Genomic DNA, 72,089 nt, shown 5'->3' on the forward strand with positions numbered 1-72,089 from the left:
AAAGTCACCCACACTATCGTCACTATTTTGGTACTTTTTGATAGTTTTTATTTTGAAAGATGGCATGTATAGGCTTAGTTCTCTTTTGAAACAAGTTATATTTTGAAATTGTAAATATTCTAGCCATGCAAAAATGGCTTGCTTAATTCCTAAACATGAGTATATGGTTCAATGGACTTATGTGTCGATTATTTTGAAATTTATTAGTTATTTTAATTTGGTTAAAATTTGTTCATGGTTGAAAGATCAAAGAAACTATATTTTATGCATGATTGATTATGAATGGTTAGTCTAATCTGTCTTTTGATAGGTAATACCTTGTGAATCTATTCCGGCGACGGATAAGGGTCATAGGGTGTTACACGAGTGCAGGCGTCACAACAGGACCGACTTATTGTACATACTAAGACCTTACTATTTTAAAATCAAGTTGTATTACCTATTAATAAGTTAACTTACATCAAAGACATAAATTTCTAAATAATGTTCCTTGTCTCTACTGCACTCTTTAAGGAACTAGATAATTACAACATATTTACCCTCTTGGCGAAGTTCCTACCGGTACCCTTGTCCTATGTGCATGACACTTCCTTTCAATGCTTCTTGACATATCCCGATTTGGCTTGGTCCCTCCTAAAGTCTCATATCTCGTGAATCCTACGACCACAGGTCAAAAACTTGTAAGTTCGGATCAACTTAGTGAGTTTCTAATTTAAAAGTAATTAGTCCTTATCTTGCAGGGGTTTGAATAAATAGAACTAAACATAGTAAAATCCCTGCTCGTTTTCGGAAAACTTTTCTTATTTTGTCAAAGTAGTCTTTATTTAATTCTTGTTCCTAACCTCTCGTCGATAGATCATTGAGCGATTCATTGCCGACCATTCTATCAGCCTTTCTTGATAACTTCTCCAAATGCCTCGACATCTCCACAGATTCAATCTTTTTTTTTACTTATTTCCTTTCTTCCACTCATCCCCAAAGTAAATTTCTTCTTCCTATCAACATGCCCTATTAATGCGGCTCTTCGGCCTACATCCTAAAGACCATTAAGTATATTTCCTATAGCGATCATTCCCTATTTAAATAGACTATGGTAGACTCTTACTATTACCCTAGTCCCGAAGGACTTGCTGTCATCCCAGCTTTTATTATCTCTAGTGGGATTCTCGTCCCTTGACGGTTTAAACCCCTATTGGGACAAGTAACGGCTGGATTACTTCTTGTAATCTGCTTTAGTCGAAATATCATACCCTTAAGCATAGCATGCCCTTCTGCTGTGGCCCAATATAGCTTTTAATACTCAACTATATGTCATTGTGTGGCCACCTAATTTCATGATTTCTCTTTCATAATGTATCTACACATAACTCGCCATTTGGCTGATACTTACTTAGTGTTTCCCTCTCAAAGAGAAATAGTCTTAACAGGCATACCTAACACTGATGTCATCTTTCAGCAGTTCTTAATGGCAAATCTTTACTGAGATCCCTATTTACTCTTTCTTCTGCTTGCTTATATACCCAACACTACTAGTGCAGTAATTCACACATTTGATTCATGTCGCGTTACCTTCCTTATGTCTTTTTGGCTTCTATGATTTCTGTTTTAGTGGACTGTTTCCCCTTTCTACTTTTCTTTTTCCTTATTTAATTAGTTTCCCCAGAGTCTGTTGGCTCACTATCGTTTGTCATTGCTTGTCTTTTCTTCCAACCCTTTTTCCTTAATAATGGGATTTTTCCCACAATTACTGTCTTGATTTCCCTATATGATTATTGTTCGGGCGGACTCTCTATGCTGCCATAGCCAAGCTATGGTCTTACCCCTATAATCCTCGTATTTTTTGTCCCGGTGAACTACCCCATGTTTAGTGTCCCGTTAGACTATCTCGTGTTTAATGTCCCCTTAAGCTATCTCGTGTTTAACGTCCCATCGGAATAACTATGATGTCATAATATCTTTTAGCTATGGTCTTACACTATATAACCCCATGTTTACCGTCACAATGGATTAACTATGATGTCATAGCATATTTCAGCTATGGTCTTACACCATATAACCCCTTGTTTACCATCCTGGTAGACTAGTGAAGGATGTCATAACGTCTTTCAGTTATGATCTTAGTCCTACTTAACCCTTCGAGTGTGCTTTCTTATTATGCCATAACATCTTTCAGCCATAGCGTTACTCATTTCAATCATGATGTCATAGCATCTTTAAACTATGGTCTTACTCATTTTATCCCGATACCATAACATCTTTCAGTTATGGTCTTACTCATTTTAGGTGTATAGCCTTCAATCGATCCCATGTACTAGCTATGATCTTTCTTCTCACTTTCCCCATCCCAATCCTTTCATTCTTCCAATTCACCATTCCCATACATTGATTCTTTAACATTACAATGTCCCCTCCGCAAGGCCCAAAGCTTCATACATCACGGGTGCACCCATCAACAATGTATGATAGTATCTAATAGAATCACTCTCTTTTCTCCATTCCTAACTTCGTCTATCCCATCATTGATCCCCTTTCATAGTTCCATATGCAATACACATGTGTATAAATAAAGCATCATAGGGTCATGTATACTGAACTAAAATGGCAGATACTCATAAACCCATGCAGGTTATCAACATACTTAGCATTTCAGGTTTGAAGTGTAGAAACTCATCTGATACTTATTCGCCTTGTCCATTTAGCCTTCCCGAACATCGGAACTTCCATTCTCCTGGAAACTAAACAAAACAATCAATTCAGGGGCTAACCTTAGTAATCCCAGTTTAAACTTAGTTTTCCAGAAACATGCGGAATCTTTAAAATGGTTTTTGGAATACTTTAAATTTGGTTCCTAATTCTTACGTATACTGAAGGATTCAAAACCTTACCAGGTTATTGGATTCTCCATTTTTCCAACTTAAACCTCACAATAATCGCTCCATGCATAGCTTTCTTTAATCATTTTTTCCTCGAAACGATCAATGAAGAAGATGAAGAATGAAAAAGATTGGAGAAGAAGTCTTCCTCGGAAAGTCACTCTTCAGCTATTTATAGTCATTCTCGCACGGTCTTCAACCGTGTAAAATCCACCCATTCTTAATCATTTTGTCCCCCACTAAAGGATCGACTGATTCTAATCCAACCGAACCAAAATTTGATTTCAACCTTATCCAATATCATTTCTAACTTTTCCTATTTTTCCAATAGAGACTGCCAACTTACTATCTTTTTCAATTTAACCCCTAAATGTTCTAAATTTCCATGTTTAAAGGAACCAGGTGTGACACACATCCAATACAATAAAACTATTTAGTAAATAAGCAGATCCATAATAAGTTTATCTTATAAATATCCACACTAGTGTTAGAGAATTTCAAATTGTAATCATAACTAAGAAGAACTACAATTGAGACCAAATTTGGCAGTATCTCGAGAGCAAATAACACATCATGTAGGATAAGGGGTCTTCCACCATGCAAACTCAACTTACAGGTGTCAATTCTCTTGAATTCAACTCTTTTGTTGTTGCCTACATAAATCCATTTGATTCCCAATGGAATCCAATGAAAATCCACAAACACATTTCAGTCTCTAGCTACAAGTATGTGCCCTTTGAGTCTGAAATCCAAAAAGGATGAGATTCATTTAGTAATATAGTACTAGAAACAAATGTAGTACTATCGGTTACATTTATTGCATTTGAAAGTGCTTTATGGGTCTTTGCCTTCTTTGGCTCAGTGCACTCATGAGCAAAGTGACCTTTCTTGCCATAGTTGAAACACTTAATTTGAGCTTTATTTTTCTTGTTCTTTTTAAATGATAGGGGAGCTTTCCCTTTGACTTGGAAGTTAGACTTTTGCCTCTTAAAAGATTTTCCCTTGTACCCACCATATGGTTTGCGCTTCTTGGAGCCATAAGCTGCTTTGGAACTCATTCATACTATATACACATAAGTATTGGGCTTAGTTGTCTCAATATGATCTTCTTCTAGCTAAAGATGTCGAGCGGCATCATCTAGAGTCTTGATGCCCTCATTGTGAGTAAGGTGCACTTTTATATGCTCCCAACTATTGGCAAGGACCAAATAAGTGCCTAAACCTGTTGTTCATCAAAAAAAAGTGTGACCTGCGTCTTTCAGTTCACTAATCATGTTTGACATTTCTCTTATATGCTATTTCATGTTATGATTGGGTTATTTCTTATAAGCGTCAAACTTGATTGTGAACTGTCTAAGTTTAGTGACTGAAGTGCCACCAAACTTCTTCTCAAGAGCAATCTACGTATCTCTTGCAACATTGTGCTTTTTGAATTCACACATAATTTCGTTGTCCATATTGTTCAACAACGTTATACAAGCATGGAATTTTTCTTTTTCCAAACATCATAAGTCTCTCAGTCCCTTCTATTTTGGGATTTATTTCCCTCTTCAGGCTCTTCCATGACATTATTTAAAACTTCATGAACCTCTTGTTCCTCTAAAAATACTGTATTTTCATACTCCATATCTCAAAATTGTCCTCATTGAGCTTTTCACCTTTTTTTTAAGCTTAGCAACAATGTTTTTGACGCAGATATCATTTCAGAATATTCTCTACAATAAGACATGCACACATTAATGTCTAGCATATACCGTTTTCATTTTATTACATTATTACAATAAAAGAAAAATAGTGATAATTATCATGTTACACAAAACCAACTGCAAACCAATATTTACAGTCAAATTTTATATTAATATGCCAGTTGTTACAAATTTAGTTATTAGTAATAATAGAACGCCCACTTTTGATATATTATACCAACGATAAAAATAATAAAATAAATAAACAACCAAACTACGAATGAAAAATATAACATATTTACAAAAAAAAGTACCCATACATGTTACTAGTGCAACATATAACAATAAAATAAAATAAACACAAGTTATAGAAAAGCCAACACCTAAAAACAAACACAAGTCATCAAAAAAGACCAACACCTAGCTCCACATACTTGATCTCATAATCATCATCATAATAATATATGTCTAGAGAACCCTCAAGCACTTGTCTCATAACCGGGATGGAATCCATAAAATCCCATTAAAGTTGAATGTCTACCGTGGCAATCCACGAAGTGACGAGCATGCTATGATTCCTTCGACGAGTGGTGGAACTCGTGACGAAAATCGAAGTTCGCCTAGCTTCCACTCGTACACTATTTTTTTATAAACTATATAACCAGTTCAGCGTATGACTTATCTTCATGGGGAACCAGATTTCGTCTGAGAGACCTTTTTTAACATCAGTTATCAATGTGCCGGTCAAACCCTGAATTTTCATGTCATCAGCTCTCATCGTTATACTACCCACCCAATGTAACTTTTGTATTTTGCTATTGACTTTCATGACATGGGTAATAGAATCATCTTTTGGATCCATCCAAAAAAAAAGTCAAATCATCAATCAAATTTATTACTCGATCTAAGTCCTCCTTGATTAAATCACTCTTAAAGTATAGATGCATATCACCATACTTATATGTAACAAATACAAATAAAATAAAAACAACAACTATTCAAAAAATCTTATATTTCTACGATTAAATTCATTGTTTGTACTTATTATCCACATAATATGTTGTTACATAAATCGTGCCATTAACGATGGCATAAAACCCATCTCTTAATTCAACATGGTTATCTCCATTTGCATAAAAATTGGCCATAAGCCAATTCTCCATTTCTTTTCTATTTTAATGCATGGTCCAGAGTCATTTAAAAAAAAAAAAGTCAAACTCCTTTTTTAGAAAGTCATTTTTTAAAAAAAAATTAAGTATTAAAAAAAACACAGCATAATAAAAACATACTTCAATGCATGAAAAAGAACAGGTTACAAAATTAGTAATTGAATTCAACTTAACTTTGATATCAATGATAATTAATGCAAATATATATTTCGAGTAATAATAGAGCAAATAATAGAGGGACCAAACATATCGGATCGTCAAGTAACAACGATTCAATATATCGATTAAGAACAAGATCACAAGCGAAAATTATTCACATATCACAACATTAATCTTCTCAAAAAATAAAACGAACGAATACTTAAATTTAAAGAAAAATAGTAATAATGGCCACTATTATTTTCTTGTGTCAACCAAAAGAACATGGAAAAAAACTAGTTTCCTTTTTCTTTGTAGTGAATGTGGATTCACTCTCTCTCAAAATATTGAGAGTAAATCCTTTCAGGTGGTTAACATGTAACTGTCTTAGGTAATTTATTTTTTTATTTTAAATAAAAAATTATTTTTATCCATAATATAGATGACTTAGTTTGTGTGAGTCAATTATAGATGTCTACACTAACAGGATCAAAACCTCATAACATACAAAGATCTAAAGAAAGACTAGAAAAGGTACAAACAAAGATCTAGAAATTCAAAGCTATTCACCATGAGAAGAACTCCACTGGGAAGACCAAAATTGCAGTTGTTGAACAAGGCATCGAGGAGGAGAAGCCATTAACATTGGCACCCGCCTCCGATGTCGTCAAAAACCCAAAGAAGAAGGCCAAAACAGTAGGCTTATCTTCGCAACAAAAAAGGAAAAAAAAAATAGGTCGCCAGCCATGGGGACAAAGACAAGAGAAACAAGCATCATGAGCAAAGGACAAGGCACAGTGGCCGACTTAGTCGCTGGTTGCACACGCGGCAAAGACAGGAAAAGGGGACCAACCTTGGGAGAATAAAACGAGAGAAAAAATGAGTTTTAGGATTTTATTGTTCCAATGTCTATTTTTCTACTCCAGTATTTTTAGACCTTAAGTAAAACCATTTGGAATAAAGGGAAAAATTGTGATCTTGTTGAAGTTTTACTATGGATATCTTTCAAATTATTTAACTTTAACTGTACTCTATCTAAATTTATTATAATTTAGATCCAAATTTATATTATAATTTATTTTAAGCTTATTATAATTTTAGTTAATCATACATGTATCACTTTTAATTTTTAGTTTTACCTATGATTCTACCAATGAACTCTTGAAAAACATCACCATGGGTGATTCAGTATTATTTATCAATATTCACTCTTATCAATGATGGTGAATCCTGGATTATGATTTTTTTTTTTAATAAAAAGTTACAGGAGCTCATCAATTCATTCGTCAATCCATTAAAACGAGTTTCTATTTTCATTTAATTTTTTATTTAAGGTTTATCTTGATTTTTAAAATATAAAATAAATATATAGTCTAAAATTAAATGTAATTAAAAAATAAAACAGGTAAAAATATATAAAATGAAGGTGGGAACTTACTACCCACCTTCAAAAATATATAATTCAAACTCGTGAATTTAGTTGGAGGTTGGTATTAAGAAGATGAAAATCATAGTTTATCTTATAAAAATTATAGTTTATTCTATAAGCTTATTAAGGGATAAATGTTGGTCTCGAGTTTTAAAGTTGCACCATATTTAATGCGAGAATTGAATCCTCAATCAATAGTTAATGTAAGAAAAATCATTACCATCTCACCTAACTCCCGTAGTTAAATATATGAAATTGGGAAAGGGGTAGTTCAAGCTTGAACAAGAGAGAGAGGAAAACAAGTGTGTTTAACCATTTGGGCTACTGTCCATTCTTAACCAATAGTAATTCAATAAATAAAAAATTCAAATTTTATAGGAAAAAGTCTCTATTTGTTTTAATTAGAGTTTTTCGAGCTGTAAATAAAATAGAAGTTGACAAATTTAATGAAAAATAACATAAAATGTCAAAACTTATTTCATAGTATTTTTGAATACCTTATTTTATTAAATTAAATTACAAGTTATTCTGTAAAATAAAAATATTGTATTCATCAAGAAAAATTAGATAAAAGAAAAATATATTATGTAATAATATAATATTTCTCGTAAAATTGTAAACTGTTGAATAGTAGAGTGAAAAAGAAAGAAGTTTATTAAATAATCAGCCTCGTCTTTTGGAGTATGATGACATTAAAATTCTGAGATTTTAAATTTGATTCTCATTTGTGTAATTTATAAAAATAAAAAAAAAATCTTTGATGACTTATGTTTAATTGGATTAGGGATCAGTCAAATTAACTGAATCAAAATTGATTGAGTACTAATATGAAGAAGTTAGATAAATTTAAAATCGGACTAAAGAATTATTAGTTGATTTTTTTATTTTTAATATTTTTAATAATTTATTTAATTAAATTAGATAAATTAATCGAACAAAATTAATTATCTAACCAATTCAACCACGAAAATAAACACCACCTTATTGTTAAATTGTTAACTATGATAAAATTTCAACATTTCTTCTTTAATATACTTCAAAACAAGAATTAGAAATAATAAGAAAAATCTAGTACATAAAAATTTGGATTATATTTGATATGATGAACTATGCAAATGCAATATTCCAAGATTATTTTATTTTATATTTGACTTGGATTGGATAGACTTTATATCCTATGCATTAATTTGATGAAGAAAATATATTTTGATTAATTTAATGTTTCAACTTAATTAAACATAAATTCAATTGGTAAAATAATTAAAATATATATTTTTAAAGAATAAATATTATTATAGGGTATTTTTGTTATTATCTTTATACTTTTATATAAAATCTATAAAAAAATTAATTTAAATCTAAAATAAATTTTAAAAATAAAATATGGTGGGATTTAAACCTAAAATATCGTAGTCTTTGAAGCTTCAACTTTACCATTTCAATAGAAGACTCATTCATTTTTACATGTTTTTTTTTATAAATATATTTTTACATAAACTTTTCACCAAACTTGTGAATATGTCATAATTTAATATATAAATATATAATTGTTTTTATTATACAACTATATCAACAACTACAATTAAAAGCGGTAATTATAAACTCCAAATTGAATAGTTAACTTTGCAGTTGGTTATTAACGAAAGTTGTCACTATTTATAGTGATAAATCATGTCTCTTAAATTCAAAAGTTATGTCACTTGATTATTAACAAATAGCTATAATTATTGAAGTAGATATATATTAAATAATTATGTTTATTGCTAAAAATATGGTTATCTATTTGAGTAGTTATGTTCCTATGAAGAGGCATGGGGCCTCCTATTCATAGGAGTGGAATTTCATTTACATGATACACTGAAAAACACAGAAACAAAGTTTCTTTCTATTCTCCCGCCAATTATTCTATAAAGAATTTATTCTTTATAGAAATTAATATTTTGCTATGCTCCACTTAATGCTCAATAGACTGTTTTTGTCATTAGGCTTCATTGTATCTTGAAGACTTATTTGTTAATAACTCTTTTGCACACTAAAATATAGGTGGGGGCTAATAGAACATTAAAGAAATTAATATTAACACATACCTTGAAGTCTTCATTAATTTTTCATAAGTTTATTTTTATCCCTACACACCAACACAACTAACTCAAACTAGCTAACTAATAATAATATATAAAATTAGAAACCATTTCTTAATTCAACATGGTTATCGTCGTTTGCATCAAAAAGTTTTTTAAAATTTTAATGCATGGTTGAAAGTCATTTTGAAAAATAAGTCAAACTCATTTTCTAAGAAGTTTAAACTTTAGTGTTTAATTTTAGAAAAAATCTTAAGCAGTAAAAAACACAATATAATAAAAACATATTTCAATGCACAAAAATAAATTATAAAATCAGTTAACTCTGATACCAATGATAATTAATGTGAACATATATTACGAATAATAATAGAACAAATAATAGAGGAAGTGCATATACCGAATTATCGTGTAACAGCGGTTCAATATACTAATAAGGAACAAAATCACAAGTGAAAATTATTCACATATCACAGCTCTAATCTTCCCAAAAAATAGAACGAAGGAATGCTTAAAATTAAATAATAATAATAATGACCATTGATATTTTCTTTTGTGTTAACCAAAAGAACATGGAAAAATCTAGTTTCCCTTTTTTTTTTCTATAGAATGTGGGTCCACTCTCTCTCAAAATATTGAGAGTAAGCCTTTTTAAGTGGTTAACATGTAATTGCCTAGTGCAATTTGTTTTTTATTTTTAAATAAAAATTTTATTCTTATCCACAATATGGATATAATTTTGTGTGTGTGAGTCCATTATAGACGTCTACACCAACAGGGTCAAAATCTCGTAACACACAAATACCTAAAGAAAGGTTAGAAAATGTATAAACAAAGATCTAGAAATTCAAAGCTAGTCATCATGAGAAGAATTTCACTGGGAAGACCAAAATTACAATTTGTTGAATAAGGCACCGAGGAGGACAAGCCATCAACATTGACAACCACCTCCGATATCGTCGAAAATCCAAGGAAAAAGGCCAAAACAATATGATTATCTCTCCCCCCCACCCCCTCCCTCCCAAAAAGAAAAGAAAATAAAAACAGGTCGCCGGCCATGGGGACTAGGACAAGAGAAATAGGCACCATGAGGGAAGCACAAGGCGTAATGGTTGACTTAGTTACTAGCCGCACACATGACAAAGGCACTAGATGGGGACCAACCTCGATAGAGCAAAACGAGAGGAAAATAGGTTTTAGGATGTTATTGTTCCAATGACTATTTTTCTACACAAGTGCTTTTAGACCTTAACTAAGACTATTTTAAATAAAGGAACAAATTATGATCTTGTTCAAGTTTTATTATGGATAGATTTTTTTTCAGATAATTTTGGATTTAATTAGATTTTATCCAAATTTATTATAATTTAGATCTAAATATATTTCAATTTTTATGTTTATTAATTTTTTTAAAATGTACTATAATTTTAATCGAACATGTATCACTTTTAATTTATAGTTTTACCTATAATTGTGCCAATGAACTCTTAAAAAAAAAAAAACATTGTCATAATTGACTCAATATTAGCTCTTTTCAATGATGGTGAATCTTGAATTATGATTTTTATTATAAATATTTCGAAATTTGCAGCTGATGAATTGAATCGTCAATCCAATAAAACGAATTTCTATCTTCATTTTATTTTTTACTGTCTTTATTTTATATAAAATATATAAATATATAGTTTACAATTAAATGTAATTAAAAAATAAAAAAGTAAAAAGTATATATAGAATGAAGGTCGGAACTTACTACCGACCTTAAAAAAATGACGAAAAATTAAACAATTCAAAACTCATCAATTTAGTTGGAGGTTGGTATTAAGAAGATAGAAATTCATAGTTTATCTAATAGAAATCATGAATTTTGAAGAATAATTTGTTGGATAATTTGAGTGGAGATGCTATGGAATTAAAATAGTAGACTTTGAGGCGCAGGTAATGCTGTTTAAAGAGAACAATTTGTTTCTACACAAAATTACTAGGGGTTAAGACAAAGGTTTTCCCAAGGTACAACTAAACTTTTTAATTTCATTTGATTAGCAAAATCGAGAAATTCCCTAATTTTCACTCTAATTTTTAAAATTAAATTGAATGTGATAATTATATTTTGAGCGTCATAGTTCTTCTATTTATATGCATTCAATGGATATTATTGAAGAGACAACCTTTCGTATTAGACATATCTCTTAAAAGAAACACATCCCATGAAAATTAAATGTATTCATTGAATGAATGAATTATCACTTTTTAATCCGAATAACTACTCATGAATCACACTAACCGATCCATTAATAATATCTAATGAATCTACAATCTATAATTTCCGACATAAATTTTAACCAATGGCAATTCAATAAATAAAAAGAAATCAATAATAAATATAAAATAAAATAGTGGGTGACAAATTTAATTAAAAAAAGGCCGTAGAATGTTCTAACTTATTTCATACTATTTTTGCATACCTTAAAAAATAAAAAGGTCGTTTTATTAAATTGGATTACAAAGTTATTCTGTAAAAGTATAAACAAAATAAAAATAGTTTATTCATTAAGAAAAATGAAATCAATAAAATATTAGATAAAATACAAATATATCATGTAACAATATAATCTTTCTCCTAATTTTGTCAACTGTTGAATAGTAGAGTGAAAAAGAAAGAAGTTTACTAACGATTTATGATGTAAAATAAAAACCATTGATGAGTTAAGTTTGACTGTTTATCGGTCTGACCGAAAATTGATTAGAATATCAGTAGTTTAAATTCGGGTTAAAAATTAATTGAATTAATTTTTTTATTATATATTTTTGTTAATATTTTTAATATTCTTTTATAAATTTTTAGTAATTTATTTAATTTAACAAGATGAATGGATCGAATTGATCAATTCTACCACCAATTCAGTTTTGAATACCTTGTCAAACATTAATATTTTTTAATAATCTCATTATAGGTTCTAATCATATCTGCTCTTTTTGACACAATACCTACAACTACCATAACCCCTCCCCAACTCATAAATAGGAGGATAATCGAGTTTCGACTCGCACTCAAACCCACGTCCTCCTGTATTGACAATAATATCCATACCAATCAAGTTTAGACTCAGTCAATCTTATTATTAAATATTATCTATGATAAAAATTTCAACATTTCTTCTTTGATTCTTAAAAATAAAAAATAAAAATCTAGTATATAAAAACCTTAGATTATATTTGATATGATCAACTATACAATATTTGCAAAATATTTAATCTTTGACTTTGGATTGGATAGAGTTTATATTCTACGCCCAAATTTCATTAAAATAATATATTTTGGTTAAGTTAATATCCCGAGTTAATTAAATATAAATTTAATTGGTAAATGATATTTTTTTGTAAAGTATGAATATTATTATAGGGTACGTATTTTTGTTATTATTTTTATTTTTATATAAAATCTATAAAAAATAATTTAAACTCAAAATAAATTTTAAAAATAAAATATATGGTGCGATTTAAACTTAAAATTTCATAGCCCCTAAAGCTTCAATTTTATCATTTTAATAGAAAGACTCATCTATTTTTTACTTGTTTTTTTTTTATACATATATTTTTACATAAACTTTTCACTCAACTTGTGAATGTGCCATAATCTAATATATATATATATATATATATATATATAATTGTTTTTATGATACATACAATTAAAAATAATCATTATAAATACTGAATTGAATAATTAACTCAACAACTAACTCAAACTAACTAATAATATGTATATCTATAATTAGACTATATAAAAAAATACCTAGTTGATCTTGTGAATAATGGTTTAATCATGTTATATATATTTTAAGTTTTGAATGATAGTTAAGAAAGATGAAGGACACCCTAATTAGTTGGTATACTAAGAAAACTTAAACCAAGAAAATTTTAATGAAAAATCAAAGTTTGTTGATTTAGTGTTAAAAGTATTAGGTTGTAGGTATAAAGGTTGGGATTTAATATTACATAATTGCAAGTTTTACATTTAATTATAAAATTAAAAAAATTAATTTTCTTTTATGTATATAAACTTTCAAAATGAGAAAGGATTGTATGAAACTGTAATTCTACATCATCCCTATCCATTTCTAATAGGAGAATGACAAATCAAAATTTTCCTCCGAAAGAAATTCAAATCCAACTAAAAATGCTAAAAAACAAAAAGAAAAAGTTGATTTGTCATTCTCCTATTAAAAAGGGATAGAGATGACATGGAATCATAATTTTATACAATTTTTCTCTTCAAAATATGTTAGAACAAAATAAAAACTATTCATAAATAGTAGCATTTATTTAAGTTCAAGAATATTATTTTTATTTTGATATTTATAAATTTTCATAATTAAATTTAAATAACTTTTATTGTCTAAATAATAAATTGAATCGTAGTGAATTAACTATAAATATTAAAAAATTATCTTAAATTCCATCTAATTTGAATTAATGTGTCTGTGCAAGCCATATGCAAAATTTAACTTCTAGGGTTTATGGTAGCAAACGGTTGTAAATTATTATTTAGATTTTAAAACATTGTAATTGAGTTTTTAAAGTATTATTTTTGTATCAATTAGATTCTTCAATTTTGACGTCAAATGTTATTTTAAGTCTAATACGAAACAAATTTAAAATACATTGATCAAATTTTAAGTACTTGTATATTTACTGTAGGCAGGGCTGTTCATTGTTCGGTTAAAATTGAATTAATCAACCGAACCGATTTAATTTGGTTAACCGGTGGGTGGTCGAATTTAATTCGGTTGAAAATCGGTTAATGATTTTTTGAAATTTTGATTATCGGTTATTTCGTTCAAATCGGGTAATTAACCAAATTAATCCAAATAAATAATATATTATATAATATATAATTTATATTAACAATTTATTTTTAAACATTTATTTTTTATTAATCAAAATAAATAATATATATAATATATTTTTGAACTATTAAAAAATTAACATTAACAATGTCTTTTTATATGTTTTATACTTATTTTAACCAAAAATAAAAACATATAAATTTCGATTAATTTGATTAACAGACTAAATTAACCGAAATATTTCGGTTGGGTTAATGCATTTGAAAAAAAATTGGTTCGATTAGTAGTTAAAGATTTTTACATTTTGGGTAATTTGACTAATAACCGAACCAACTGTTTGAGCACTGCTAACTGTAGGGATAGTTTGGATTTAGCATATTAAAAAAAACCAGAATGATTTATTTGTCATTCCAACTTTACCTAAAAAAAATCATTTTAACCCTCCATTTAATTTTTCACCTTTTTTAGCTTTTAAATTTGCGTTGTTTGTTTGCAAATTACCCCAAAATTATGAAAAGTTAAGTGTTGTGACATAAACGTAGATGTCATATCAACAATAAATTAAGTTTTAACATTTAAAAATAAAAAATGTAAAAAATTATTTTTAAAAAATTATTTTTTTTAAAATTAGTTATTTGCTTACATCGTATACATTTGGTGATCCATGTGTATGTCACATTAACAAAGTTAACAAATATTAATTTTTCATACATTTTGAGGTGATTTGATAAACATTGTAAATTCTAAGGATTAAAAGAGGTGAAAATTTAAATAAATGACTAATATATATATGTATATATTTGTAAAGTTGGAAGGTTAAAATATTTAATATCCCTAAAAAAACAAACAATATCATTAAAATTTAGTAGTAATTTTTTAACACACTGATCAAAACGTGGTTAAAATTTGATTGAATTATGTCAACACTAAAATTTAACATCCAAACTAATGGATAGGCTAATATGATATTATATTTTAAAGATTAAATTAAAATATTTTGAAGTTTAAAGATTAACTTATAATTTAGGTCATAGTTTGGGGACCAGCAGTGGAATTAACCCTAACGTTTTATAACATCTATGAAGTGTATAATACGCCGACATTTTGAAACAAATTGAGGTTTGATTTCGCGGATGATTTTGTTTTTTTAATAATAGAAAATTTAATTAAAAAGAAAAAAGAAAGAAAACTAAAAGGAACTGAAAATGCTCGTTTTGTTATCTTTGTTTAATGTTACAGCTAATTATTTTCCTTATTTTATGATGAAATATTATAATTGACAGAATTACCAGGTTTTATTAGTTTCCTCAATTATCAACAGCTGCAGTGAAGATCCTCCAACTCCTTAACAGCAAAAGAAATCCCAACACATTAATGCCTTAATTGCAGGCTTTTAACCTTTTTCTTTCCCTTCTATCAAACCACAACTCAAAGCTCTCACTTTTTTTATCCCTCTCTCACTCTCTCTCTCTCTCAAGCTCACAACTTTGGTTTTCTTTTCTGAGCAGTTCACCGGCGTCGACCTCGCCGGGATCTGGTCGGGAAGTTTCACCGGAAAAAGAGAATGAACCTCAATTGAGGCTTTTCCCTTTTCAGCATTCTGTTTATAAGCTAAAGGAACTTGGTTCTTTTTTTTTTTTTTGGATCATTTTGAAAAGAAGGCTTTTCTGGGGAGTAGTTAGTGGAGATTTAGTTGAAACCGAATCATAAGAATTCTGGGTTTTGCATATTTGGATAATGTATGTTGAGAGTTTACGGGGTTTTGGCCAAAAAAAAGTAAGTTTTTTAAATCTGGGTTTGTCTTTTTTAAGCTTTAGTTTTGCTTTTGGTAAGCTTGGTGGAGCTGTTGTTTCTGGCTAAGGTTTTTGTTATTATCTTAATTCAAAAGTTTGGTTACAAAGTTTTTTAAATCTGGGTTTGTCTTTTTTAAGCTTTAGTTTTGCTTTTGGTAAGCTTGGTGGAGCTGTTGTTTCTGGCTAAGGTTTTTGTTATTATCTTAATTCAAAAGTTTGGTTACAAGGGAAGTTTAGAGGTTCAAGGAGTTGGTGGTTAAGTTTATTAAAATTTTCAGAAATCACCATATCTTGGGAAAAGAAAACCCAAAATTTCAGAGGTTTTTTTTTTTTTTTGGCATTATAATTGATTAAAAAAGGCTGAAGATTTGGATCAAGCGGGGGTGAAGTTTGAGGTGAAAAGGGGTAATTTACAATGTGCAGAGTAGAGGAGACAAGTGGAAAGTGTGATTACAGGAAACAGTGGGAAATGAAAATTAAGATGTTTGGGGAAGGGAAAGTGGAGAAGTTAAAGAATTCAATGGTTTCAAGGTCTAGAATGAAGCTATGGATGATAAGGGCATTAACCACAATTTTGATATGGACATGCTTTGCTCATTTGATGACATTAGGCGAAATTTTTGGTCCCAAGTTGCTCAAAGGCTGGCCTTCTTGTTTCACTCATTCTACTTCTGAGTTGCCTTTGGTTGCTCCTGAATTGTCTTCTATACCACCAAAACTCATTCTTCCACCAAAAAGTAAGTTCTCAAAAGTTCCTTTCTTTTTGTTTGCAATTTCTTGAGTATGCAATGATTGATTTTAATTAATCGCCATTTCGTCAATATTTGGTGTTTGTTTGTTTGTATGTATTTCTTGTGAACAGGCAATTTTTTCTGTCAAAGATGCCTTCTTAAGTCCTTAACAAAGACTTTGCTTTTTATCATCTTTTTTCCCCCTTTTTCTTATGTCAATTAACCTGTGAATCTTTTGCTTGCCTTATCAGCTATTAAAGCTTTTATGGGGCTTTCTGCTTTTTCCCTTTGATGGAAATTGAAGAACCCCCCCCCCCCCTTCAAGTTGTCTATGACTACTGTTCTTATTTGATGACTGTTTTTTTTACAGGGTTATATAAGAATAATGGTTATCTTATGGTTTCCTGCAATGGAGGACTCAACCAAATGCGAGCTGCAGTAAGTTGATTTATTCATCTCAGCATCAATTGGGATTTCCTTGTTTCACTGTCTGTTTTTTTGCTCATAACTTTCCTGTTCAGATGCTAACCATTTCATGTCTTTTCCGGCTTCTGTTCCGCAGATTTGCGACATGGTTGCCATTGCCAGATATCTAAATGTCACACTTATTGTTCCTGAACTAGATAAAACCTCTTTCTGGAATGACCCTAGGTACATACTATTTATTTAATCTTTGTTTTTGGATTCAAATTATGAGCTGCAATTCAAGATGATCCTCAAATTGATTGTTTATAAATTATGATCAGTGAGTTTAAGGACATTTTCGATGTTGATCACTTCATTACTTCCTTGAGAGATGAGGTTCGGATATTGAAGGAACTACCACCCCGAGTTCAGCATCGAGTTGACCAAGGAATGTTCCTCTCTATGCAACCGATTAGTTGGTCCGATATTTCTTATTATGCTCATCAGGTTAGTTGCCTATCGATTAAAGATGGAATAAGCTTTGCTGTCCTGGTATTGTTTGCAATTCGTCGTATTGCATCTAATTTCTGGAGTCATTGTTACCAGATTCTTCCTCTTGTGCAAAAGCACAAAGTTGTACAGTTGAATAAAACCGATGCTCGGCTTGCAAATAATAACCTACCCCCCGAGATTCAGAAGTTGCGCTGCCGTGTAAATTTCAATGCACTTAAATTTACTTCTCAAATCGAGGAATTGGGTAGAAGGGTTGTCAAGATTTTGAGGGAGAAAGGCCCTTTTCTCGTGCTTCATCTCCGATATGAAATGGACATGTTGGCTTTTTCCGGCTGCACTCATGGTTGCAACAGCGATGAAGAGGAAGAACTTACAAGGATGAGGTATGCTGTAAGCCTTTTTTGTCATTCCCACAACAATAAATTATGTCATCTCTTTACTAATTACAGCAAATCCGGTATTATTAGGTATGCTTATCCCTGGTGGAAGGAAAAAGTAATAAATTCAGAAATGAAAAGGAAAGAAGGTTTGTGCCCTTTGACACCCGAAGAAACTGCTCTAGTATTAAGAGCGCTCGGTATTGACCGCAATGTTCAAATTTACATTGCCGCTGGAGAAATATATGGTGGCGAGAGACGGATGGCTCCGTTGGCAGAAGCATTTCCTAATTTGGTCAGTAAGATGAATGTTCGGCATCTACAATGCATGTTATATATGATCTAACAGTAGCCTTTTCTTGCACAACAGGTCAGAAAGGAGACTCTGCTAGTTCGATCGGACTTGAAATTCTTTCAAAACCATTCATCCCAAATGGCAGCGTTGGATTATCTAGTTTCCTTAGAAAGTGATATATTCGTTCCTACATATGACGGAAACATGGCCAAGGTTGTCGAAGGCCATCGGAGGTAAACATATCTGACACGCACGCGTCAATTCTTGTACTTACAATTCTCTTCTGTAGCTGTTCGAACTCGAATTTGATTTATATCGGTAATTGCTTGTTTAACACGTTCCAGATTCTTGGGGTTCAAGAAAACAATCTTATTAGACCGAAAACTTCTGGTTAAGTTAATAGATGAATACCAGAGCGGGTCGTTAAGCTGGGACGAGTTCTCAGAAACCGTGAAGGAAGTACATTCGGATAGAATGGGAAACCCGAAGAAACGGGTGGTCATTCCGGATAGACCAAAAGAAGAAGATTATTTTTATTCTAATCCACATGAATGTGTACAACTGTTGGATGAACCTTTGAGTTGATCTTCAATTCCACTCTGTACTTAAAATACATATTTTATTATTAGTCATAATTCCAAAATAATGGAAATATTCAAATCCCAATTTATATATATATTTTTAAAATGAATTGAAAATTAAATCAATGAGATTTTTATTGGGCGGTTCAAGTTTTAATCTAGTTCAATATGTTTGTCTCAATTCGATTTATCTCAATCTAACCAATTCAATTATGACAAAATTAATTTAAAAAAAACTCTATTATTTTTTTAACTTTTAAAAGGCACGTGTCAATACATAATTTTTTATATCCCATTATTAGTGAATAAAATAATTAAAATGAATGGTGAATAATAAAATAATAATAATAATACATTGGTCAAACTTAATCTCCCATTAAGAAAAGAAATCCAAAAAATTGACTCATGCACCAAGAAATTCCATATTGGATCCCTAGAAGAAGCAAATAAGAAAATGGGGTTTGAGTTGAGGAAATAGAGGTGGGGAGTGATCCAAGGGGAGAAAAATGGCATAATGTGGGGGGTGATCCAAGAAATCACCCACTTTCCACTCAAGTGTCATATAGCTACTAAATATTTGATTTTGCACCACTTACCCAAGTAAGTGTGGCAGTTCCATCCCCTTGATGTACCTTTCTCTCCCCACACTAAACCATTTATATATTCCATGCCAATAAAGTGCCCTATTTTTCTATAAACTTTCAAACTTCTCATCAATATCCAACCACCCATAAATTAAAATTAATATGCAGTTTTTATTGAATAAGACATGGTTACTATTCCTATTTTTACATTGGGTTTATATAATTATAATTTAAATGACTTGATTTGGGGTCCAACCTAAGAGGATGGATCTACTTCTTCTCTATTTCTCGACCAGAATCTCCTCTATCTCTACATTTGATCCAACCTCTTAGCATCTTTCATTCTTTTTCAAGGTTTAATGATGGAAAAGATAAGACGAAAATGAAGATGATTGTTTCATAGTTAGCAGCCAAATGAATAATTAAATGGTGGGGTTTTTGTGGTCAATCACCAAAAATAAGAACCTAACATAAAATATTTAATATATTTTTTAATGATTCATAATCCCACCAACTCTTTATTAAATAAACTCATATGAAAATGGAAAATACATATCAAAATCCTTTTCAAATCCACACCTTCCATCAATTTTTAATAATATTAATGTGGGTTGAATTAATATTTAGTAGACTTAAATATAAGAATTAAATTGTAAATTTAGTTATTATATTTTGTTTTCATTGATATTTTATATTTTTAAATTATGATTAAACTTGTCATTCAATTTTTATGTGATTGAATTTTATTAAATTTTGCTACCAGCTTTGATTTTTAAATTAAAGTTTATCATTTAAAATTTATTTTGATGATTTGAAAAGATAAGAAAATTTATTTCAAATATTTTATTTTAATAGTAATAATAATTTAACTTATAAATATTAAAAAATAATAAAGTAAATTAGAATATTTATTAAATAAAATAAAAACTTGAAAAATAAAAATACATATATCATAAAAGAAAAAAATTAAGTTTATAAATAACCATTTTATTTAAATTTAAGATTCTATTAGTTAACTTATTATTGTTAAATATTAAAGTAAAATATAAAAAATTATTAAATTTTGTCTTCAAATTAATTAAATTAAAATTGAATAGAAAATTTTAATAAAAAGTAATTCTAGTGATAAAATTCAATCAGATAAAAGAAAAAACACACAATTTAATATAGAGTTAAAAGTATAGTAGTAAATTTCATAAGAACAATGAAAATATCAATGAAAATAAAGTATAGTGATAAATTTTACAAATTTACATATTAACCTTAAATATAATAACTTTCAATCACGAATACAATCTATAATTAGATATAATTAATTAAAATAATAATGATGTTTAAAATTGTGTCATGTGATGTTTATTAGTCTTTATCTTAAACCCTCGAAAGTGCCCCATCAAAAATTTTATTATGTTATTTTTCTACCATTGTAGTAGTTTTTGCATAATTATTTATTTGGCCCTTCAATTTTATAAAAAAAGAAGAAAGAAAGAAAGTTGTTTTAACTCTTTATTTATTTTTTATTTTTTAGTCTTTAAATTGATATTTTTGTTAAAAAATCACTCTAAAATAAATGAAAAAGTTACTGCTTTTTAACTTTACAAACATTGCATACATGTGAATTTCTACTTGGATAGATAACACATCAAATTTTAATTAATGTTTTAAAATCTAAAAATTTTAAAATTATTTTAAAAATTAATATCCATTAAAATTATTAAAGATTATAAAAATATTTTTTAATTTTTTTAAATTTTAAGAAATTAATTAAATGTTGATATGTCATTTACGTGCAATTTACGTGTATGTCACGTTAGCAAAATTAACAAGAATTAATTTTTCTATCTATTTTAGAGAGATTTGATAAAAATATAAGTTTAAGAACTAAAAGAGATAGAAAAATTAAATGAAAAGATAAAATAATTTTTATAAAGTTAAAGGAGTAAATAAGATATTATAGCAAAAAGAATAGTAATTTGTAATACCTAAAAATCCGAGCAATTTGGGTAAAATATAGAAGAAGTGAAGATAAGACGGGATGGGATAAGTACAGAATTTAGTTCTCATTCGCTTTTCCTCGTTTTTCTCAATACTAACTTTGTAATTATGATTAGGTAAAATGATTTTTATGCTAAAACATTCTTAACCCAAAGCTGCATCTCTTCGTTTTAGGAAGGTAATTTAGTGCAGGAATATCTCTATTTTTAATAGATAACAAAATTCTTGAAATTTTGGACTTTGGTGGGGAAATCGAGCTTCGAGGTCAGGGTTCGGTTTTTCAGATCAAGTTAAGGCAAGTTTTTTATAATTAAGAATTTATAACATATATTTCAAATCTGTCAATATTTTTTATTTTTTATTTTTATTTTTGTAAATTTTAGTTACAATTTGTTGATCTTAGTTTTAGAAATAAATATAACATAGAACATGATGAAAAAGTAAATGGGAGCAAAATTGGAGATATGGGGATTAGAGTGAGCGAAGAAAAGAGCATGAGCTATGCTGTGTTACCAAATGTTCACATCATCATAATGACTACCCTTTGTAAAATGGGAAACTGGGCGGCCATTTAGTGTTGGAAGTCGGGAATCTAAATTTCCAGCTCATGCAACTCCAAACAGACAAAGCAAGGTAGCTTTTGAAGGACAATGTTCATTCAATTTCATAACTTCTACCGCAAATAACTCCTCACCCAACACCTGCTTGCTTATCAAATCATTCACATGCTCAAATAATATGAAATATAATCACTAAATTCAACTCTGAATACTAAATGCCAAAAGGTCTTGCACCCAAAATCAATACAATAATTTTTATTTACTCATTTAATGTTCAAAATTTAAAACTTTCTTAATAGTAAATATTAAAATTTTTACTTTTTTTTTTTTAATATAAGCACACTTGTATACATATAACTCATTTGCGTATAATATATACTTTATATAAAAATAAAATAAACTATAAATGTATATAAAATTAAAAATAATATCAAATAAACCCACAACTATTGGCTATTTATATAGATATACCAGTATCATAACAAATTTGGGTATTTATATTAATATATCAATATCATTAGAAAATTGGCAAGTTTGAAAGAAGGTAGTTAGGTGAAGCTGGCAGGAGAAGATGGAGAATAATGAGCCATTGTTATTCAGGGCAGAATTTCAACTACAAACGCATATCAGAACTTTCTATTGGACAATGTTGGCACATATTACATCTTTCTGTACATACATTAAACTTATACTACTTTTATGTGATTCTCTCTCCTTTCTTTTGTACTAACTGTCGCTCCAATTTCGGTTCTTTGCTACTCATTTTCCCTATAGAGAGTTCCCACCAATAACTCAAGGTTCTTCCATGGACATCAAAATCATCCTGTTCAAGTCAACAGAATCCCACATGCAGAGGTGCTGGGTAATGCCAACCATAATTTCAATGCCATGAATGACTCAAGCAACAATGTTGTACCTCCAACTCTAACATTATAGGATAAGCATGAGAGTCAGTACCCATATCGATCATTCAACGTTGTTCTCCCATCACCGGATTGCCCTGCAAGAAATATAAAAATATTATTAAAAGGACACTGCAATTCTTATGAATGGAATTAAGTTGCAATCCATTCATTACTGCCCATTATGGATGCTACCCAAATTTCCAGTTCATTGACACTAAGCAAAGTACCTTCAGGAGGAACCCACGTTTCGTACTCTGGATCTGGATTGCTATCAAGAAATGAAGGCTTTTCAGGACCAAGCACTCGTTTCGGCTTTTTCTCTTTCTTCTTAGATTGATTTCTGGCCGACATATCAGGGGTTTCATACAATTCCTCTTCGTCCGCATGGTACCCTCTAGTGTGCTTCAGCAACAGTGCCACAGCATTCTGTGCAATTTCTTCAGCTCCCGTGGAGGGTGTCATAGATTGATTGGAAGGTCTATCACCAGCTTCAGGCTTTTCAACCTGTTTCTGTGTTCTTATAATCAGACCGGAGGCAGTAGCTTCAATTCCTGATGGCTCTTCAACCTGTGGATTGTCAGCACTCCCAAGTACTTTCTTCCTATCTTTATAGTCAACAAAGTCATCAACTTTATGCGTATCTACTACTATTACTTGATTTGACTCTTTAATCTCCTTGTTCTCAACAGCACCAAGCCATTGGGGCTTTGCAACAGTATAGATAGCCTTTTTCCCCTCGGATGTATCACTAACAACATTCTCTTCTGGTTTCTTTCTTGATTCCATAGAGACATCTGCAACTCCCTCTTTCTGCACAGGAGAATTTGCTGGTTCTGTAGCTGAACTGATTTTTTTGGGTTCCTTTGCAACCTGCTTCCGGACAGCAGCAGCAGGAGGTCTAGGTTTGTCAGGTGCTGGTACTTGTGCCTTCATATCCCTTTTCTTAGCAGCTTCCCCCGTTGGATCAGCAATCTTCAAGAGGTAGAAGATCCGATCCAACTCGGACTGAAGGGCAGAGAGTTCCTTCTCAATTTGCACTGTCCTATCAAGCACTGATAAAGAAAGATAGGAATCAGCCACATCTGCTACTTAAATTTCACTATTTACTACTTGCTGTATTAGATGGCTAAGAAAGTAAAAGCAAACAGAAAAAAGGATGACCAAATCTAAAAAAGAGCAAAAAGCTCAAATGTAACAAAATTTCACGCTACATAGAGGTGTGAATTCTTCCTTTGTATATTATCCATAGAACTTGGATGTTTATTAATTGGTGGAAAATATTTTAGCTTTTGTAGCCTAAGGCTTCCTTCTATATTTTGCTTTCAAAGGAAAAAGCAAGTAGCAAAAGGTTGCAATTAACACAAGCCTAAGAAAAAGAAAAGAAAGGACTATGCATTTAACTATTTCCATCGTCAGCATTCTGCTTACTTTATTCACTTGTAGTAATATAAACATATACACATATTTCAACTGACTCACCTAACTGGGATGAAAGCCCAGACATGTAAGCATCAAGTGCATCTCCAGCTTCAGTTTCTAAACCAGTATCTGAGGCCATTTTGTTCTTCTCAGTCAACAGCAACTCTTTTTTGTCTTCAATTTCTTTGGTAATGGCATCTCTCTTATCAAGAAGACTATCAGCAGTTTCAATAGACTGTGTTTCACCAATTTTCTGCACAGTAGGTTTCTTCTTTGTCCGGTCATAGAATTCATCATCATCACTGAATAATCAAAAATCATTATGAGCATTAACCATTAATCTAGCTTCATAAGTCAACTGAAGAACAAACCAGAGGCATATCCTTCTGAAATACTCAAAGAGAAGAAAACTGAGAAGAATAAATGCAACTACGGGTAAATGGTAATTACATGCATATTTTATAGTAACTAAAGTTTGCACGCCTTTCAACAATTTTGGTGGCAAAGACAATATAAAGTCTCTTGTTTTTCTCAAAAAGACAATTACCTTGAAAAGTCTTCTTCATCATCGTCTGGCCCTCCTTTTCGCTTACCACGAGTTGTTCCACCACGTGCACCTATGCTTTCACGGATACTTTCATTTAAAGTCTCTTCCAAGCTTTCAAGCTCCTCCAGTATCTACAAAAATTGTAGGATTTGTGTCAATAATATTCTGTGACTTCTCTTCACAATCGAACCATATATAATCCAATACAAATACAGCAGACTCCTCTCCATGTAACTTTCAACAAACCTGTGTTATTCTTTGTTCATTCCTAGCAATCTGAGTTTGCTGGCCTTGTGTCAACCCACCTTGTGCAATGTCTTTGGCTCGTATTGCATCTATCTCTTTCTTCATATGAGCAATCTACATCGAGAACAAAAACTTGCAATAAATAATTTTAAAAAAAGGGCACTAACACAGAATAGATCAGAAAGTGACACCTCCAAGTTGAATCTAAAGACCTAGAAATAAAGTTTAGATAACTGAAACAAACAACCCAAATGAGAAAAACAAATGTCATTAAATTCATTTCATAAGAAGAATTCACAAAGTGAAAAGGGCTTGCCTTTTCAGTCCTTTTTATTATCTTATCACGGGTTTTTTCCTGCTTCTCTGTAAGCTGTCCTTTGTAGGTTTGCCAAGTCACTTCATCAGCATCATCCTAAATATAAAAAAGGCAAAGTAAGTAGAAAATAAAACTAACAAAATCATCTGTTAGTCTTACATCAAAACAATATGGAATTAGGGTTATGTCCAATATATGCAGCCAGAAAGGGAAAATGATAAGCTCTATCCCCCCCTCCCCCCCCGCAGCTGGGGGAGAGAGAGAGCCTAATGCTTCAATAAGGCATTTGAATAAGCAATCAGCACCAAGTTGTCTGCAAGGAAGGAAGTCATCAAATTTAATTACATTTATCTGATTGCTAGCTGACGGAATGAAGTGGATCCAAAAGAAAACAACAATGAGCCATTGCACTCATCCAAATTGTGGGAGAAAGAATTCGGGTCTTTTTTCTTAAAAAAGTTTTTGATCACATAAAATATTTTTAAAATTTTCAATAGTATTATATTAGTTTCTAAGTAATACAAACCTCTGCTTCTTCAATAGCATCCTCTCCCATGCCCCATGAGATACCATCAGAAAGAGATGCTTCTGCTCTTGCTCGTCTAAGTGAAGCTTCCCGGTCTAACATCTCTTCTTGGATCTTAGCTTCTCTTATGACTTTCAAGTCTTTTTCCTAGAACACAAAAGCATGAACCAAATTACAGCAATCAAACTCAAAAAGACAATTGCATATATGAAGTTACAATTTTAATGACTGAAACAATAAAACAATGCTGCATTTCTTTCTAGTTCTTCCAATAAAAGAAAACAATAGAACTAAATGTTAAAGCAGAAGCGAACATCCTGATCCAGAACACAACCCAATAAAGTATTCTCTCATAACAATCCTTCGAAAGATGTCAAGTAATACAAGTAAGTATACTAACTGAAAAAGATAAAACTAGATTCTAAATTGTTAATTTGCTGGACTACTGCTTTCAACACTTGGTTTGTATTTTATTTTATTTTCAAATTTAAAAAGAAGAATTGTTCCACACAAAAATGTGGCAAGAAATTCATCAATGTACAGGAAGTTCAGAGGTTTAAGAAAATTTAGCAAGCCATCCTAGCCACTGTGCTATGGTATTCAGAGAATTTGAGATAAAAAATATTGAGCTGTTGGATGGTGCCGCATGATGTTTTAATTTCCCAGCACTCAAAAATTAGATGGGTTTGCATGTATTAATGAATAAACTAAAACAAGAAAGTATCAAACATGAAGCGAATTTTTGCCTGCACAAATGCCACTGCACAGGCATGAACCAATTTCATAAAATGAAACATCAACATGTGATCATATGTGATGACAAGATAAGAAACTGAACTGGAAATTTTACTAAAGAAAAGATCTGCAAACAAAGAAAATAATTTAAGTGTAAAAAAAAAAAAAGTAATTCTATCTGTTAAACACTTCAGCCCCTAAATTGAACTAAGATCAAATCAAAGAATCAATAACCAAAATAGGTTGCATAAAAGTCTTACCGGTGGCATCAACTCCGAAGGCCCTTGGAAAATATACAAACGAGTTGAGCTACGAATAAAAAAGAAGAAAAAATTAATCAGAATCTGATATAACTTTTTTCTTCCAAAAGTAAACAAGCAAATAAGACTGCAACATAGTAAAGGTGAGAGCAATGAAGCACTAAAACTTTTAGAAATTTAGAGCAAATTGAGACCCAATCTATTAAACATAAAACCTACACCAAAGAGATTACAACAGAAAGGAGCTAAGCTAGACAGTCCTTTTGCGGGAACAAGGGGCAGATGGATATATGCACATCTGAATGACAAGCAATCCTCAACCAAAGTTTGGCTCTAAGACTGATATTACATATATCCATCGGGATAACAGTCAAATGAGTACGAAAAATTCAGAGGAAAAGCTAAGAAATGAATGCATTGAAAGGAAGATGGACAAATAAATTATGAGGAAACAAAAACAGGCAAGCAAAAGTCTACTTACTGGCCAAACCGAATGACATCACCCACACGTAAGTCCACATAAGTCTTTTTGGTCACCTAAGTAATTTGGAAAAGAAGCTCAGCATGATATCACAAGCACAATAAACTATAATCTAGCAGCAAGTTCATTAACTTTTCCACAAAGTTTCTACTAAGAAGCAGGAAGTTGACCATCCAAACATCTCACCAGAAACCCAAACAGAAAAAACTGAAACACTTTAGCACGGTAAACTGCAACTCAATAAATAAACAGAATACAGTTGGACAGCAATACCTGACTTTTATTGATAAAAGTGCCATGTGTACTGCCAAGATCATAAAGATAGGCCTCGCCACTGCTCCTAAACTGAAGCACTAGTAAAGAGAAACAATAATTAAAAATAAAAATTCTAAAAAGAAAAAAAAGCATTAGCACATTCCTATGACTATCTTTGTAATTATTCCTAGCATCCTTATATTTAATATTTGTGCATAAAACCAAAAAAAGAGAAACAGCTAGCATTACAAGGATAAAGAAGAGAAAAAGGATTTATAAGAATAAGTCACAGGTGGGGTGGTCATGAGCAGTTCTTGTACAAACGTGTAAATTGGAAATTAGAAAATGCTCCAATCATAGCCCCCATTACAAAGAAAGCTTCTAGAGGGTATAGAGTTAGCCATTTCGGAGAATTAGGATTAATCATTTCACAAGAATATAACAAATAAACAACCCAGAGATGCTATTCATGTGAGTCAATTGAATACGGTTTTATTACAAAGTAGAAACTACAAACAGCAGCCAGAAGACTTCAACAACTCAGAGAAGCTGCAATATAACATCTTTCTTGGCCAATGAAAAATATTAAATTTTGAAAAAGTTGATAGCCTCCATAATGAATTTGAAATATGTTATTCCACATAACCATAACCTAAATGATATAATCAAAACAAAGAGAATTAATCTAATAACGAAAACCCTTCGCTTCTTTTCTTGGGTATCTACTCATTTTCCGTTTACAACAATAAAACTTCTTACTAGCTAATTGAATCTACTTCATTTAGAATCCAAACAAAATAACCTCTCGTAGTCATTTTATTCTGCAAACATTTCCGACTTCACCAACCAAATTTAAGCTATTTGAATTCCTCGCTTCATGGACACTAAATGTTTACATTGTCAAATAAAAGAGATTTACCAGCATGAAACCGCGAAATAGTGGGATGCTCAAGCACAAAATCACATAGATCAATACGCCCAAACATATAAGCTCCCTTCTCAAACCTATACAAACAAATTTCACAATTTGTCAACATTCCCAAAAAAGAAAAACAAAAAGAAAAGAAGCCTTAAAAGGGTAAAAACAATTACACTTTAAATCGGTCGAGGATGCAGCCATCTTTAAGCACCTCGAGGAAGAAATGGTGACAAGGAGGTCCACTCCACGGAGGGATTGTGTAAGGCACAGAAGATTGCTTTGGATTTAAGGGCTTTTCAGTTGAATTTGGTTCTGACTTTGATGGTTTTTCTTCGTCTAGGGGATTTTGCAGGTTAGGGTTTATGGGAAGAGGTGGCGGAGGACCCATCGTGGTTTTGGCTGTTATCGGTTCGGATTCCTCTTGGGCTATCGACTCGGGTTCGGTCGAGGGGTTAGGGTTTATGGGAAGAGGTGGCGGAGGACCCATCGTGGTTTTGGCTGTTATGGGTTCGGATTGTTCTTGGGCTATCGACTCCTGTTCGGTCGAGGGTTTAGGGTTCCTGGGAGGCGGTGGACCCATCGTGGCAGTCATGGTTGCAGAGAGAGAGAGAGAGGGAGGGAGGGAGGAGGAGGTGTTGCAGAATTTTGAAGCTTGACGCGGCACAACAAGCAACGTTAAGCGGATCTAAAAATGGGTTACGGGTCAAAGGATTAAGGACGATAACTGACCGGGTCGGTTTCGGTGGACCTGGATATTGTTTTTTTGTAACAAGACCCCTCTAGTCCTTTTGGTCCCCTACAAAAATTGGCGCATTTTAATTATAGTTGAAAAGTGAGTAATTAAAATAATTAATTATAATATTAATGTATTTTATTAATTATATATAATTTTAATTAATATAGAAATAAATTTAAATTTTAATATTTATATATTTTGTCATTTTAACTTTAATTATTGTAAGATAAATTTGTTAAAATAAGATTAAATTAATAAAATGTATAAATTTTATGGATTAAGTTTATTATTATATCAACCAAAATTATGTATAATTAATAGAAAATATTAATATAATAATTACTTATTTTAATTACTCACTTCCAAAATTGATAGAGATTAAATTATTTTAATTTTTATAAGGAAAAATTTATAATTACGTGTAAAATAATTATTTTAATTAAATGAGAGTTGATTTCGATAATATAATTATACTAATTGTTTACTTGTGTAACGCATGGAGAAATTTCGTGGGTAAGAAATTGGTATTATCATTTATTGGAAAATATAATTGAGAAATTATTTATTGATATATATTTTAAAATAGTTAATTAATTTTATTGAAAAGAAAGTAGTTTTTATTAAAATTTGCATAATATTGAAATATATATTTATTATGCAAAAATAAAAATTACAAAATATAAATTTACCTTTTGATAAGAATAATATGTTGAGATATATCTATTCCTCCTTCAATTATTAAAAATAAAAATATAAAATAGTATATAATATTATTGAAATAATGGAAAACAATAATTAAACATAAAATAGACTTGCATATATGATTAGAAACTTGCTACCAAATGTAAATATGCAAATATTAAATAAATACATGAGTTCAGTATATATGTTTTATGCAACTATTTTAGATAGGACTGCAACTATTTGTTCAACAATAAAATGTGTTTTGTTTTTGTGACGAAAATTATAGTTTCTTATAATATTTTATTTTGATACAATGGTTAAAATTATTTATAGCCCCACCCATCCTAACCCTTAAATAGGAAGATAATGCGCTTCAACACATTCGGACTCATGTCCTCCTGCACTAGTAACAATGTCAATATCGATCGAGTTAAGACTCAATTGATTAGTATAAACTTTTTAATTTCATTAGTTGAAATTATAATCATTAAGTTCAATCTCAAACACATTATATAAATCTATATTAATTATATTTATCTCATTTTACATATTCAATTAGGGGTGAGTAAATTTTGATTCAACTCAAAAAAATTTTAAAAAAAAAATTGAATTTCGAACTATTCAAATCGAATTAATCGAGTTAATCGAAACAATTTAATTTTTTTATTATTTTTGAGTTCGAATCAAGTCCCCCCTCAAACCCTTTTAGTTTCCTAAAAAAAAATTTGCTTCCCTTCAAATCCCAAGAACTTTTTCCCTTTATTTTCCCTTTAAAACTTTTACTTTCCCCTAACAAATTTTACTTTCCCCAAATCCCCCAAACTTTTACTTCCTCTTAAACCCTAAGATACGTTTGGTTCACTGCAATAGAATAAGGTTGTAATTGAATAGAGCTGTAATGGAATAGAACTGTAATCAGTAATTCAACTGTTTAGTTGAATGGAATGGAATAGAGTTGTAATAGAATTCTTGTGTTTGGTTGAATGGAATAGATGTTGTAATAGTATAAGGAAAAAGGCTTAAATGACCAAAGTACCCTTAACAGAATTTTTGTAGGTAGATGATTATTATTATTAAATTTTAATAAGATTGTTGTTAAATATATTTTAATAAAAATAAAATAAATAATTTAATCATATTTTAACATAATTATTATTAAATATAATTTAATAAAATAATATATAATTTAATAACATTCTTAATATAATTATTAATAATATTTCATAATAATTTTAATATAAAATTATTATTAAGAATATTTCAATGCCTAATATATTTGCTTCAATCTAGCCTCTCACATGTTCTCTTAGGTCACAATCACAATATAAAAATGAATTTAATATACGATATGATAATCCTCTAATAACATTTTATTTTAATAGTCAATTTTAATAGAAAACATACTTTTTATATTTTATTTTATCCTTTATAATAACATAATAACAACAATTAATTATAAAGTATAGTCTTTAATAAATTAATTATTTATATCAATCTTTTGGTGAAATAAAACCTTCAAATTTTACATAAAAATTACTAAATTTTAGAAACATTAGTTCTTTTCATATGTGAAATAAAAAATCAAAACTCATAGTTCTTGAAATGAAAAATTTTCAATTCAGCCCCTTTAAAAAGAATAAAATTACAAATTGATCTATGGTAAAATTGCACTTTAGCCCCAAAATATTAAAAAATTATGTTTAGTACCTTCAAAAAGGATGGAATTATAAATTAATATATGATAAAATTACATTTTGATCTCAAAAATTAATATATGATAAAATTACATCTATTACATTGGTTGGGAGGCAGCCAATGATACTTCTCCATTAGAGTAGAGATAAAGATATGCTGTCATACTGGTCGGAACAACTATAGTCATCCATGTAGCGCACTGAAATTACAACAATCGTAGAGAGAGTTATTTTATTTGAGGAAAATTACCAAGCACTATTAGCAACGGTTGTACAAGTAGACCATCAAGCTTTATGTAGACATTTCAAGATAAAAAGGAAAACTAAGAAATCAAAAGAAGAATATGGAACAATTCCTTCAAAAATTCAATGTTATATCCCTGATACACATTTACAAAGCTTGAAGCTAAAGATAACATTATAAATGGATCCCTCAAAATAATACATCAGCTAAATAAACTTCAAACATATTGAAATCACTAAAGAAAGTATAGGTTCCAGACCAAGACAAAATTCAATCGAGTATTAGAAATAAATTGCAGCCATTGCTGGCCATATAGTATATCATTAGCTGAAGAACAAGACAAGAAACAAGGCAACCAACTATAGTTTATCTATATAGTATATCATAATGAGCCACCGGTACATATTAGGCAACCTAATTAAAAGATCTGATTGGGGAATTCAATTACCTTCCATATTTCACTGTGGGTGAGATGATTCTGATCAAGATAAAAAAAATTTGCATAATTGATATTAGACAGAGAAAAGACCAATAAATTGATTCCCCAAAGCCATACCATTGTAGTTTGTGATATCAAAACAAGAAGAATAATCTTTTACAAGTCCTTAAACACACAACATAAAATTGCACTCATATTGAAAAAGTTAGTATAACATAATTTTTTTTTACATATCATAAAATTTTAACTAACCACTAGAAGAAGAGGATTATAATACAAAAATGCCTCATATAGAAATAGGTCCCGTAAGTCTACACTCATTCTCATTACAGATTGCCATCCAGTCTGCAATATTTTGGCATACGTAATGAGAACGTAAGCAACATAACTGAATCTTGTAGCCCTTTGTTAACCATTATTAACATCAAATACGAACTGTATAACTTGAAACAACTAAAATATAAAATAAGACTAACCTTCCCATAAATGAAACCCTAGAGTAAGAACAATAGTACTTGGATATCTAAATAGATTAAGATTCTAGAAGGTTGAGAAATAACTGAAAGATACAAGTTACATCTGAGGAATTCGTTTTTCTTTGAATTTAACCACTTTATATTTATTAAAAAGAAGTAAATGGATAATAAACACACCAAAAATATCATTGAAAACAAACCTTGAATCTCCATAATAATGTAGGCGAAGGCACAATTGCAGCAGTAACCAATGGTATACTTGCATTCTTCGATCAATTTATCCCCAAGGGATGCATGTAATTATTCTCCACACCATTTCCCAATTCAGCACCTGACAATTATTCTACAATATATTAGATCTAAGCAGCAAAACTAAATCAACAAATAACCTTTAATTTCCAATGATAATGTTCATATAGAGTTCTTGTACCTAGATCAGTTATTGCATAAAAATTGCATCCAAAGGGCAGGATTTTGGCTATTAAGATGAAAAGTTACATCATTTGAAAGTGTTTCCTTAGTTGAAAAGGCAAGTAAAACCATAGCCTAAGACAACAAGTTAAGAACAATATTGGGTTCATAACCTCAGCCTTCCATCAGTCTTAGAAACCTAAGAGCTCTATCAATATTGCCGGTCTTACACAACCCCTTAAGTATTGTATTATAAACAACCAAATCAGGTTGATACCCTCTCTCAGTCATTTCATCGAACATACAAACGGCCTCAAAAATATTACTTTGATTACAGAGCCCATTTATCAAAGTTGAAAATGTTACAGCACTAACTTCAGCATTTTCCCTAAAACAGACAACCCAAAATTTGACCTAATTCAAAAGCAATTAATCAAGATGCTCCTAGAATAAACATTATGGGAAACTCCCAATAATTCGATCCGTCTATACTTAGAAACAACAATGGCATAATGTTTTATCTTAACAATGGCTCCTAATAATTGAATTCCACAATTGAAGGCTTTGGGTACTTTTCAGTCATCTTACTGAACAAAATCAAGGTATCGTCAACATTATCGAAGCGGTGGTCTCTTTTTCCCTTTCCTCTAACAGGCATGGACATGGGTTTGTTACTTAAGGCTTCGATATGGGTAGCAATGGTGTTAGAAGAAGAAGAAAAAGAGTGGAAATTAGAAAGATGGCTTCCACCATTAATAAGTGGATAAAGAATAAAAGAAGGAAGCATATCCATATCTTGAAAGTAAGCAAAGAGAGGTAAGGTTGAAAATAAAAGCAGAAATGGCGGCAGCAGTAGCAGAAGAAGTGTAAATTTTGGGTTGCGAAGTGGTGTTTATGGGAGCGTAATTGGTGTTTCAGGTGAGAAAATGGGAGAGGGCAAAGTGGGGATCATTTTTGTGGTGATGGTCTCCTTAAACACCGAATCAGTAATCGGTGGTGAGGAAACAGAATAGAAATCAAACAATTTCCTTGCATAGGCCTGTAATGGAATAAGCCCATAATAGGGCATTCCATTGAACCAAACAGGTGTTTAAGGTGGGCCCACGGAATAGGGTTGTAATGGCTATACCATTACATTGAACCAAACATACAGTAATTTTTTTTTGAATTTATGTCTATTATTTATATTATTGAATTAAATTTTGCATTTTGTACTATTTATTTTATTGAATTGTTTAGTCATGCTAAATTTTTATCAATTTCTGTTAAAATTGAATTATTGATGATACCATAAAATATTCATGTTAAAATTTTCCGTTGGTATCAATTTCACATTTTATCTTTAAAATAACTTTTATTAAAAATCACATTTTTACATTTAACGTATTTTTAATTTTAAAATACATGGTGACAAGAATCAAAAGTTAATTAAAGCAACTAAGCAAGCAAAAAAGCTAACTCATATATAAAAGATTAATAAATAAATTATGAGGGGATGAAAGTTAGTAACAAATTTGATTATGGTGGTTGGCAGTGGCTATAAGGACCCAAAGTTATTTTTTTTAATTTAACTCAAACAAATATATTCGATTCGATTTGAATTCCATCTCACTCGACTCAATTCGAGAAATTTCAAATCAACTTAAGATAATAAAATAATATTCGTCAACTTGATTAATTCAAAAATTATTTCATTCGATTTGATCAGATTGAACACTTACCTTAGTTGTTCTGCCATGTAGTCTAAAATTTGATTTACTTTACCATCAAATAGTCGACTTGTATCTATCATAAGATAGCAAAGGTTAACATTTATACTCATAACAGTTATATGGAAAAAAATAGAATGAATTGCATTTATAAAATGTTTATTATGGAATTTGTTTTTCCTAAAAATATCAAAAGTCGGTGAATTGGAATTTTATTTTATTTTTTTAAATAGGGGAGAAAGGGTGAAAAACTTGACAATTCAATTTAGAGTAGTTTGGCCTCAATAGTTTATCTCTACTATATCTGTATACTTCAATTAAGTATTTTCTAATTCACTACCATGAATTGTACTTTTCAAGGAAAATGTGTAACACTTACAATTCCCATCTTTTTCTTAAGGTCAAAATAAAATATTTCCATTATTTTTTATGGCTCAACTAAACCCTTTAGATTTTCAAATCTAATCTAGAACCACTATAGTTTTTGTGGCTCAAATAAAACCTTCTCAATCTACAATTAGTGAAGAGATGAAATAAATAAATAGACATCTAAGAAGGTAGTGTTTACAAATTTGACTCATTAAAAGATAAAAAGAGACTTATGAAAGATTTAACAATAAGCTCTAAGAGGCTATGCACAATAGAATGAATAAAATGAAGAAATAAAGTTTATTCTCTTAATTTTGATGCTCGGATCTCTTTAGTGTCTTATAATGTTCTTGATAAGTATTTATATCAACGAATTATTTTCTAGCCATTAGAGATGAACTATGACCGTTGCAATGTAATATTTTAAGTTGAAAAAATGCCCTTACAACTTAGGTATCAATACCTACAAAGAGGGTATCAATACTTACTATAAATGTAATAGCCCGATTTTGGGTCTAGTCGGAACAGTGGTTTCGGGACCACAAACCCGACGAAAAAAAAATTATTTTTATTATATTTTTATAGTCTATGAATTTATGAAAATATTTCGTAAAAATTTTATTCGAAAATTTTGACGTTTGAGCACTCAATTTAGTCAAAAGGACTAAATTGTAAAAAGTGCAAAAGTTGAGTTCTTTATATATGAGGTGCCTAAGTGTTATGATTTTTAAATTGAAAGTCCTTATGTGACAATTATTCCTTTAATAAGTTAGTGAATGGATATTTGTTTGGTATTTTTGAAATTTGGTTGAAATAAAAGGGTAATTTTGTAAATTAATTAAAATAACCTAATAAGACAAATGATAAAAGCTATCATTTTTTTCATTCTTTCTTCTTCAACCGTGGAAAGAACAGAAAATAGCAGCCATGGATGAGCTCCATTCAGCCAAGCTTTTATGGCTTATATAGGTATGGTTTTGTCCCGCTTTTAATGATTTTCGTATTTTTGAGATCCCCAAGCTTAAATTTTCTATTTCTACCAATTGATTGAAGAGAAATTAGAGTTTAAAATTTACCCATTCATGATATGGTTGTGCTTTGATGATTTATAGTGGATAATGAATGTTTGATGTGTTAAATATGAGTTTTATTCAATGAATTTCGGTAAAAATGTCAAAAGGGTTAAATTGTGAAAGTTACAAATTGGTCATAAGTGTGTGAATTAGTGAAAATTTGGAGTTGCCATAGAAGAGAAAAATGTTCAGCATGTCTTAAACCTTATAGAAATTGAATAAAATTAATTTACAAGCATTGGGGTAAAAGTGCAAATATGCAAAAGTTTAGGGTCAAAATGAAAATTTGTAAAAATATGATTTTTAGACCCATATGAATATTGTGACTGATTGGTAGGCTAAATGTGATGTTATAGATGATGAAAATTGAGACTTGGACCTAGAACGGAAAGAAATCGATTTATGGACGAGTATGTCCTTTTCACATTTGTGGTATCGAGGTAAGTTCAGTATGTAAACAATACCATGCTATACATGTATTTAAATGTTATCATTACATGAATTGTACAGATATTAATGTGTATGTAATTAATAGAAATATGATAAGACAAAGCCTTAATAGACGAGGAAAAATCCTGCTTTGAACCTTAGGAATAGAATAGGATACGAGTGACATGTCACTAGGAATTATGAGTCTAGATGACTAGCTCAAGAGTGAGCATTGAAATGGCATGAGATATGAGGTAGCTTTAGCTACAATTGAAGCACTTATGTGCAAAGGCTTTTCCGAGTATCTAATTAGTATTCCAAGTGTTCAACAGGCAATCCAAGGAAAGAGTTAATGATGGTCTCAATGAGGTAAGTCATTGGTGAGTATGCACTCGAGTTATGTTACGAGTTGTGCAAGTATGTATACTAATCCTATGAGAATGCCTTGATATGTGATGATCTATGATACATAATATGTATTCTTACCATGATGGATAAAATGGTGTTGTATTAATATTATGAACAATGATCATGAATGAGTAATTTAGCCTTGACAGATTTGAGTTACTGCAGTAGTGTAACTTTGAAAATACACTAAAAATAGTGGAAAATGAGTTAGAGGTAGAATAAAATATGGGATTAAAGCTTAATGAGTCTATTTTCACATGAAAGAAACAGAGGAAGAAAAGAATTCCATATTGTTTGATATTTGAATTCTTGTGAAACAGGTCTGAATGAATTCGAGATCCCTGTTCTAACTTTATAAATTCACCAAAATTGTACAAAATTATTAAGAGTTATACCTTACATGAATGGATTCCTTATTGAGTCTATTTTATGGGGAATAAACGGCATGGTCGTTGGAATTTTGTACAGGAGAAATTCGGTTTGTAGTGTACAGGGTCGAGTGGTCATACCTCAAACAGGGAGACTTTAACTAATAAATCTGTACTATTTGGCTTAACCAAAATTCTGGTTTCAGGAAAATTAACGGAACTTAATTCGAGTTTCGTAGCTCGGATATAAATAATTTAGTGACCGTTGCTCGGAAAGACGACTTGTAGTGAACTTGAAAATATGTTGTAAACATTGATAAAACAAGTTAATGAGTTGCTTATTGTTTTCATATGAACTTACTAAGCGAAAGCTTACCCCTTCTTTCCCATGTTTTCTAGAGTTCCAGTTAGCTCGGGTTGGAGGTCGTCGAGATATTATCACCCTATCGAGTTAACGTTATCGGATAAGTAAACTCAAGTGATTCGAGTCTATGGCATGTATAGGGTTTTAATGTGAGTATGTAATATTATGATTTAGCCAAAGGCATTGGCTTGTTATTAAGGTAGTATTAGTCATGTAAATTGGCCTATGTCGGCTAATGACGTTATGGGCCCATATGATTATTCTTATGCATTTATGTTATTATTTCTTGTGATGTGGCTTACAACATGTATGCCTAGAGATTGAATTGAGATTCATTGATGAGCTAGTAACTAATGCGGATTAAGTGATTGGTAAATAGTTAATAATGCTTGATGAATGGTTTGTGATGTAATGATAGTTATGTCTAGTATGTAGTAATGATATGGGCAAATTCTATAATATTTATTACATAAGAAAATAACTTGAGCATATCATGTTTGTAGATGTTTAAGAGCTCATTTATGCCACGTTGTGTGTTATTGGATAAGTATGTATCTATGCATGTGGTGTGAGAGTGACAAAAGGCTTGATAATTAGACTATTTCGCCACACTACTGAGCACATGGGCGTGTGAAGCCTTAACGCAAGAGATTTTTCTAAGTTTTTCATGAGTTTTCGATTGGGTCCCGAACCGCCCCGAATGCATGTATTGGGCCTCGTAAGCTCGCATAAGGGACAAATTGCATGTGAAAAGAAAAGTTTTTAATTATTTGAGATTTCATGGCCTTGTTTAGTATGGAAGTGTTAGTAAAAGTCAGGTAGCACCTCGAACCCCGTCCCGGCGTCGGATGCGGGCGAGGGGTGTTACATTTAGTGGTATCAGAGCATGGTTTAGTCGGTTCTCGGACTAACCTAGCGTAAGAAAGTCTAGCTATACATGCCATAGTATTACTCGTGATAGTGTGATATCTCTACCCTAACAAAACTGTTGATTAAGACAGGAATGAGTTCGAACCGAGCAAATCTTGATAGAGATAAGAGTAAAGTTGAGGTTATTGAATCATGCTTGTGACATGCTGAAAATGGGAAAGGTATGAAAAGATATTCATGATTTTCATATGAACTAGTATTCACTATGTGATACTCTTGAGTTAAAGAATGTGAAATAGTGGAGTAAAACACGTTAAGTTGTGAAAAATGCTTTTATGCATGTTAGTATTCATACGATGTTAAATGTCCAACTTGATTTGGCCAAGTGTTTAGGAAAAGAAAGAAATTTTCTTGAAATGACAGAATGTATGTATGAATGCTTTTATTGCATGATTAATAATCAGTATATACATGAGGTTGACATTTATGTCTAGATTGATGAAGTCAATATGCAATAATGTTATGCTTTATAATCTCGATTCATGTAATCATAAATGTCACAATAGCATGAAAGTTGTAATGAAAGATCAAATTGGGTGGAACGCAGGGAATGAGTACGATCGTTCACTAATGAATTGACGGAAAAGACTATGGTTGGACCATGGCAATACATGAGATTTGTGTGCCAGTGTAAGACCATGTATGAGACATGGCATCGGCATTGAGACGAGGGCTAGTGTAAGACATGTCCGGACATGCATCACCCACAGTATGAGAGCCAGTGTAAGACATGTCTGGGACATGCATCGGCCTCGAGATGATAGCCAGTGTCAGACATGTCTGGGACATGCGTCGGCTACGAGATGTGCTAGTGTAAGACATGTATGGGACATGCGTCAAAGACGGTTACATGTGTCGTTGTAAGACACATGCAGGACACGGCATCGACACGATGGATGAGAGCTAGTACAAGACCATAGTTGAACTATGGCATCAAGTAGCGATGTACTCAAAACCATAAGACGTTCTCCAATTTGATAAATATTGGCAAGTGATTAAGACTAAATATGGGAATTTGATAAAACATTAAGGGTAATTCGAGAAAAGAAATGAAAGTTTGAGTTATGATAAATTCACTTATGTTTAGCTAATATTCGCATGAAATAAAGTTACATGTATTCTTGAGATATGTGAAAATGTGTTTATAACAAGTTGGAAATTTGAAATGTTTGAATCAATATGCGTAAAGCTATGCTGTTGTTGAATATGTATTTGCTTGAGAGTCAAAAGTTTAGAGGCTTTACAATCTTCGCCTTACCGAATAGATTTATACGATGAGATTCTCGAGAGATATGTTGCATAAGCTTGCAAAAGTGAAACCAAGAGTACAAAATGGAATAGTATGAGATTAGCGAAGATGTAATTAGTTAGAGGAATAATGTCGGACTTGCACGGATGTCCGAGTATGACGAATTCAATTAAACAAAAGTGATGGCTATCTTTTTCTTCCGAGTATTCTATGTTTTCCTCTATTCGGGAATACGATAGTTATCCCTTTCGAGTGGGAATTCTCTTGTGTGAGGATCTTGGAGACTGTGATATTAGATGAAAAGTTCTATTGGTCCGATTAGTTATGATCTACATTTCCCATCTCTTGATTTCTATTCGATATATTGGAATGAAGTTGACAAGAAAATCTATGTAAGATTATTCGATGTTCTATTGATTATGGTTTATATATGCGAGAATTATATTATCTCTATTATGAGAAATTCTAAAGCATACGCATGTGAGTTTCCTTCGGTTTTCTCGAGGATTTTTGGATCATCTTTATTATTTTCTTCGGATTATATTCTCGATTTCGGTATAATCTTTATATCTTGGAATTTCTTATATTGGCTTTTCTATCGTTCTTGTTTCGAGAATTATCAAGCTTGGTTTATCTTTACGAGTAATCTTTGACTTGCGATATTAGAATCATATGATTAAGCTTCGGCTTGATCATAGAAGTGTGGGGATTTCGGTTTTAGATTTCTTTAAAATTTCTAGGGTAAAGAATGGTTATTCGCAAAAGTAAATTTGAGTTATGTGCATTTAAGTTTATTCTCCGGTTCGAGAATACCGTTACGTGTTCTTTGGTAAGTAGTCGATAAATGTAAATGATGGGTTTTATTCTTGAAAGTATGTTATGGAAACATATTAGTTGGATTTCTCTTGTTCGAGAGATGTTATAAGTATAGTTATCCTGATTAATAAAAAGACCACATCTATGAAGTTGGAATCATTTGATTCATGTTAGTAAAGTTTCTAAACAGTTGATGATCAGAGTATAGAAATGTGGCTATAAGTGGTAAATTAAACAAGTACAACATGATTCGACTTTTAATTTGGAATTGCAGGAGGATTTGATTTCGGTTTCTATTACTATTAATTGAGTAAGATTTGATCTTGAGAAACTCGGGTATCAGAGAATTGAGTACTGAGTTCACAATGATCTCTTGTTTATTCATTCAAAGGATGTCGAATTGTCTATAGGTAAAGCCGAATATCAAATGTATTCGAGATTATTATTGTCGATTATGACATGGGAAGAAAATGATAAAGGATGTTATGAATTTCAGATCGGGATGTCTCTCATTTCCAGGAAAAAGGAGAGATGCAAGTTGAATTGTGAAAGATTGATGATGGAAGTCTGCATGATTATTTTAGTATGTACAGATATATTATTCAACCGATGTGACTGAGTTGTATGTTTCTAAGTTTATAGTTCCAAGAATGTCAGTCTCCAGTGTTTCAAATTGAGCTCCGAGGCTTATACCTCTACTATGGAAAAGCTATAGGAAATCTTGAGTATGAGCTTGTGTGGAATTGTTTTGTAAGTTGTGAGAAAAAGATATAAGTGACTCGTGAAAGTAGAGAACAACTTTTTTTGGTAAGATTTTCGGGGACGAAAATCCCTAAAGGGGGGAAGAAATGTAATAGCCCGATTTTGGGTCTAGTCGAACGATGGTTTCGGGACCACAAACCCGATTTAAAAAAAATTATTTTATTATATTTTTATAGTCTATGAATTTGTGAAAATATTTCGTAAAAATTTTATTCAAAATTTTGACGTTTGAGCACTCAATTTAGTCAAAAGGACTAAATTGTAAAAAGTGCAAAAGTTGAGTTCTTTATATATGAGGTGCCTAATTGTTATGAGTTTTAAATTGAAAGTCCTTATGTGACAATTATTCCTTTAATAAGTTAGTGAATGGATATTTTTTGGTATTTTGAAATTTGGTTGAAATAAAAGGGTAATTTTGTAAATTAATTAAAATAACCTAATAAGACAAATGATAAAAGCTATCATTTTTTTCATTCTTTCTTCTTCAACCGTGGGAAAGAACAGAAAATAGCAGCCATGGATGAGCTCCATTCGCCAAGCTTTTATGGCTTATATAGGTATGGTTTTTGTCCCGCTTTTAATGATTTTCGTATTTTTGAGATCCCGAAGCTTAAATTTTCTATTTCTACCAATTGATTGAAGAGAAATTAGAGTTTAAAATTTACCCATTCATGATATGGTTGTGCTTTGATGATTTATAGTGGATAATGAATGTTTGATGTGTTAAATATGAGTTTTATTCAATGAATTTCGGTAAAAATGTCAAAAGGGGTTAAATTGTGAAAGTTACAAATTGGTCATAAGTGTGTGAATTAGTGAAAATTTGGAGTTGCCATAGAAGAGAAAATGTTCAGCATGTCTTAAACCTTATAGAAATTGAATAAAATTAATTTACAAGCATTGGGGCAAAAGTGCAAATATGCAAAAGTTTAGGGTCAAAATGAAAATTTGTAAAATATGATTTTAGACCCATATGAATATTGTGACTGATTGGTAGGCTAAATGTGATGTTATAGATGATGAAAATTGAGACTTAGACCTAGAACGGAAAGAAATCGATTTATGGACGAGTATGTCCTTTTCACATTTGTGGTATCGAGGTAAGTTCGTATGTAAACAATACCATGCTATACATGTATTTAAATGTTATCATTACATGAATTGTACAGATATTAATGTGTATGTAATTAATAGAAATATGATAAGACAAAGCCTTAATAGACGAGGAAAAATCCCGTTTGAACCTTAGGAATAGAATAGGATACGAGTGACATGTCACTAGGAATTATGAGTCTAGATGACTAGCTCGAGAGTGAGCATTGAATTGTCATGAGATATGAGGTAGCTTTAGCTACAATTGAAGCACTTATGTGCAAAGGCTTTTCCGAGTATCTAATTAGTATTCCAAGTGTTCAACAGGCAATCCAAGGAAAGAGTTAATGATGGTCTCAATGAGGTAAGTCATTGGTGAGTATGCACTCGAGTTATGTTACGAGTTGTGCAAGTATGTATACTAATCCTATGAGAATGCCTTGATATGTGATGATCTATGATGCATAATATGTATTCTTACCATGATGGATAAAATGGTGTTGTATTAATATTATGAACAATGATCATGAATGAGTAATTTAGCCTTGACAGATTTGAGTTACTGCAGTAGTGTAACTTTGAAAATACACTAAAAATAGTGGAAAATGAGTTAGAGGCAGAATAAAATATGGGATTAAAGCTTAATGAGTCTATTTTCACATGAAAGAAACAGAGGAAGAAAAAGAATTCCATATTGTTTGATATTTGAATTCTTGTGAAACAGGGTCTGAATGAATTCGAGATCCCCTATTCTAACTTTAGAAATTCACCAAAAATTGTACAAAAATTATTAAGAGTTATACCTTACATGAATGGATTCCTTATTGAGTCTATTTTTATGGGGAATAAACGGCATGGTCGTTGGAATTTTGTACAGGGAGAAATTCGGTTTGTAGTGTATAGGGGTCAGAGTGGTCATACCCTGAAACAGGGGAGACTTTAACTAATAAACTGTACTATTTGGCTTAACCAAAAATTCTGGAAATTTTATGGAAAAAAATAAAATAAGTCTAGTTTCAGGGAAAATTAACGGAACTTAATTTGGAGTTTCGTAGCTCCTGATATAAATAATTTAGTGACTGTTGCTCAGAAAGACAGCTTGTAGTGAACTTGAAAATATGTTGTAAACATTGATAAAACAAGTTAATGAGTTGCTTATTGTTTTCATATGAACTTACTAAGCTAAAGCTTACCCCTTCTTTCCCATGTTTTCTAGAGTTCCAGGTTAGCTCGGGTTGGAGGCCGTCGGAGATATTATCACCCTATCGAGTTAACGTTATCGAGTAAGTAAACTCAAGTGATTCGAGTCTATGGCATGTATAGGGTTTTAATGTGAGTATGTAATATTATGATTTAGCCAAAGGCATTGGCTTGTTATTAAGGTAGTATTAGTCATGTAAATTGGCCTATGTCGGCTAATGACGTTATGGGCCCATATGATTATTCTTATGCATTTATGTTATTATTTCTTGTGATGTGGCTTACAACATGCATGCCTAGAGATTGAATTGAGATTCATTGATGAGCTAGTAACTAATGCAGGATTAAGTGATTGGTAAATAGTTAATAATGCTTGATGAATGGTTTGTGATGTAATGATAGTTATGTCTAGTATGTAGTAATGATATGGGCAAATTCTATAATATTTATTACATAAGAAAATAACTTGAGCATATCATGTTTGTAGATGTTTAAGAGCTCATTTATGCCACGTTGTGTGTTATTGGATAAGTATGTATCTATGCATGTGGTGTGAGAGTGACAAAAGGCTTGATAATTAGACTATTTCGCCACACGGCCGAGCACATGGGCGTGTGAAGCCTTAACGCAAGAGATTTTTCTAAGTTTTTCATGAGTTTTCGATTGGGTCCCGAACCGCCCCGAATGCATGTATTGGGCCTCGTAAGCTCGCATAAGGGACAAATTGCATGTGAAAAGAAAAGTTTTTAATTATTTGAGATTTCATGGCCCTGTTTAGTATGGAAGTGTTAGTAAAAGTCAGGTAGCACCTCGAACCCCGTCCCGGCGTCGGATGCGGGCGAGGGGTGTTACAATAAAAACTAGTCATTAGTAGCCATTTTTATATTGATACCACTAATATATTGTTCATACGCGGTATCAAAGAAGATGGAGGAGGAGAAGGGGAAGTGTCAAGGAATGTCAGTTTACCTACTTTAGGGCCAAGAGCCGAAAATGTAAAGGGACTCCGACAAAAAAGGAATAGAACTTTAGTGTGTTAGGGTTTTGTCTAAATAGAGAGGAGTCCCCCTATAATGTGGATACCTTTGGGTATTTATAGGAGAGTGATGGTTCCTACCCAATTATGCCACTCAATGGGCCCTAGGTGACCCAATAGAGGGTCCAATTAGGTCCAAATTGAGATAGTGATATAAAAATAGTCCCCAAATCAAGAGGTAGGTTATAAAGTGACATTGCCTCGAGATCATCTGTAAGTGGGTGATAGTTGTTATAAAAAAAAAGGTGTTAATTTGGAACAGTTCACAATTATAGGGTGAAGAGTTATCTATGACGAAGCAAAATTATGAGGAAGTGCTTTTAAAATTCCCAAAAACTTTGGTTTGTAGTTTGATGAAGGGTAGAATGATTCCCAAGTTTTAAAATTCTATTTCTGTAAATCAAGCCCATAAATATAAAATAGAAATATCTATGGAGTTAATATGTGAATATAGCCGATAAGTTAGTTAACTAAAGCTTAAGAACTAAATTGTAAAAGACTAAAGGCTATAGAGTTTTAATTAAGGAAAGGCTTGGGGACTTAAATAACAATTATTCAAATTACTAAAATGGTAATTAAACCATTGTCTTATTATCCATTAAGTTTAGTTAATAGTTAGATTATGATAATTAAGTCATGATTAAGTTAATTAATTAAGATTAATGAATTCCTAATCAAGTATAAATAAGTGAGTTAGTGGAAAATTCCACTATCTTCTCCATTCTCCCCACTGTCCACCATAGTTGAGAAACAAGAAAACCTTCAAAATTTTCTTCTTACATCTGGCCTTCAAATAAACAAGGTAACCAAACCATTTTTCTAATGATTTTTATAGTTTTGTGATCATGAAAACTTGATTTAGCTAGCCCATGTATCAATTTGTTCAACTGTTGAATTTTTATCAAGTTATTGTTGATAAATTGATGAATTATAACTGGAATTGATAGATATTGAGCTTAGATCATGAAAAGGACTAAATTGTAAAGTTAATTAAGCTTGTTTCTTAGCTTTGTAGCATTAGGGACAAAATTGAATAAATGGGCAACCTATCATAGAATTGTGCTAGAAATAAAAAAGTATAAGGTCCCTAATGAGAGAATATGAAATCGAATTTTGATCTGAAGCTAGAAATAAAAAAAATGCTTATCCCGAGTTCAGAGATTAAATTGAATAATACAAAATATGTGTGAAATAAGAAAAAGAGGTTTAATTAAGATCATGCATTAAGCATTGCTGTTGTGAGACATTGAATGGCCACGATGTGTTAATATGTGATATTGATTGTTATATATGTATATATTTGTATACAATCAGAATTAGATAAAAGTGGAGCTTATAGAGGAAAAGCTAAAATGACAGAATAGCTCTGAGAAATCTACTCGTTTTATCTTTTGAAATGTAAGTTCTTATGGAACTTACTACCCTTCATTGTTTAATAGGTATGCTTGTGTTTATTTTCGTTTTATCTATGCTTGAACTTAAGTTAAGATGTGGAAATTGGCAAAAATGCAATAGGAAAAGCTAGCAAATGTAATTGAATTGAAATAAGTGGCTGATGTTATATCTATTGATTGTAACTAGAAGAAAGCCAAATATCTTAAAATGCATCTTTTAAAGTATGTGTAATTCGTGTTTATATTCAATTGTTGGAAAAAAATCCGATTTGAAAATGGTTTTCTTACATTGCGGAAAATTAAAATTTTGAAAATCGACTCGGTTTGTGATATTTATAGCAATAAACCTTAACTGAATTTGTACCTGTGTTTTTAGCTTAACGGACGTTTGTTGTTCTCGGTTTTCAACCAAATGATCTTTTTTGCTATTCTCATACCACGAATTGCTTCGAGTGTAGGCTTAGACTAATTGAATTGAAACACGGAACTAGAAAAATAGTTTTCTCTCCTTTTGGGGTGAAAATAAAAATTCTCTTTTCTTAATAGAAATCAGTAGAATTGTTATTCCTGAAAAATATATGTAATAGTTGATAATAATTTTCTCTATTTTTCGGCAGAATAACAATATCTCAAAGTTGTGTTAATAGCTTTATCGGTGCCATCTATTTATAGGAAGAGAATGTAGAACTCTTGTTTTAGTTGTAGTAGTTTATTTCAAATAGAAAAAACAACATCCTACTTAGAATAAGACTAGGGTGGATGGCACACCCTTTTATTCCTACTAGGGTTGCCATAATGGGTTTTGGAGTCTCTCTCATATCGGGTCTAATTACGAGCACTTCTTGGGCCTTTTTGACCCAGTACTCTACAATGTGATCTAACCTGATTCATTTTGTCTATTTTCCAAAACAAACTTTAATATTTATATATATAACAATTTTCTCATCCTTATTTTACCCCTAACAAATTTTGACAATTTTACCCCTAGTAAAAGTTTGACGATTTTACCCCTGGTAAAATTTTGAGAAAATATATCCAATATTTCACAACTCAACATGCTCACTATAATCGAATGGTTAATTTTCATTTTCGAGCTTCAAAACAGTCCAAAAACATAAACTCATTCTTCCGATCATTCTTTAAGTAATCCATATAAGATTGTAAATGAATCAATTCCATTTCCAGTTTCATTTTCATTTCCATTTTTGAAAACCTATATTCATTTCTAAATGATTTCATTTCTCCATTTCAGAGAAAACTATAATCAGTCCTGAACGTTTCCCATTTCTCTTTTCCTATTCTTTTCGTTCATTTCTATTTAAACACACAATTCATTTATGGTTTCATCAAGCTAGTGGAGGGACTGATTGGACATATGTAATTAGAGCTCAAATGATTTATAATTAGTTTCAGCTTTTTACTTATTAATTATAAACTCATTTAGTCATTCCGTTATACTATCGTGATTGAGCTCTCCTCAACGACATACCATTACGAAAGCAACTACCCTGTCATAAGTGTGTTACCCTTATAAGATATCCTTGAACTCTTTGGGACAATATTCGTTCTCCCAATATGATTTTATTTTATCTCATGGTAACCATTACATCTTTCTTCATGAAAAGTCAATCATTATCAAATAGTGATCAAGTCATCAATCGCAAAGACGAACAACCTGTAGCCATGTTTACTTTTCATCAACCATGTAATGTCAATGAGAGGATATCATTTACCCATGTCTCGAGCTATGAATTCCACTATTTTGAATTACGCTACATACTATAGAAGTCGTACACCCAACGCACCAACTTTCAATTTCTTATCTATTCGAAATCAAGCTTTTACTTACACCAAAGTGTACGAGTCACGCATACATAGTCCGCCATCCACTCAGGATTTAGGTATGTCATACTATGAAAGCCACAAGTGAATAAATCCATAAACGAATTCAGGATCTATTTTGTTTGGGTCCTATTCGATGTACTGTTAGTCCAGTTAGTCATATTTATGTATCTATTTTCTAGGAGCCATCCTCTCCGATGCCCAAGACAAAGCATCTCCCCAATTGGACTTGATAGATGACATATTAGTCTTTCTATCGGTTTGCTCATTTTCGATTAGACTAAGGACATGTTTAGGTTCATCTACTAATAAGGACATGTTTAGGTTCATCTACTAATACAAACTATCTTTTCGTTTTAGGATTCGATCACGTAATACTGCTTAATACTAGTTAAACATTAGACAACCAATAAGCAACATTTGCTTCCATTTTGCTTCACATGCAAAAACCATTTGAAAACAATATACAAAGTATTAATGTAATTTATGAATAGTTTTATTAATCAATCTATTTGAAAAATTACTAATGTACTTAGAGGAAAATACTACACTTAGGGCACCAGATCCAACATCAATCGATGGAATTTAGAAATTGACATGTGATAGTTATAGGATACGAATATGAAAATATGGATGATTGATGCCTATGTGAACTTACTAAAAGATTAGGATACAATTGACATACCAGTAGGGTCATATGTGCACTAGTATAAGATAGTTGACGATGTGAAGATTATGATATGTTATTTTGGGATCCAACATTTGTTACAGTTCATTGAGTATTCATTGTCTCTACAGAGACTTTGGTGTGGTGGAGGGATGTATTTGAATATGTATATACGTTTGATGCTAACGGGCTTTGCACTTAGGTGCTTTAGTGTGATGTAGTTTATTTTCAAATGAGCTGTCTTAGTGTGGTGTAGTTCACTTGCATCCAAGTCTGTTTTACTAAGGTTCCATAAGACGAAATGTTAAAATTGAACCTTGAAATCAAAAAATGGAAACAAACCAAAATTGATTAGCTATTAAGATATGTGGTTAAAATTGTAATGATATGAAATAGTAGTTTGATGATAGTATATGAAATTGTGATGATTTTAAATGAATTGGTGTAACTTGGTGATGCTTAGGCATGTTATAATGCCTAATACATATGAATACCTTTGTTTATTATGCTTACTTTTTTGTGACATTATGTGTAACACCCCTAACTTGTTTTCGTCACCGGATTAGGGTTATAGAGCATTACTATACAAAAAAGAACATTCAACATCAAAACAGAAACAATTATGCAATTCAAATGTTATCATTTCATAACTCAATTTAATTAAAGCAAAAATAAACTTATAGGCCTTAAATTGAGCTTACAAGACCCTAAATTTAGTTTGGGGACATTCTAGGAATAATTTGAAACAAAACATAAAATTTTGGAAAAACTTGGAAATTTTGGAAACAGGGGTTACACAACCGCGTGGCCAAGGCGTGTAACATAGCCCAAACCGTGTGGTCATTTGAAGTACGGACACACGGCCTTGTCCAAGCCCATGTGTTCACCCATGTGGGTATTTGAAATAAGGTCAGGCAGTAGTGTCGTAGGTTGTGTGCTAGACCGTGTTACATACTGACTTGAGACACACAGCCGTATCGCAGGCCGTGTCTCAGACCATGTGAAACCTGCACCTAAAATAATAGTGACACACGACTGTATAGAGTGGCTGTGTGTGGCACACGACTGTCTGATAGCCCGTGTCCCAAGCCGTGTGCTTTTTATATTGCCCCTAAAACAAGTCATTTCAAACCCAATTCTTGCACACCAAGACACACCATTTTTATAAACATTTATATGAACAAAACACATTTTAAACATACTTAAAACATACTAATTCCATCAACCTATAAGACTAACCAATGTACCAGCAAAAGGTACCAAAATCACAAACCAAACATAATCTCATTCAACATTACAAGTTCATTCAATAAACTTAGATCAAACATACCAACAACCTTTTCAAAAGCATACCATTCAACCATGACAAAACATAAAATTTGAAACATTCTAGGATCAATTTGAAACAAAACATAAAATTTTGGAAAAAACTTGAAAATTTTGGAAACAGGGGTTACACAACCGCGTGGCCAAGGCGTGTAGCATAGCCCAAACCGTGTGGACATTTGAAGTACAGACACGCGGCCTTGTCCAAGCTCGTGTGTTCACCCGTGTGGGTATTTGAAATAAGGCCAGGTGGTAGTGTCGTAGGTTGTGTGCTAGACCGTGTTATATACTGACTTGAGACACATGACCGTGTCGCAGGCTGTGTCTCAGACCGTGTGAAACCTGCACCTACAATAATAATGACACACGACTGTATAGAGTGGTTGTGTGTGGCACACGACTGTCTGATATCCCGTGTCCCAAGCAGTGTGCTTCATAAATTGCCCCCCAAAAAAGCCATTTCAAACCCAATTCTTGCACACCAAGACACACCATTTTTACAAACATTCATATGACCAAAACACATTTTAAACATACTTAAAACATACTAATTCCATCAACCTATAAGACTAACCAATGTACCAGAAAAAGGTACCAAAATCACAAACCAAACATAATCTCATTCAACATTACAAGTTCATTCAATAAACTTAGATCAAACATACCAACCACCTTTTCAAAGGCATACCATTCAACCATGACTTACCTAATATAAGATAAAACATGCACAAGAGCAACTTTACCTATTTACACCATCATTTATAACACAACACCAACTAAACTCTTGTTCATAATAAGCTTATCATAAACTCAAAACACCAAGACTACATTTAAGCCCTATACATGCCAACACACCACATATCATTCAATATAAATGCCTATACAATGTACCCTAATTGGTACCACAAATAAACATCCAAAATAATTCAAACTTAATGTTAAAAGACTAATCTTAAACATACATCTCACATACTATTTGGCCATTTCTTTCACATCCCAATTCTACCATGAGTCACCTACTTCAAAGGACATTCACAACTGACCAAATCATATATTTGCATATACGCTAACAAGCCAAAATCAAAACATAGGAACAAGAACTTTCAAATCACATCACATTGGTCAAATACCATAAAATACCTATTACATGCCATTTATAACCATCAGCATAATAACCAAAGTCTACCAAAATGATAATTTGATAGTGTGATTGTGCTTTGACGTGATTCCAACCGATCGAGCTTCTGATGATCTACAAAACAAAGAAAACAACTGAATAAGCAACTAATGCTTAGTAAGCTCATATAAAGGAACTTAACTTATTGAACATAAATGATTAAATCAATTAAACATGCATAATTTATTAGGTCATAAGCAAAATTTCCATTTCCTATACACACCATCTCACAAGGTTAGTAAATGTAATAATTCACATGTAAATCTAACCAAATTAGGACATATAGTAATACAAGCATTTCAATTTCATATTTCATCCAGCACATATATTCAAAGAATAGTCTTTTCCTTTCAAATACACCTATAAATACAACCCACATTATTTCTCAAAATCATAGATCATTTCATGTATTCATGTACTCTTAAAACTTAATATACTTGTTAACCAAATGAAATAAATAACTTTATTATGGCATAAAACATTATAAATACACTTACTTAAAACTTAATTCAACCTTTTATTCACATAATAAACTTCAATCCATTAATATAATACTCATAAGTTCTTATTCACATAACTGATCGTAGAACATGGATATAATAGTTATTCCATTGCTATCACTTTCAACCTTTCCATTGTTTCAGGGATGCCATGGTATCTTTCAACCAATGTTTTACACAATCCCGAGATGATTCCATATTATCTTTCAACCATGATATTTCCTTTTCGAATATAATGCCATGATATCTTTCAATTATGGTCTTTCCCTTTTCTCAAATCAAGTAATTTGATGAATCAACCATAAATAGATAAGCATTAAATTACAGAACATAAATCAAATAGTTACTAAATTAACTTACGAACTTACCTCGACAAAAATAGTTGTAAAAACAAAGCCGATGACTAATCCAACACTTTAGCTTTTTCTCAATTTAGATCAAATTAACTTACGAACTTACCTCAATTGATAAGGTCACGACATGATAGCCTTGATGTCGCAACGTCAACCTGTAGGTTTTGAAAACTTCTTAATTAAGTCCTTAATTGACATCAGGTTAGCAAAGGAGCTTTCATAAGCTCGTATAAAACCCAGAAATGATTATACAACATGTTAAGAACGTGTTTTATACTTGTAAGCATACTAGGATGGTTAAATCATATTGAAATTAGTTGTATTTGCTCCAAAAATGAATGTGGCATCCTATAGCTTAAACTTGACGATCGGGTCGGGCAAAGGGTGTTACATGAGTGGTCTCTTATTGAAGAGAGTGTATCTATTAATAGAAAATGGCTTAACAAAAGGTTTAATCGGGTGCTTAAGGACAAACGGTCATTCTCGTGGAGGTATGAGGAACTCAGGTATTCGGTCACTGAATGACCATCCGAACGGTACAAGGTAAAAGGTCATTTATGAGTATCGCTTTTATTGTTTCTCATGTTGTTATGTGTCTCAATTAGGTGTTTGTATAACAATAGTCCCCCTATTCGAGAGGTAGCTTATAAAGTGATCGTGCCTCAAAACCTTCTATTGGTTACCTCCTATAAGTGGTAGTTATAGTAAACAAAGTAATGGGGCAGAGGGTACAATTATAAGCCTAGCGACTTGGGAATATACGATGCCTTGTGAGGCTATTGAAATTCATTTTAATAATATGTTTGAAGATGATATTTCTATTCATATTTGACTCGTACAGATTTCATTTTGTGATTTAGCGTATGGTATACATGATCTGCAGTAATTTGATACGTCAAGTTAGGCTCTCAAAAACATGTAATGGTTTTGTTCGCAAGCAATTTACAAGTTTTTTCTGTATTTTTTTGTAGTTTTTAGTTCTTAGTATTAATAATTGTCTTTATACGATTTTACCTCTTTTGAGACTAAATTGGAAAAAAAATACACCATTTAAAGTTAATGATTAATTTGAGCTTGTGTAGGGAGACAACGACGACCAAACCTTGAGGAAAGTTGCATCTAACATCGGTGTCGCGACACCGAGTCCTTTCACCTTGAGGATTAAAAAATTCAACACGAAATCAACATGGAGCCTATTGTCGAGCGAGTAATGACACTGAGGGTAGGATGTCGTGACACCGAGTCAACATCTCTTCAAAGTCGTGATACCCCTGAAGGTGTTGAAATTAAGAAATTGGAGCCAACACTAGTGATTTCGCGACACAGAGGTAGGATGTCATGACACTAAGACCCCCACAACCACGAGTGCACTACTGTCTAAGGTGTCATGACACCCAAGCTTTGGTGTCGTGACACTGAAGCCTGATAGGTAAAAAACTATAGAGGCAATTTTGTCTCCAAACAAGCTTTGAGTCACATTTCATTTAAGGGCATAATTATCGGTATTAGGTTAAATGTTAATAGGCTATAAATACTATCATATAAGCTTTTGAAGGTAGGATTTTGAGGGCTAAACATTTCTCCTTAGTTTTTCATAGTTTTGGGTTAGGTTTCTTCTCTTCTCTTTTCTTTTTCTTTTCATTTTTAAATTAGGTATTTTGTTTTCGTTTTTAGAATATATTTTTTTTGTTGTTTTATATGTTCCTTCTTGTTGAAGATTATGTCAAAAAGAGATGATCAAAATCTTGGGCTTCATTGGATTTCCATCAATTAAATGAACGTTTTCTCAAACTCTTTACTTTTATTTTATGCCTACCATGTGTTTGATAAAATGCTTATTTGGAATTTAAGTTTGATTATTTGCTAAATTGGTTGATGGTTGGTTGATTGGTTATTTGTTAGCTTAAGTTAATGTTTATTCTTGATTAATTGATTGTTCGATTATATCGAAATGCTTAATACGCTAGAATTGACGCCTCTAGTGGAAAATCTAAATAAACGAGAGAGGAGAGTTTATCATTAAATAGTTCGATATAATTGTGCCAAATATTGAGACTGAAAAAAGATCTATATGCCTAGGTGAGACCAAGAGGAGAGCTTAGGTGGTATCTTTTAGTTTAGGATGAGATCGAGAGGAGATTTCTAGATAAAACTGACAAACAATATAATCGGCATAAATTCATCAGTTTAATTAGAAATCAACGAATCAATCAACCATCGTTTTATCATTTACATTGTCTAAAAAAATAAGGAAAAAATAGATTAGTTTGCTTAATTAATAATTTAATTTTAGTTTATAATTAATTTATATTCAAATTTGCACTAATAATTCTCGACTCGATTAGAATAGTATTTGCTTAACTTGTAATTAACTTGATAATACATTTACCAATTTGTCAATCCCTTGGGTTCAATTCTTAGAATACTCGAAGTGTTCCATTATAGCACTTATAAATATTACAACTGATTTGTCACACTTGTAGTAAAACTATTTTTAAATTATTAAATTGTGTGTTGATTTATAGCCCTAGTGCATGCGCACTGAGGTGCGATCAATACCTATTAGCTTGACAATCCGAAAATGTATAATGTATACTCTAGTGGCGCAATTATCAACTAGAGGATCTGGATTTATGCAATGAAGTTATGTCGTATGTATATTGGGAATGCGATTATTGGAAATGCAAAATAGAAGAGTTCTAAGCCATCCATTGGCAATATAAAATGTAAGATGCAACCTATTCAATGGTAAAACAAAGTGTAAGAAATGCATATTATCTATTGGCAATATAAAATGTAAGAAATGTGTATTGTCTGTTGTGTAAGAAATGGGTACTATCTGTTAGACTTAAGAAATGCATAATGTTCGTTAAAATGTGAGCGGGAGGATTATTCATTATTATAAATAATAGTATTGAATGTAGCTTTTAGGTTTTTATTTTTGTAGGTTTCAACAATCATACAATACTTAAACCCCTAGCATCGATACTTTGCCTCCAAATTTCTTTAAAAATGTTTTAAACACTTTAAAGCAACTTATAATTGACTCAAAAACATTTGGAACATTATAATATATATATATATATATATATAGAACATTTTTTAGTATTTTAAAGCTTTGAAAATGTTTAATGGTATTTTTAACATTATTTTCAATAAATGACTTAATAATAAAATTTATTTTCAATAATCTTATTTTTGGTTCAAAATAAATAAAAAACAAAACAATTAAAATAAATTTTGGGCAGAGCAAAGTGAGTCTTCTATTAAAGTTCAGGTTCAGGTTCGGGGTGAACTCTTTCTTAAGAGTTGGAGTCGAGTTTGGTCGGATTGCTCAAGTTTTGGGTAGGGTTTGGGCAGGCAAAAACATGCCCTGCCCTACCCAGTTGCCATCGCTATGGATGATTGGGAGCCAAGAAAGGAAAGCCTAGAAAATAAAAAGAATAATAACGTATTTGGTCATTGTACTTTATTAGATCTTTTAATACCATACACCTACTTTGAAAATGTCTATCTTGGTATTAAAAATTTTATTAGAATAATAGCAAATTTGCCCAACAGTATGGCGCCATGTGTTATTTTTTTGTGAGAAATTTTTTTATTTCAAATACTAAAAGCGACTTCAAATTAAACAACCTAAAAATTAATTCAAGCAAAAAATAAAAAAAATGAAACAAATAGAGGATGAGAAAACAAATATATTCTCAAGCTTGAAGGGATCTATGAAAAATTTCCATGGCTTTCTTTGTTAAAAAATTTTAGGACTTTTCTTGAAACTAATGCTCTTCCTTTTTCTTCGATATTTTCGATGATTGTGTTGTTTTAAATTTTTTTTATGCAAAGAGATTGCAATCTAATAACATTTGTGTTAGTTTTCATTTGACTTAACAAAATTATTGTAACACCCTTCACTCGAAGAGAACTGATACATCACGAGCAAGGGATGTCACATTTCGAAACTAAGGCTATTCAAATCAAACATTAATTTTAAAAAATTGTTTTTAACATAAATAGACTCTTTTGAAGTTATTAAATTTATTTCTAGGCTTTTTTTAAAGATTGGTTACAAACGGTGACCATTTTAGGCTTATTCAAGTCAAAACAGGGTAAACAATATCAATATTGTGACACTGGGAAATGGGTGTTGTAATCCGCTAAACCCAACTTAGACATTATGACCGCATCTCGAAGATCACATTGGCCATGATAATAGCACAGAAAACGTTTAGCTATTTTCTTTTCAAAAAACCATTTTCCCTTTTATTTTAAAATCAGTGTGTTGATTTGCTTGAGATAAACTAAGGTATATCATTTGAAATTCTTAGAAAGATATTTTCAAAAAAAAATCGAATAACGTTGAAAAGTCAACATTTGAGTATTTAAAGTAAACGTCTTAATTTGAAATTGTCGCAGTGGAAAATTTAACAAAAAATCTTGTATATTGATTATAAATCGTTACTAGATAAAATGTTGAAAATATAAAGAATTAGCTTTAATTTTTGTAAAACACATGCTTGATTTTGTAATAAAGTTTCTAAGTCAAAATCATCATTATACTGAAAATTTCAATTTTTTGTATTGATTTGATAAACCATTTGATTTATGTTTTCAAACCAAATCATGCAAAATATCCCCAAAAGCCCAAAATCAACGTCCATACCACAATCTACAAATAATAATAAAAAAACAATCCCAAAAAATACCAATAATAAAGTTTACTAATTTATTCGCAAAAATATCATAGTTCTCCTCCATAAACCTAACCCATGTCCTAACCTCGTGAGTTATTTGTAAAGTCACGAAATTGAAAGGTGTGAAAAAGAAAACAATAATCAAGTCATACATATCATAATCATAGCAACATGTATATTTCACATATAGCAAGGTGCATGAGAATGTCGATGCAACTTTTTCGAAAATTGGTGCAAGTTTTAATAAACTTTCCTGCCCATCTCAGTTACACACCAATAAAGAGTTCCCTAGAACTCATCCATCTGATAACACTCCATGCTGTGGCCAAGCCACTCAATATCACAATCAGACTACACGGTGTGGTCAAACCAATCATTTACGTTATGGTTAAGCCACTCAATATCGTTGTGGTCAAGTCACTCGTTTACTTTGTGGACAACCTACTCATATTGTTGTGGACAAGCAACTCATTTTTGCAGTAAAACTGCCAAGTCTTCCTCCTTTCATAATCATCCCAACCTCATGCATGTGATATGTCATATGAACAATATTATCAGTAGGCACGCTTAACATGCGAATCATGTCTAAGATCAACATAATCGGCATGCTTAACATGCAAATTAGATCTCAATTTATTATAATCGACAAGCTTAACATGCAAATCAAATTCATTAATATAACAGCAACATGATTAAAAATATATATATATATCATGCATAATCAATTTCGTACATGTCACGAGAATTGGTATATACACTTCGTTTCACGTTAATCGTTTAATCACATCATTTATAACATACAATCACCAAAATAATCGGTTTGAAATACTTGTGTTTTCCTTTTTTTATTAGATTTAGCATTCCTTTGGAATACTTAATGTATTCCCAATATTTCACAACATATAGGTCTTTATCATAGTTTCAATCTTAATATATATTTATTATTATTTTATAAATAAACTCATAATTAAATTTTCTAATATGTTAAATCCATATCTCGATTCGTTGATCCGATAACTTGATCCCAAATACAATTCAAACTCCAAGGAAAGAAATCTGGTCTTAAATCCTTTTATTAACAAATTAATAATATGTTAAAATTTTTAAAACAATCCATTGAAGTCTCATGATGAAAGTCAATTGGGGAGACTTACTTATCTATCTTCCAAACAAGAGTATTTTTTTCCTAAGGCAAGAATACGAAACTGAGCGGTACGAAGAAGAACGCTTCACAAGTGTGTAAAAAACATCATTAGTTTCAACCTTAAGAAATGGAAGGAAAAGATTCATATCAAAACATCAAAGTTTACTTACGATAGTTCCAAATGTTAGAAGAGTCATTGATTCCACGGTTGTTTGATTTATGGAGGAGGAACGATGGCTAACAATATAGCACAATAAAAAAAGAATGGATTAGTAAAAGAATATAAAAAATTCTTTCTAATCGATTTGTAGATATTGAAATGAATAAACATTCCATTACAAACAAATAGATGAAAAAATAGAGAAATGGAGAAAAATGGAAAAATAGTAGTGGTGGCATGACAACGGCACGACGATGGTGCGACGGCTTTACAACGACGGTGAGAGAGAATGAGGCATGTAAGAGAGGGGAAGTTTTGGTGGTGATGTGGTGGTGATTTGGTGAAGAAGTGGTGGCCAATAGTGGTAGTGTGATGGGAAAAAAATGATGGTAGTTGAAAGAGGAGGAAAAGAGAGAAAAAGGCTGATGGAAGAAGAATAAAAATAAAAATAAAAGTTTAGGGGTGTCTAGGTGCATGGTAGTCCAATGTATGGTAAGGGGGAGAAAAATGGCAATAGGGGAGAAAAATGGCAATAGGGGGGACAAAGGCACAAAATATGGGTCATGGGAGTGAAAAAGGGGCTATGCATGACAAGTTGACTGAAAAAAAAGGAAAGGAATCCATGCCTGTAAGGCAAGTGAGGTGGATGGCTAAGGGGGTTTGACCATCAATTTTGATGACAAAAATTAAAAAAATATATGTGGATCTTGGAATTTAATTAAGCCTTTCACCACTTGACCACTTACTAGCTTATTTAATAATTGACGAAATAATAAATAAAAATATGGGGTGTGACAAGTGTCGTGTTACTAACTAATGTCATGACACTAATCTTTTGATGTCGCGACACCAAGGAAAGATTACTTTAATTACATGTCCAATGTCGCGACATTGAGGACAGATTACCCAAAACATGTCTAAAACATCAAAAACCAAGTCTAAACTATAATCAATCATTTCATATCACTTCTAAACATTACAAAACATAAGTCTTAATCAAAACACCATATAACTCAACATATAACTCAATCAAGATTTAACTAAGTTGGTAAGGTTAACAAAATGATCAAGATTGTTTAATTATTTTCATTTGAAATCTTGTCTATATGCTTTGCATTAATCTATGTACATGCCATAAGCTATAACCAAAGTATCAAAATCATACCCTCTTCCAAGCTTTGAGATGTGATGAGTTGAGATAATATTTTCACTTTAGATATTCAACTCAAGTCTTTACCTACGCATTGAAAATCAACATGTTAAGCTTATAAAAGTGATACGAGTCTCAAGGCCCAATTTTAGGCCCATGGATGTGATGGACTTACACTACCTCAAGGCCTAACAACAAGGCCAAAGGTTAAGCAAATCAAACCAAGATTCAATCAAAGTGAGTATGTGAGATTGAATCTTTTTTAGGAAACGAGAAATGATACATGCACGAAATGGGTGAAATGTATTCAACCAAGCTGTCAAATTTCAAGATGAAAAAATTAGTCAACTTGCAACAAATTTTTGGATGGAATCTAGGCATTTAAGAATTAAGATGTTTTCATAGAGTTTGAAGATCTATCTCTTAGCTTCAAAACACACTTCGAATCACTCAATTTTGAGTTTTGGAACTCAAGTTATGACCATTTTAGTGAAAAATGTGCAAGTAGAATTTCTAGACGAGATTATTATGGAATTAAGAGTTTTGGGCTTTTAATTCGAGTTTAAATCATATTAGGTTCGGGTTTTAAGCTTAATTTTTATTATATATGAGATAAATATTGTATTTATCAGTTATTATTATTTTATTATTTTTATTCAAGTTTTTAATAATTATTAAGTATTTTAAGTTATTTAGAAGTTTTATGTCAACAAGAATTCTTGTCTAGGTTAATTAGAGTTCTAGTATACTTAAGAGTTTTATTTAGATTTATTTAGCTAGTCTATATATAAGCCTTTACATTTTACACAATTCAATTAATTTATTATTATTCAACTTCTCTTTTGAGTTAATATATTTTCTTTAAGTTTCTCTTTTCAAGAATTTTTCTTGAGTTTTCTTTTAGAAAAGTTTTAAAAATCTTTTCGGATTGTGGGAATCATCTTCAAACTTCTTTTTTTGCCAAGTTTTCTTTATTGAAGAAGAAATTAGAGCCACTTGAAGGGGGTTGTGGATTCTTTTTATTTTCAAGGCTCCTTAGGACTTTTACACACCATGTTCTATTTTTTCCATCTATCTTCTTTATTGTTCTATTTTATTTATCTAGTTACTTATTTTAATTGCTTTCTTTAAATTTTTTTATCTGACTTGGACTCAATTGCATTTCAGGTTGCGTCAAAATCCAAGTTTCTTTTTGAATGTCTAGAGCCTTAAGTCAAATCCGGAACCTAAACAAGCTTACGATCCTATTTGGCACTCGTCTTTGTATCAAAACACTTAGTAAATACATCAAGAATTAAACTCACCATTTAAAACAACCAGCATTAACATTTAAATAGCTGATTAATAATAATATTCAATAAAATTAAAATATAAAGTAACTATAGTGAATTCTTAAATTAATATTCTATAAATCACTTACCAATTCATTGCTATGACACTTACCATTTAAATTGTTATCTCAATTGTAGATTCAATAGAACAAATAGGATATGCGAATTGAACATTGAATTAATTCCACAAATGTGCATACACTATCTTACATCAAAGTGTAAAAATTAATGAACTGCATCGAAATGTCATTGTCACTAGAACCGAAGTGCGAAATCACTGAATTGCATTGAAGTGACATTATCACTAGTGCGCATAAAAATTTCCTAATGACATGCCATTTATATCCTACTAGTTCATATCTTGTCAAAATGGGCATTCATACATTAAATTCACTACATTTACTCAATAATTGAAAATAATTTAAATTTCACACCTATACAATTTCCTCCCTTCTTATTATAATTTCAACATACCAAATCTATTCATTTTGTAATTAAAATCCAATTCATTTTTCACTACTCATTCATCAACTTTTATATATATATATATATATATATATATATATATATATTAAATTAACATATTCAGATGCAAAAATCATATAACCAGTTTAATATGACTTACACTTAAATTAAGTTAGGTAAAATAAAATTCTTGAAGTAGTTACAATCAAGTGTTTGGATGGGCTCTTTCTTCTTTCTGCACTCTTAACTCATCTATTAATTTAAAATCTACACCCAATTCTCCTAACATAGCCACAGACCATACTAATTAATATATATTAATTTTTTTCAGGGTTATCTTAAATTTCATTTAGATTTGGTTAAAATAAATTATGATTAATTTTACTTATGTGAATGATATAGCTGCTACAAGTTATTCTCATTCACAGTACATTGAGAGTATATATATATATATATATATATATATATATATTATGAATTAGTTTGTGATATAATCGTTGAGTTTTTATTTTATTTTACAAGATGTTTTAAAAATTATCATATACATTTTTTAATATTTTATTATATTTTTATAGAATATTTGTCAAAATCGTCATATACATTTTTTAATATTTTATTATATTCTTATAGAATATTTATCAATCTCCTATTTTTATTGATAATATTCATATATAGATATATTCAAAATTATAAATAAAATAAATTTAAATGTTTTAAAAGATATTTTTAAAATTTATTTAAAGATAACATAGTCAAAAAAGAATTTTATTATAAAAATATCAATAATCAAAGCTTCTGCATGAATGAAAGTGAAAAGGCAAATTAAGTAAGGTGAAATGTTTAAAATTAAAGATAAAATGTAAGATATAAATTTTTAAAATTTAAAATTTATATTTATCAAACAATTTAATTATATTCCATAATTAAATTTAAGTGATATATCAAATACTTTTGAAATTTAAATTTTCAATAATTAAATTTTTAGTTTACCAAACAACACATAATTTTAAATTTATTATCACTTTATCAATCCATTGAAAAATTAAATCAATTGAAAATTAATATTTTCAATGATTTAAAATTTTATGATATTTGATAATTAAAAATAAAAATAATCTAATCGAATTTTTCTATACAAAGTAGATAACAAATACTTATTTTTTCGCCACTTATTTTCAGTTTATCATAAAAAAAAACCACATATTTAAATCTATTAAAATTGTTAAATGAGAACTATTAATTTAAAAAAATCATATATACTAAAGAAAATTGACTTAAAACCGTGATTTGAAACCACATTGATTATTGAAACGCATTGTGGTAGAATCAAACGTTTGACCTTCCCTGAAATTGAGTTGAAGAAATGTATGGTATAGTGTAGGTTGGCAAACAAGCACAAAGTAATTAGCTCCACCTGCAACTTAATGGAAGAAATGTGAATAAAGAAAGTGGAAATATCAACTTTGTTGAATTCCCATACCTTCTTTGACTTCATCACCGTTCTCCGGCTAAGGCCTAAATTGCCGTTGCTTCTCCACAATCAGTTCCAGAGTCAGAGCTGTCTATCTCTTTAGTTTATATATGTTTGAACATCCATATCATTTCCCCCATGCTTTACTAGAAATATATATGCACTCCTCCATTAAAGCATATTCAATCCAACAGTGTCTTTGCTAAAAGCAAAGCTCAGAATGTTCCTAAAACCCCATTGTCTCCCACTCTTCATTACATTATTCTCTTTGTCTTTGTCCTCCTGTCTAGGCAGTTACAGAGAGCATCCATTACACCCGAAACCCTATCATCCATATTTTCACACCTTTGGCGTTTCTAACAAACCAAACTACCCTACTCTAAACTCTGCAGACCTGTTCAACAATAACATTGAAATTCGAACGAGTGCTCCCAAAATAGTGAATGTAGATGCTTTTGGAGCTAAAGCTAATGGAAGAGACGATTCTCAGGTGCCCTGTTCATAAGAAAAAAAGGATTATATTACTCCAATTTCTGTTTTTAATATTGTGTTGGTTGACATCTGTTTAGGCATTTAAGAAAGCTTGGAAGTATGCTTGTTCTTCTTCTCAACAAGCCACTCTGGTTGTCCCTAAGAAGAAAGTTTATCATCTTAAGCCAATTGATTTCTCTGGACCCTGCAAATCTGCCATTTCATTGAATGTGAGTATTTGCACATTATGCTGAATTGTTTATTGGAATAAATCAAGTTAATTGTTATTTTATTTAATATGGTAGATCCAGGGAACAATTAAAGCCACTGTGAATCACTCGGATTACGAAAGATATGAAGGACGATGGCTTTACTTTGATAAAGTTCAAAATTTAAGAGTCGAAGGTGGAGGCATTATCAATGGAAATGGCAGAACATGGTGGGAAAACTCCTGCAAAATCAACAAAGCCCTCGTATGACATGAATATCAAATTAGCTTTTTTATCTTTTGGCATTAATAATAAAAAGTAAATAAAGGCTAATTCTATGCTATTCATCTGTTCCATCATTTTGCAGCCCTGCAAGGAAGCGCCAACGGTGAGTTGACACATCCTTTCTCCTTTCTTAGGCTTTTTTTTTTTTTTTGCCTCAACTATATGATTGTATGTATTATGATTTATGACTTGTATTTGCAGGCTGTGACCTTCAATGAATGCAATAACCTCATAGTGGCAAGCCTACTGATAAAAAATGCACAACAAATGCATCTTTCATTTAGAAAATGTGTGAATGTAAAAGCCTTTAATCTTTTGGTGAAGGCACCTGGACACAGCCCCAACACTGATGGAATTCATGTGACTGAAACCCAGAATATTAACATAAACAACTGTGTCATCGGAACAGGTAATCAAACACTAGTTAATCTAAACAATCCGGGACATCTGAATATCCCAATGTCTATGCTATGCTGCTTAATTTATCTAACTACTCCATTCAATGGCATTGAAGGTGATGATTGCATCTCTATAGTTAGCGGCTCCAAAAACGTTCGCGCCACCGGTATAACTTGTGGACCAGGCCATGGAATCAGGTGGGAAATCAACACAAACTTTAACCTAATTAATTCATCCTACTTCCATGAGTAAATTTACCAATAATTTGTTACTGTTTGCAGCATTGGGAGCTTAGGAGCTAGAAAATCTGCAGCTTATGTGTCCAATGTATTAGTGAATAATACAATACTTTCAGGAACCACCAACGGAGTGAGAATAAAGACTTGGCAGGTAACAGCTTTCTTTTAAGTGTGTACCATCTTTGTTGTCATAAATTAAATTGCATTAGTATATGTTATATATGGTTTCAAATTTCAGATGACAGTAGTGATCACTAGGTGTGACTTGTGTTGTTGTTAGGGAGGATCAGGGTATGCCAGAAACATCAGATTCCAAAATATTGTGATGTACAACGTCAGCAATCCCATAATTATTGATCAGAACTATTGTGATCAACAAAAACCATGCCCCAAACAGGTAAAAACCCAGGCTTTCATTATCAGTTGACTCCTTTCTTTCACCTTCGATCAGATTTATATATATTATATAAATGCTGATCAGGTGTCTGCGGTGCGAGTGAGCAATGTGTTTTACAAAAACATACGAGGAACAAGTGCGTCTAGAGTAGCCATGAAGTTTGATTGTAGCAAAAGCTTTCCTTGTCGAGGAATTTTCTTGCAAGATGTAGCTTTAAGACCCCAAGAAGAAGAACAAGAAGATATTGCGAAAGCTTCATGTGCTAATGTTAGATTATCTTATCGAGGGAATGTTTCTCCACCTTGCTCATCTTAATCAAATTCAGGAGCATAATTATGGTTTTGGTTTTGGTTCATCTTACTTTTGTAAATTAACACTATCAAATATATATATATATATATGCAATGTTTTATTACATTTACACCTACATGTTTAACTTACTTTAGTTGATGTTCTTTATGCCTTCTTATTTATTTTATGCAAGTCGAATAAAGATCAATCATGAGTTTGGTGTTGAAACAATGTTCCATTAGAAGTATGCATATATACCAAAAATAATAATAAATAGATAGGGAATATGCATGAAATATAGTACCTTGACTTAGACCGCCCTCGCTAGAACAATTGGCCATTATAGAACATGGCAACATACAACTTCGTATAATTTCTTTAGGTCAACTCCAACAATTCCCTAAGCTGATCTCTTCCACCCTATTATAATACTCATGGGGTAGGGAAATCAATGGCTGGAGCTCATGCCTAACCTCTCTTCCTTTATAAATATCTTCCACCACTTGGGTAGAAAAAGAAGAAATCTAGATTATCCTCACTCTACAAAAACTCTAACCCATTTGTTCTCTTAAAACCTCTAAGTTTAGAGGCTCTCCATGCCCCGTACAGTGCGAACCTCCATAACAAGTCAAACCCAACCTTTGTGTTGTAACAATTGGTGTCATTTTTGAGAACCTAGCAAAAAGTTATGTATCTACCCTCTAAAGGTTATAACCATTAAGAGCAAGAAAGTTAGAGCACTCCCCATAACCCATACTGAAATAGGTTTGAGGAGCGAGGGATTTTCTCATCCTTTTTTATTTGGTCTTTCGATCCAACATAAAGAAAAATATGGGCGTAGTCTTTGAAGAGGAAGATGACTATTGATCGACTGTAAAACAATATTGGAAGTATAAAGCGCAAAACTAGTTTTGTTGGTCTTAACTCCAGGAATACACCTAAGAAGAGACTTGAAGGAGCAAGTAGTCCAGGGAAGAAGAAGAAGAAAATAGGTCCAAGGACCTAAGACAGTCCCTAAGGCAGCAATGCAACATTGATCTAAAAGAACACTTTAACCACGCTTTGCCTAGTGGAGAAAGGACAAAGTCGTGATGGGGCATTGCGACTAGTGTCACCTAAAACATCTAAAAGGCGTACCCATTCCTTTTTTCCATTATACCCCTTTAAACATCCAAAAATGAGAATTCTTAGCAAAAACATAGAAATATTAGGAACTTTGTCATTTGTGTAGTTTGATCCTTGGAAGAGGTAATCCACAATAGAATGCCTATATCACAACGATATAAGTCATGCTAGTGATGGTTGCTTTACCTTAAGGGATGCCATCTAGGAGGCTATAAAGAAAGGGTAACTGAAAAAATTTGTAGAAAAGGCATGGCATTCCCTATTGGGAGAGGCATGAAAAAGAGGGTCTCGACAAAGGATATCTTAAAAGTCTTAGAGTATTGATGCAAAAGAAGATGTAATCTTAAAACCAAGACATGTGATGGTCAACCCCTTAAGAGAACAAAAATCGAGAAGGAAAAAAAGCAACTAGGTACCCTGCAAGAGCGTCACTATATGAAGCTGATCCATCAACATAAGAGTGAAAGTTTTGCACGTAGATCGACATGTGAAGATAAGAAGGGGGCGTCAATTCTAAGTTTTGAAATTTATTTGATTTAATCGAGTTTTGCGATTTAGTCCCTAAACCAAAAATTAACTAGCTAACATTTTTATCAACCAAACACCTCAGATTTTAGTTGCTCATCAGCATCTTCAGACAAACATTACCCAACATTTAAGAAAAATGTGCATAAAAGTAAACACAATATAAAGTTGAGAAAAGCTTAGGCTTTTCTTGAAAAAGCTTAAAGAAAATAACAATGACAACAATAATGGTAAAGAAAAAAAAAGATGGGATTTTATCAGAGAAACTAAAACAAAGCTGAGTTATATTAAAGTTAAGGATTAAACTGAAAATACAAAAAAAGTTTGAAGCACTAAACAAATAAATAAAACTAAAACAACTAACTTAACTAACTATCGTTAACACTAAAGAAAACCAAAAGAGTTTCAAAACTAAACCTTAGGAACTTTTAAAAGACAACTACAACCCTAAAAGATGAAAGGAAATGTAAAAAATGTAAGTGTTCTCCTTTTCTTTAGCCAAAATTTGGCCTTTTCAACAAATTACAGACCCAATTTTTGTAAATAAAATGCCCCTAAATGTCTAATTTTGATTGGTGTTGAGGTTGGATAAGAACTACTCTTGTAATAATATTTTGTCTCTGCATGATAGTGGTATCGCGATGTCCACGACAGTCTTGCAATGGGGGTCCTAAGGTGTCTTGATATAGAGATGCCCATCCTTGGTATCGCAATATCACTGGAGCTAGTCTTAATTCTCTTCATTTCAACATTGTTAGGGGTATCACAACTTCTATGCTTCGGTATCGCGATACCCCTATTTCGAGTGATACTTTCTTTACGTTCGGGCCATTATCAACTCTCTACAACACTCAATCAACTCGTTAGGTTCTCTATGGCACATTTGGCCAACTTGGGTCTAAAAAATAACATAAAACTAATAAAAAACAATTTATTAACGATAAAACTAAAGCTAAAAAATATATGTAAAAGACACCTAAATTGCTTGAGAACAAGCTCTTCAAATGTAGTAAAGAGTGTAATTTGATGTATCAAATTACAACAAATCATATATTCAACTCGGTTTGAATAACTAATAGGGTACCAAATTTCTGAGTTATTATAAACAGTCCGAATCATATTTTATCATATCAAATAATTCATCAACTCATCAATTTATCATATAATTCAACATGTTTCAATTCAATTTCATGTTAACTATCAAATATCAATCGAATCAAGAAATTTCTATTCTATTCAATTTAGTCATTATCTCAATAATCAATCTCAAATATATCAATTCAACTCAAATAACCATCAATGGTTCACCTTAACTCCATATAATTGTAGAATGAAATGAACATGCAGAAAATAAATGGTTCCCGAATCATAGAAATACAAATCGAAATTACGAGCTACTCGTTAACGTCTTTGGATCTTCCTTTCCCTCTAGACGAATCCAGGTCAATATTAGCTACAGATTGACATAAAACATATAACATTATCAATTATCAAGCAACTCAAAATCAATTATCAATTTATACAAGTTTTGCAATTTATTCAATTTAGTCCTTAAAACCGGGATAAGCATAACTTTTGATCCGAACCTTCGAATTAAAATTCGATTTCACATTTACTCATTAGGGACCTTCTATTTTCTATTCCTACTAGAATTTCTTAACATTTTTGTATTTTATTCAATTCGATCATTAATGTACAAAACTCATAGTCAAGAATCATAATTTAGTGATTTTCATAATTTAAGCTTAAAATCTATCATTTTCACACCAATTTCATTCAATTCTTAATAATGAAAACTTTCTAAATTTTAATAGTTTTACAAATTAGTATATGGGCTAGTTAGATCAAGCTCTCATGACCTCAAATCTATAAAAATATAAGAAAAGACTTAAATAAACATACCAATTTATGGCCAAAACTTCAAGCTTAAAGGTCGATTAGCTCAAAAATGGTGGACAGTTTTGGTAAGGAAGAAGAGAGGACATGTCTTCTCTTTCTTTCCATCCATTTCTATATTTTATACATAAATTAATGTTTAATTAGTTTTAATTAATAATATTTTAACTAAATAAATTCTTAAATTACTTAAATTAAACCACATGCATGATCATTAACTATCTATTGATTTTTCATGGTGTAATTGGTGTTTTAGACTTTTGGGAAATTACAAAAGCCTCAAAGCTATTTTCCAATTAAAAATTTATAGTAATTAAAATTTTATAATTTAGTCATTGAACCTTAGTCATTCAGTAATTCGATTAAATTACTTATTCAAAATTCAATTTATCAATACAATAGTTCAGTAAATATTTCTATTTAATATTTATGAACTCAGTTTACAAAAACGAAGTCTCGAGACCGCATTTAGATTTACTGTGAGAATTTCGTTCCTATGTCCTTCTATGATCATCATCAGCATTCTGATCTTGTCTCCCACGAATAATGAGACCCTTTCTCTAAGAGTTAAGTTTAACCACAAGATGTTTTATCTTATCATACGAGGTCAAAGAATTATAAACCTCATCAACTGTGAGAGACTCGCGGCTATATAAAATCGTGTCTCTAAAAGTTGAATAAAATGGGGACAATGAACAAAGTAGAATCAACCTTAAATCTTCCTTATCATACTGAACCTCTATGACCTTCAAGTTTGAGAGAATTTCTTTAAACACTATTAAGTGTTCATGCATAGACGCACATTCCTTCAAGCGATAAGTATAAAGACGTTGCTTCATATGCAACTTGTTGGTTAGAATTTTCGACATACTTATTTGTTCCAACCTCTTCCATAATGCAGTGACGGTCTTCTCCTTTATTACATCCTGCAAAATTTCATTAGACAAATGCAGATGTAACTGTGTTAACGCCTTTCGATCTTTTTACGCCTCTTCTCTTCCTTAGTCAATGTCGAAAGCATCTTATCTATCCCTAGCTAGATATCCTCTAAGTCCATCTATGCAAAAACTATCTATATCTTTTTCTGTCACAACGCGAATCTAGTATTGCGATCCAACAGGGGAGTTTCATACTTCAAATACGTCATTACTGTGATTGAGATGAACCGAAAGCTTTGATACTAATTTGTGAAAAAATAGAACATCGATAATAACAATGTATTACAAATAAAAGAGAAAGAAAAATAAAGAACATTTAGATTTTACGTGGAAACTCTTTTGGAAAAAAAAACCACAGGCAGAGGAGAAGATAATTCACTATGCCGAATTCGAATGATTACAAAAAGAGTAGGCTATGTCTATTTATAGGTTTGTAAAACTATATTCTAATAGAATGAGTGTAGTAAGGTTGAAACCCTTTATTATAATCAATATCAAATAGATGAAGTGTAATAAGGTTAAAAATCTTATTCTAAAATAAAATAAAAGAAATGTAGTTCTATATGAATTTACTTTTATTTTATTTTACCACCGTATTTTATTTTAATAAGGATTCGAGTCACTAAATTCTAACAGAATAGTATATATAAGTTGTGGTTAGTATATGGAAGATATTTAGTACATCAATGAAGATCATGTCACTCAAGGAAATATATTTTGGAGACTGGATTGGATGAAATCATCTTATCTAATCACTTGGATCGTGGATATTGGATTGGACTGAAACTCTAATTCCATATTTACATTAGTTGTTATTATATTGTATCCAACATATCTTATTGATATTTTAGCTAGTGTGATTGTGATCAATCTTCTTATGTTAGCAAGTCTCGAAAAAATTTATTTAATGGAGAGACTTATATAAGTTAACATATTAAAGAATTAAGCACTTAATATGTTTTTGTGAGGGACTAAATTATATGAGTGCATTTTTAGAGTAAAACCCTTTGTGCTGTGGTTTACTTTCTGAATTCACAGGAATGAATTTAGTGGTAAGAGTATCGAGTTTTCAAGGTACAAAAGTGAGGAAAAGTGTCACGGGGTGTGATAAGTTAAGATCACTTATTGTAATTGTTAAAGAAAGTGAATATTTCTTCCTAAGTTAGGCTTCATAAATATAGGGAAATTGAACTGCGTAAACAATTTTTGTGTGTTCTATTTGTTTATCCGTTTTCCATAACAGTGGTGAAGGAAAGCCCACTCCTTTGTCACTCCTTCACTCTGATAGTTTGTTTGCTAGCAACCATTAAAGGTAACATTTTTAATTGCTTATTTATATTCTTTTGTTATCACCATTTCAATAGGAAAAGTACGAGGATTGAGTACCTATTCAATTTTCAAATTTGTGTTTATAGAGATACTGTAGTAAAGATGGGAAATCATGCCCTGATAAAAAAATTAAGCAAAGAAAAAAACGGTTGGACTGCCTGTTGCGAAGCATGGGAATCTAACTATTTCACATGAAATGGAGCGTGAAACTTTTTTACGAATTCAAACGTCTTGACCAAAATCGTATCTCTTTGATGGCTTATTCAATAAGAGTAAACTATGCAACTCATCATAAACAATATGATGAAATCACAATTTTAGTTTAAATAACTTGTTGAGAGCAACCTCAAATACTACACGGATTATAAGTTTTTTTTTTTTTTTTGTCGTTTGTTTGTTTGCATCATACAAAATTAAACGTCGAGCATCACAATCTGCTATATAACTTCACCAAATTTGGCATTAAAAAGACACAGGCTTTTCCTAGCTTTTATGTCTCTAAACAATGTCCCTCTTTACATTGAACAATAAACTCCATGCCTACTTATTACAGTTGTGCCTTGAAACAAACTTCCTCTTAGCCATGAAACAGGCACATGCAATCGCTTGAAAAACTCCCAAAATTGTTGAATTCTCTCCACATTGATCTCATTCGGTAATTTTATCAGTTATAATTTTTTTCTTATATCCTATAATTATTGCCTACACAAATTATTAATTGGTCCTAAAATAAGAAATTGTAAAAATATGACATGAATACACCAATGGTTGAACCTATTTTCAAAAGGTAGGACTGACAACAGGAGTTGATATCGATTGTAAGCCAATCATTAACTTAAATATCTTTTAATATGGTAAATAGGAATTAGTATTACTGTAGTATAGAGGTTAGAACCCTGTCGCGCAAACGACAACGGTTCGATCTCCATCAACAGCGTTTTTTTGTTTATAAAAAAATTAAAAAGCAATTGCTTCACCCGGCCTCGAAATGAAGAACTTCAGCGTGTCAGACTTAAGTGATAACCAACTCCACCACGAATCAGTTTCAGCTTTTGACAATTATTTTTATAATTTTATTATTTCTTAGTCTGAAAAAAAACTAAAAATATCAAAAATGTGCTTACAACAATGGCTTCGCCAGGACTCGAACCGGAGAC

General features: G+C 31.3%; 3 protein-coding genes, 3 long non-coding RNA genes and 1 other non-coding gene across 10 annotated transcripts in view; 4 read left to right on the plus strand and 3 right to left on the minus strand.

Annotated features, from left to right (window-relative positions):
- Window positions 1-15,341: 15,341 nt before the first annotated feature.
- On the plus strand, window positions 15,342-18,985 carry LOC108466956 (rhamnogalacturonan I rhamnosyltransferase 1). Its single transcript, XM_017767401.2, has 8 exons — window positions 15,342-16,755; window positions 17,120-17,187; window positions 17,312-17,400; window positions 17,496-17,661; window positions 17,761-18,050; window positions 18,135-18,339; window positions 18,415-18,572; window positions 18,684-18,985. Exons 1-8 carry the CDS (start codon window positions 16,434-16,436, stop codon window positions 18,922-18,924), a joined length of 1,539 nt encoding a protein of 512 aa, XP_017622890.1. The 5' UTR covers window positions 15,342-16,433; the 3' UTR covers window positions 18,925-18,985.
- Window positions 18,986-22,631: 3,646 nt separating this feature from the next.
- LOC108456564 (uncharacterized) lies at window positions 22,632-29,474 on the minus strand. Its single transcript, XM_017755111.2, has 12 exons — window positions 28,842-29,474; window positions 28,669-28,754; window positions 27,768-27,847; window positions 27,495-27,550; window positions 27,014-27,062; window positions 26,019-26,165; window positions 25,493-25,588; window positions 25,177-25,290; window positions 24,931-25,061; window positions 24,444-24,685; window positions 23,192-24,016; window positions 22,632-23,059 (listed from the first exon to the last, which is right to left on the minus strand). The coding sequence occupies exons 1-12, from the start codon at window positions 29,258-29,260 to the stop codon at window positions 23,010-23,012; spliced, it is 2,295 nt and encodes a 764-aa protein (XP_017610600.1). The 5' UTR covers window positions 29,261-29,474; the 3' UTR covers window positions 22,632-23,009.
- Window positions 29,475-31,774: 2,300 nt separating this feature from the next.
- On the minus strand, window positions 31,775-34,546 carry LOC108470289 (uncharacterized). 2 transcript variants are annotated; one of them, XR_008285840.1, is made up of 3 exons: window positions 33,941-34,409; window positions 33,142-33,272; window positions 31,775-31,982 (listed from the first exon to the last, which is right to left on the minus strand). It is a non-coding gene; the product is annotated as an uncharacterized LOC108470289 (long non-coding RNA). The 2 variants fall into 2 exon arrangements; XR_008285841.1 differs by lacking the exon at window positions 31,775-31,982 and having other exon boundaries at window positions 32,632-33,272; window positions 33,372-34,546.
- Window positions 34,547-36,308: 1,762 nt separating this feature from the next.
- LOC128295088 (uncharacterized) lies at window positions 36,309-37,614 on the plus strand. Its single transcript, XR_008285397.1, has 3 exons — window positions 36,309-36,399; window positions 36,860-36,943; window positions 37,265-37,614. It is a non-coding gene; the product is annotated as an uncharacterized LOC128295088 (long non-coding RNA).
- Window positions 37,615-42,302: 4,688 nt separating this feature from the next.
- LOC128295244 (uncharacterized) lies at window positions 42,303-44,469 on the plus strand. 3 transcript variants are annotated; one of them, XR_008285589.1, is made up of 3 exons: window positions 42,303-42,386; window positions 43,249-43,285; window positions 44,138-44,469. It is a non-coding gene; the product is annotated as an uncharacterized LOC128295244 (long non-coding RNA). The 3 variants fall into 3 exon arrangements; XR_008285588.1 differs by lacking the exon at window positions 42,303-42,386 and having other exon boundaries at window positions 42,850-43,296; XR_008285587.1 differs by lacking the exon at window positions 42,303-42,386 and having other exon boundaries at window positions 42,850-43,285; window positions 44,146-44,469.
- An 18,502-nt stretch (window positions 44,470-62,971) lies between these two features.
- Window positions 62,972-65,248, plus strand: LOC108477496 (polygalacturonase-like). Its single transcript, XM_017780046.2, has 9 exons — window positions 62,972-63,318; window positions 63,398-63,529; window positions 63,605-63,772; window positions 63,876-63,896; window positions 63,995-64,202; window positions 64,308-64,389; window positions 64,474-64,582; window positions 64,712-64,828; window positions 64,913-65,248. The coding sequence occupies exons 1-9, from the start codon at window positions 63,049-63,051 to the stop codon at window positions 65,141-65,143; spliced, it is 1,338 nt and encodes a 445-aa protein (XP_017635535.2). The 5' UTR covers window positions 62,972-63,048; the 3' UTR covers window positions 65,144-65,248.
- Window positions 65,249-72,061: 6,813 nt separating this feature from the next.
- Window positions 72,062-72,089, minus strand: part of TRNAV-AAC (transfer RNA valine (anticodon AAC)) — a 74-nt gene continuing 46 nt past the window's right edge. Inside the window, exon 1 of the tRNA in view lies at window positions 72,062-72,089. This exon is cut by the window's right edge and continues 46 nt beyond it. This is a non-coding gene — a tRNA (tRNA-Val).

Source organism: Gossypium arboreum, chromosome 7 (genome assembly GCF_025698485.1).
Source record: "Gossypium arboreum isolate Shixiya-1 chromosome 7, ASM2569848v2, whole genome shotgun sequence".
Lineage (NCBI taxonomy): Eukaryota > Viridiplantae > Streptophyta > Magnoliopsida > Malvales > Malvaceae > Gossypium > Gossypium arboreum.

What these genes read in the sequence shown, in the direction of transcription:
- LOC108466956 (XM_017767401.2), top strand. Translation starts at nt 16,434, where the DNA reads ATGTGCAGAGTAGAGGAGACAAGTGGAAAGTGTGATTACAGGAAACAG. An exon ending in TCAACCAAATGCGAGCTGCA is followed by an intron (nt 17,188 to 17,311) that starts GTAAGTTGATTT and finishes TCTGTTCCGCAG; the next exon opens with ATTTGCGACATGGTTGCCAT. An exon ending in TTTCTTATTATGCTCATCAG is followed by an intron (nt 17,662 to 17,760) that starts GTTAGTTGCCTA and finishes CATTGTTACCAG; the next exon opens with ATTCTTCCTCTTGTGCAAAA.
- LOC108477496 (XM_017780046.2), top strand. Translation starts at nt 63,049, where the DNA reads ATGTTCCTAAAACCCCATTGTCTCCCACTCTTCATTACATTATTCTCT. An exon ending in AATCTGCCATTTCATTGAAT is followed by an intron (nt 63,530 to 63,604) that starts GTGAGTATTTGC and finishes TTAATATGGTAG; the next exon opens with ATCCAGGGAACAATTAAAGC. An exon ending in AAAAACCATGCCCCAAACAG is followed by an intron (nt 64,829 to 64,912) that starts GTAAAAACCCAG and finishes AATGCTGATCAG; the next exon opens with GTGTCTGCGGTGCGAGTGAG.
- LOC108456564 (XM_017755111.2), bottom strand. Translation starts at nt 29,260, where the DNA reads ATGACTGCCACGATGGGTCCACCGCCTCCCAGGAACCCTAAACCCTCG. An exon ending in TATTTCGCGGTTTCATGCTG is followed by an intron (nt 27,848 to 28,668) that starts GTAAATCTCTTT and finishes TCTCTTTACTAG; the next exon opens with TGCTTCAGTTTAGGAGCAGT. An exon ending in GATGTCATTCGGTTTGGCCA is followed by an intron (nt 27,063 to 27,494) that starts GTAAGTAGACTT and finishes TTTTATTCGTAG; the next exon opens with CTCAACTCGTTTGTATATTT.